Consider the following 71695-nt stretch of genomic DNA (forward strand, 5'->3'; position numbering starts at 1 on the left):
GTTCTTGGTCCTTCTAGAAATAAATTAGCTTTGTGCTATCTTCCTTCAGTATGCTGCCTAGAGAGCACCAAGAATTCCTTCCTTCCTTCTCTCCTGAACTCCCTGCCCTGAGCCACAGCAGCAGCTCGCTCTGATTGTTCACCTTCCCTTCTCAAAAAAACTCCCTCCAAGCATTTAACAAATTCCATTTCTAAAACTGTGGTCTCAAGACTCTGCTTGTTTTATATGTTTACAAGTATGTGTCCTAGCCAGGCCTGGTGGCACATGCCTTTAATCCTAGTGCTTGGGAGGCAGAGGTAGGAGGCAGAAGTAGAAGGATCCCTATGAGTTCGAGGCTAGCCTGGGCCTGACTACAGAGTGAGTTCTAGATCAGCCTGGGTTAAAGTGAGACTGACCCTATCTCAGAAAATAAACAAATATTTTAAAGTAGGTGTCTGAAGCCAGTCATGGTGGCACACATATTTAATCCCAGCACTTGGGAGGCAGAGGGAGGAGGGCCACTGTAAGTTCAAGGCCAGCCTGAAAATCCCATGTTAGTCTCAGCCAGAGAAAGACCCTACCTCAAAAGACCAAAATAAATAAATTAATTAAAAAGTATGTGTCCCAATCTCTTACTTGCATGGACACCAGGCATATTGGATGAGGGCCCACTCCAATGACCTCATTCTAATTTAGTTATCTTTAAAGGCCTTATGTCTACATATAGTTACATTCGGCAGTACTGGGGGCTTAAGACTTCAGTATATGGATTGGTGGAATGGCAGGAAAACAAACAATTCAGCCCCTAAAGAGGAGTGAACGAGGCATGTGCACAATGCTTATTTTCAGAAGATGAAGAAGTTGATGGATACCTGATAGGCAACCAACAGATAGGGTTCAGAATATGGGGAAAGATTTTTTATGTTAAGTACAAGCAATGAAAACATGGTTTGTTTGGTTTGTTGGTTGGCTCGTTGTGTTTTTGGAGACAAGGGCTCATTCTGTAGCTCAGGCTGTTTAATTTTTAAAATTATTATTTGAGTTTCGTTAAAAATTGTTGGATGAATTTGTCTTGGGATTAGGATATAATTCTACTAATTTCTGGAAAGGCTCTAAGAATACTATCATTTTGTACTATGTCCTTATATGAAGGGGCATTCTCATCATTGATGATGATAAAATCAAAACATCAACCAGCTCTGAAAAACACTGATAGGCTTTGTGTCCTGCAATATAAAATATTCAGCCAAGATCTAATTCATTATGTAAAAGGAACCTAGTATATCTGTTTCATTAGCATGCATATTTGCTTTAGTCTTCAATAAATGGGAAAATAGCAAAGAATTGTTTTCAATAAGTTTGTTTTTCACTCAATACCCATAAATGTTTGCATCATACACCTAGATAGCCAGGGTTGCATAACTACTTCTCTGGCAAGTAAGGATGCAATTACATGAATATATATATATTCATATAATTGCTTAAATGTTTGCTTGTTTGTTTGGGATGAAGAGAAAGAATGAACATGCCAGGGTCTTCTGCTATAGCAAACTAACTCCAGATGCATACACCCTTTTGTGTGTTTGGCTTTACATGGGTACTGGGGAACTGATCCTGAGTCCTCCGGCTTTATGAGTAAGTACCTTTAACCACTGAGCCATCTCTCCAGCCTGACTTGAGTATTTTATTTCATTTATTTTTACTTTTGTTTTTGAGGCAGGGTTTCATCTATAGTTCAGACTGGCCTAGAACTCACTATATTACCCAGGCTGGCCTTGAATTTGTGGTGGTCCTCCTGCCTCAGCTTCACAAGTGCTGGGATTACAGGCATAAGCCATTACGTCTTGCTTCTTTTCATGTTTGTAATGTTCATCCCTCTTTCAGATTTCATACTTTTGCTGACTAAACATGTATCGTATAGTTCCCTGCTAAATGTAGGCTCCAGGAGGTCAAGGACTAGCAATCTCATCATCCATTGTGCTTTCAGCAACAAGAACAGTGTCTAGTACTCAGTGGAGCTCCAGAAATATTTATGCAGTTTATAGATTACACTTTAAAAAGTTCATGGGCCCGAGAGATGGCTCAGTGGGTAAAGATGCTTCCCAGCAAAGCGTGATGGCTAGTGTTCAATTCCCCAGTACTCATGTAAGGCCAGTCACACAAAGTGGCATGTGCATCTGAATTTCCTTTGCAGTGGCAGGAGGCACTGGCGGGCCTATATTCACTCATTCTCTGACTCTTTCTCTCTGTCTCTTTCTGTCAAATAAATAAATATATTTTTTTTATAAAAATCATTCATGCCAAGCATGGTGGCACACTCTTTTAATCCCAACACTCAGGAGGCCAAGTTAGGAGGATGACTGTGAATTCAAAGCCAGACTGAGACTACATAGTGAATTCCAGGTCGGTCTGGTCTAGAGCCTACCTCAAAGATAGAAAGAGAGAGAGAGAGAGGGAGGGAGTATTCATATATATAAGTTCAGGGCATAAAAAGCTTTCCATCCTTGCAGTGTGGGCTTGGTAAAGCTGGAGCAATAGCTGCAAGAGAGGGCTCCATTCTGATCTCTGGTCTCATATCTCCTTGGGCACATGCTTAGACTCCAAATAAATCCATCAAGTTAATGTGACCCTGTAATGGTATTTTGGGTTTGGCTTATTTTCATTTTTGCTTGCTAGTGTTGGAAATATTACAAATTTAAAATAAAGTGATTTTTTAAAACTCATCCAAAACTCTAGCTAACTTTCCATTGCTCAACAACTCATGATCTACTTGGCTTCCAGCTCATCTCTTTTGAGGGGCTGACCTTAGAGGTCCAAGACAGGCAGGAGGACCAGCTGTAGACTCCTCCGTCCTTCCAAAGTGAGCAGATATGAAACCAGCTGCCACTGGGACCTTGTTTAATTCAGGAGCAGGACTTTCACACATTGTTGGAAAGAAAATTGCCTACTTCTTAAGAAGGAAATATTACCTGAGACACAAAAGCAAAAGTATGAAAATATATGCATAATAATGTTTACAATAACAAAAGATGAAAAGCAGCCTATATGTCAACCAAATGTGATTTAGTTGATTAAACAATGATATGTTCTCATAATGGGGAATTAATAGGGAATATGGTCTTATGGACTGATATCCAATATATTAACTTTTTAATTTATATATGTGTGTGTGTGTGCATATATGGGCATGCTGGAGTCTCTTGCTGCTACAAATGAATGTTCATCCAGCTTTATGTGGGTGGTTGGGGAACTGAACCCCTGGTTGGCAGGGTTTGCAAGCAAGTGCCTTTATCCACTGAGCCATCTCCCAACCCCTCCAATATATTGTTAAGCAAAAACAAAATCGAGGGCTGGAGAGATGGCTTAGCGGCTAAGGCATTTGCCTGCAAAGCCCAAGGATCCCGGCTCGATTCTCCAGGACCCACGTAAGCCAGATGCACAAGAGGGCTCATGCATCTGGAGTTCATTTGCAGTAGCTGGAGGCCCTGGAATGCTCTCTCTCTCTCTCTCTCTCTCTCTCTCTCTCTCTCTCTCTCCTTCCTTCTTTCTCTGTCTCAAGTAAATAAAATATATTAAAAAGAAAAGAAAATCAAGGTCAAGGAAAGTGTTAAATAGTATGCTATCATTTAACATTCATTTTATTTTAAGTGGGAGTATAAAAAGGGAAACTTAGGGCTGGATAAATGACTTAGCAGTTAAGGTGTTTGCCTGAGAAGTCGAAGGACCCAGGTTCGATTCCCCAGGACCCATGTAAGCCAGATGTACAAGGGGCATATGCATCTGGAGTTCGTTTGCAGTGGCTAGAAGCCCTAGCATGCCCATTCTGTTTCTGTCTCTCTTCTCTCTCTCTCTCTCTCTCTCTGCAAATAAATATCTAATTTTTAAAAAAAGAGAGAAATTGTCTATGCAAAAGGAGGAATGGAAAGGACTGCATTTGAAGACAGACTTCTATGGATGCACCTTACTTTGTGGGTTTGACTTTGGAACTATGTAAATAGTTAACTTAATAATAAAATAAATTTAAACCATGAGCAATTTGTATAGATTTCAGCAAAATGAAGTGAAACTGTCTTGATAATAGTTGTGGTATGACCACATAAACAGGAACTGTTCCAAATGATTTTAAAATAGACTGTGCATCCCTAATGGCATAAATTTGAGGACAAAAAGAACTATGAAAGAATTATTGTAGCTATTTTTGGTAATCATATTTTTGTAGCAGTGTTGCTATTCTGAGGATTTTTAAAATGTATAATTATTTTATGCTGAGGAGGTTTTCAGGATAAAAGCACATATAAGTTAAAAACCAAACCAAACAAACAAAACAAAAAACCCAAGAACTTTAGTCCTGAATTGGAAGAATCAACATAAACTCATGGTGATCTATCTGTGTGTGTGTGTGTGTGTGTGTGTGTGTGTGTGTGTGTACTATATGTGTGAGCACTAGAGAATAACCTCAGATGTTGCCCATCAGGCACCATCCACCTTTTTTGAGACAAGGTCTCTCACTAACCTGGAACTTGCCCAGTAGGCTAGTTGGCTGGCCAAGAACCTCAGAGATCTGCCTGTCTCCACCTCCCCAGCACTGGGATTATAAGGGCATGCCACCACATTCCACTTTTTTTAAAAAAATGTGGATTCTGGGAACTGAACTGAGGACTTCACACTGGCAAAACAAGCATTTTACTGACTGCGCATCTCCCCAGCCTCTTCCTCATCTTTAAAAATAACACTACCAATATACCTTTTCCTATGACATTGATAATAGTTCTATTCACTAAAGCTTAACCACCCCAGGGAGCTCTCCTTCCACCCAGCCCTGCTCTCAAGTCACCATGAATGGCTCATTCCAGGCTCAGGTGGGAAACAGACAAAATGAACTTACAACATCTTGCCATGCAAAATAGCCAGGTATGGTGGTGTACGCCTTTAATCCCAGCACTTGGGAGGCAGAGGTAAGAGGATCTCTGTGAATTTGAAGCCTAGGACTACACAGTGAATTCCAGGTTAGCCTGGGCTAGAGTGAGACCCTACATCAAAAACAAGCAAGCAAACAAACAAACAAAAAACCCAGATATGCAATTAGAAGCAGCTTATTATTATTCTGGAAGACTGCTTTACTGGTGGTGACAGGTGCTTCTGGTGGGCCTTAATTACATATCTGGACAGAACTACTGACTTTTAAGAAATAGGCAAGAGAACACATTGAAAGGTACATGTAATTGCACTCAGGAAAACTCACATTGTAAGAAATTCTACAGAATAAACAGCCCAATATTCTGGACCTAACAAGCCTCCAGGTGTTCTAATATTTACTGGAGTGTAGGAACCTCTGCTACACAGGAAAGGAGACTTAAGCATATCAATGAACTCTGCTTTGTGGACCTAATGGAAGCAAAAGCCTTGAATCACTCAGAGACATTAAACAATGACTAGATAGTTGAAGGTATTGAGGAATCCATTCAATCTTTAGATGTGACACTGAAGTTACGCTTTAAAAAAGTCTTGGGGCTGGAGAGATGGCTTGGTGGTTGAGGCATTTGCCTACAAAGCCAAAGGACCTTGGTTTGATTCCCCAGAATCTACGTCACCCAGATGCACAAGGGGACACATGCATCGGAGTTCATTTGCAGTGGCTGGAGGCCCTGGTGCACCCATTCTCTCTCTCCCTCTCTCTGCCTCTTTCTTTCTCTCTCTCAAATAAATAAATAAAAGCAAAGTTAAAAAAGTATCATCTAGAAATGTATGATGAAAATATTTACAGATGAAATGATATCATGTCTAGGATCTACTTCAAAGTCCTCATGAGGGGTGAGAGTAGAGGAAATGACTGGCCAGGTGTTGATAGTTGGGACTGACTCACACGTGGGATTCACTGCGCTGTTCTGTTTTATACGTTTGCAGCCTTGACTCTATGTTATCTGGAAAGAGGTGGAAATTAACACTTGTCGACAGCTAGTTATACTGACTAACACGGATAGGAGCCAGGAGAAAACCCAGAAGTGGGCTACCTGTTGCTACAGTTTGGATGTGAAGCCCATATTAGAGATTTGGTGTCCAGTTTGGAATTACTGCGGGGAACCTGGGGGGGGGGGCGTAGGACCTAATGGGAGTTCTTAGGGCACTGAGAGCGTGCCTTCAAAAGGGACTGTGCATCTTTTCTCTCTCTATTTTGATTTCCAGCAGTGAGGTGAACAGGCTTTGCCATACGCTACTGCCATGGTGTGCTGCTCACCACATGTAGCCAAGCAGAGTCTGCTCACCGCACTGCTGGAAATCAAAATAAAGAGGGGAGAAGAGACTCACAGAGCCATTAATTGGTTATTATCTTTGTGTATGCATGTGATGTATACACATGTGTGTGTTGGTACATGTAAGTGCAGGCCCACAGCACGCGTGTGGAGATCAGAGGACAACTTCAGGCGTCAGTCTTCGCCTTCCACCTTGTCTGAGGCGGGCTCTCTTGTTCACAGCTGCAGACACCAGAAGCTGCCGGGGATTCTCCTGTCTCTGTCTCGTATCCCCGTTGCAGGGCGAGGGTTACATGTGCTTTTTACTGCATTCAGCTTGACATGGCTCCGATAGTCTGAACTCAGGTAGTCCTGCTTACACAACAAGCGCTTAAACCATGGAGCCATGTCCTCAGCTCATATATCTCTCACTCTGTCACATGAACAAAAGACAAGGAGCCAGGCATTGGTGGCACATGCCTTGAATCCCAGCACTCAGGAGGCAGAGGTAGGTGGATTGGCATGAGTTCAAGACCATCCTGAGACTATATAGTGAATTCCAGGTCAGCCTGGGCTAGAGTGAGACCCTTATCTTGAAAAAACAAAAACAAAAAAAAGACAAGGTTAAACCCTCCTGGAAACCATCTTCATATGTGGCTAATCTATAAATAGTGACAAGCTTCCTCTAGCTCCATCTCATATCAGGACAGATACCAAGATTTACGTGGAGGGAAGGAGTTTTGTCTTGTTTTCTTTGAGACCAGGTCTCCTGTAAGCTACTCTGGCCTCAAACTTGCTATACAGCTGACAATGACCTTCAACTTCTGATTCACTTGCTTCCACCTCCTGAGTGTTGGGAGAGATGTGCATCACTACATCCAGTTTATATGGTGCTGGGGATTGAACCCAGGGCTTTATGTGTGCTAGGCAAGCAATCTACCAACTGAGCTACATACATCTCTGGCTCTCTTTTTTTATCATTTGCCTTGTTTTGTTCATTTTTATTTATTTATTTGAGAGTGACAGAGAGAGAAGGAGGCAGAGAGAGAGAGAGAGAATGGGCGCGCCAGGGCCTCCAGCCACTGCAAACGAACTCCAGACACGTGCGCCCCCTTGTGCATCTGGCTAACGTGGGACCTGGGGAACCGAGCCTCGAACCGGGGTCCTTAGGCTTCACAGGCAAGCGCTTAACCGCTAAGCCATCTCTCCAGCTCCATTTGCTTTGTTTTGTTTGATACGTGGTTTCACTGTACAGCCCAGGCTGGCATCAAACTCACAGTCCTTCTGGTTCAGTCTCTAGGAAGAATTTTAAAAGAAAATGTGTATGATGCAAATTTTTGTGTTTTTTTTTTTTGTTTGTTTGTTTGTTTGAGGTAAGGTCTTGCTCTAGCCCTGGCTGAACTGGAATTCATTATGTAGTCTCAGGCTGGCCTCAAACTCATGGTGATCCTCCTGCCTTAGCGTCCTGAGTGCTGGGATGGAAGGTGTGCGCCACCACGTCTGGCCACCTTGTATGACACAGTTTTACCAGTAGAGCAGCACGGACACTGCTCACAAGCAGCTGGCTTTTAAGTTTTCACTTGAACACTCATGTTCTCCACTCGTGCAGTTTGGGGTTTCCTGCTTCAGTCCCCTGGTTCCTCCATCAGAAAGAGAAAGCCATTGGAATCAAGGGCAATTTGAGTCTTTTCCTAAACACTACACTGCTTGATATTGTCTTGACCTGTCTCCCAGGGGTTAAGAGAAATCTAGACTAGTGTAGCAATCCCAAACATCAGCTTTCTCATTCTCTTGTTGCATTGGGTCCAGCCTAGGCAGAAAGAGAGCCAGCTTTCCCTCTTCAAAGGCATTCATGCGCAGGGAGAAGAGAGACGGGCAGGGAGGAGCAGCAGGCTTTATTTCCTTAGTCATAATACCAAGGCATGTTTTTGAGATACGGTTTCTCAAAAGAGAACTCAGACAGAATGCATGCTTTAATGTTGGCCCCTTGGTCTAGAAGGATCTGAGTGTGGTTCATATGCCCTCCCATATCTCTCAGATAAGAAGACTGGTCCCAGGGGAATGTGGACAAGAGCAACATGCCAGGTGGTACACAGGGGGCATCATTAAACCCTCAGCAGAGCTGGAACCTCCCCAGTCAGAACAAGCGTTGGCTATCACAATGCAGGCCACCTTGTCAGACGCACATCACGAGCTCCTCCTTCCCAGCCTATTCAAACTCACAAAACCATTCACACAGCATTTTGAAAAGCATCCTTGCCTGAAGGAACAGGGTTGGAAAATTTGTGCATAACCCAAGGAGAGGGCACTAAAGCAGAAAACAAATGTGATGGTGGCACAGCCTGGCTTGTGTGGCTTCCTTTCTGCACTGCCCCATGGGATATGGCACTGCCTAGAAGCATGGGTGAATAGGCAAAGTGAGCAGAAGAAAGACAGGAGCGAGGCATCTATGACAGTGTGAGCCCACAGATGAGTCCTTGGGCCAGAGAAATCGAGATGGCCATATTCCAGTGAGCCCCATGTTCACCCTTAGAAGTTATAGGGGGACACAAAGATGGTGACTTTGGAAACATGGTTGGCCTGGAAGGACCGTTCCAGGTATTCTGACATGTCAACGTCCACCTCCAGCGTCTGAGGTCCCTCCAGGGTCTGAACAAGGATCAGCTCTCCCGTCTGCCGGTCTGAGCGCTGCATCACAAAGTGGCCACGGCTGTTCCCACCCACGATCCCAAATCGCAGGCTGTTGGGCCCTGGCCGGCCAGGGGCTGAGGCTGTGGCCATACGGAAGAGCGTGATGGGCGTCTTCAGGTTGGAGGGCAGAGAAAGGTAATGGAAGGAGATGGTCTTGGGCATGTGGCGGCAGGGCCTGCTGTCCATGGGGCAGGGGTTTCGCTCACACTGGCTGCAGCGGAGGCAAGATGGAGGCAGTCAGACATGGGGAAGATCAAGATGGGCTGCCCTACCTGCCCTCTTGAAGAGGCCATCTGCCTGACCTTCCCCAGCCATGGGTCCTTCACCCAGGTGCTTTGGCACTACAGGCAAGTGAATGTGCCTGGGGTTACCATGGAAGAAAGAGTTCTACTGTTCCTGGCCTTTAGGCCTCTAACCTCCCTGTGGTATGTACGCATATGCAGACATGCTATTTATGGTGTGCATGTATATGCAGACATGGTATTACTTGTGATGTGCATGTATACGTGTAGATACATTATTACCCATGGTATGCATGGACATGTTGACTTGGTATTACCCATGTTGTGTGTGTACATGCAGGTATGACATTACTTTAAATTTACAGAAATGAAGAAGAAGAGTGAAAAAGGATGTGGATGCTGCTATTTCAAGCTGGTGTCTTTCTTTCTCTCTCAGTCATAAAAGACCTCAGAAGTCAGCTGGCAACAGCCTGTAACCAATGTGTGCTCCCCTCATAGTGAAGGATCAAACTCCTGATCTTTCTACCTTCTAAGTGCTGGGGTGACAAGGATGTAGGATGTCCCATCACACCTAGCTGTCATTTATGTTATTATTTTTATTTGATTTTATTTTGGTTTTTGAGGTAGGGTCTCACTGTAGCCCAGGCTAACCTGGCACTCACTGTGAAGTCTCAGGCTGGCCTTGAACTTATAACCATCCTCCTACCTCAACCTCCTGAGTACTGGGATTAATGGCATGTGTTACCACATCCAGCTTCAACATTTATTCTTAAAGCAGGAAACTTAACCATTTGGATTCAGGGTCATGTAGAAATACCTTCAATATTTCTCTACCTTATCAAACAGAAAATGCAAGCACAAATTAGCATATTTAGTAGTAATTTTTTAATATTTAAAACTTTATATTATCAAGATTATACATGTCAGATATAACATCTGGCTGTTAATCTAATGATCCCAGAGGCCACCAGACACAGGCTCCCTGTCCCTCACTAAGTGACTCCCAGGGACTGTTCTGGTGTCCTCACCCTCTCAAATAGCTGTAACATGTCAGCACCATTGACTTATTGCTGATCCAAATCTGCTTTAACTCAAAAAACTTTTCAAGGACTAGAGAGATGGGTTAGCAGTTAAGCGCTTGCCTATGAAGCCTAAGGACCCTGGTCCGAGGCTCATTTCCCCAGGACCCACATTAGCAAGATGCACAAAGGGGCACACGCGTCTGGAGTTCATTTGCAGTGTCTGGAGGCCCTGGTGCACCCATTCTCCCCCTCTCTCTCTATCTGCCTCTTTCTCCCTCTGTCTATCACTCTCAAATAAATAAATAAATAAAAACGATTCATGTAATTAACCTTCTGAAGTTAAATCTCTTCACTTAAAAGACATTGTGAGAGCTCTTAGCATCTTGTTTTTATGCAAATATGTGTGTGCATGTGTGTCTAGGTATATATGTGTATGTGTATGTAGGACTGCGCACATGTGGAGGCCATATGGACACCATTCACCTTTGAAACAGGGTCTCTCTTTGGCCTGTATCTCACCAAGTAGGCTACCTGAGCTGGCTGGGTAGTTTTGGCCACCATATCTTTGATGTAACTGTAATTTCCCCCAAGAACCTCTAGGAAGAATCCAGCCCGGCCCCGCTGGGAGGCCTGGGGAGGGACATACATGCCCAGCTGTGGGCAGCCCTGGTGTACTCACAAGGGAGATGTCTTCACATAACTTATGTCACCACTGCTTTCAGGACACTCAGGGCTGACACACTGGAAGCCTCCTCCAGTGTTGATGCACATGGTCCCCTGGGGGCACACCTGCTGCGAGCCCACACATTCATCAACATCTGAAATATAGGACACACAAGGATTTAAATCTCACCAACTTTTCCCCATGACAGAACCACACAAAAACTCCAATAGGCACTAGAACGTGGAGCTTCACATGAGGTGAATTTTCCAAATACCCAACACCTATTCTGACCGCAGGAAACCTGTTAAGAACTTTATTCCTTTTTTTTCTTTTCTTTTTTTAAATTTTTATTGGCATTTTCCATGATTACAAAAAAAAATCCCATGTTAATTCTCTCCCTCCCCCCCATACTTTCCCCTTTGAAATTCCATTCAAGAACTTTATTTCTGAGGCTGGAGAAATGGCTCAGAGGTTAAGGCGTTTACCTACAAAACATAACAACCTCGGTTCTATTCCCAGTACCCAAGTAAAGCCAGCTGCACAAGGTGGCACATGCATCTGGAGTTCATTTGCAATGGCTGGAGGCCTGGTGTGCCCATTCCCTCCCTCGGGTCTGTCTTTCTTCTCTCTCTCTCTCTCTCTCTCTCTCTCTCTCTCTCTCTGTTTGCATAAATAAATAAATAATTTTTTGAAATAAAATAATTCTATTTCTTAGCTGAGTACTGGGCAGGTTATTGTTATCACACCCAGCAGGGGTCAGGAAACTTTTCAGAGGAAGTGGCACAAAGAGCATGACTGCTGCTCTTACTGCTAGCAAGAGAACCTTCTTTATGGAGATGGCAGTTGACACTGAGGAGACTCAGAAGTCACCAAAGCAGAAAATAAAAAGCTGTCAGGAGCTCAACGCTACAGGAGACTTCTACCATACCCTCCAAGGCTCAGGGAACACTGCTGAGGAGGGGACAGAAAGGATGTAAGAGTCACAGGGTGGGAAGGTATACTGCGATGCACCATCCTCCTGACGTGAACTGACTGGTACATTCACGGCCCTACAATGATTACTATTCCCCCACAAGACCTGCCCTGTCCTGAACCCAGAGGCATCATGGCTTAGAGGACAGAAGAGGACAAAAGGAATAAGGCAATAAAACAGAGGAGGGTCCTCAGTGAAATGGGGGCTAGGGAGAGGCGATAAAAGAAGACATCTGATCTGAATATGACCAAATTGTAGTATATTCATACATTAAACTTACTGATATAATTCATATGTTAAATTTGCTGATAATTTTTAAGCTGTAATCAAAAATAAACCCTTTCCTTCCATAAAAAAAAAGCTATTTCTTCTACACAAGACCCTCATAATAGGAGAAAAAGATGATGATGTCAAATTAAAAGACTAATGGAGAGAGGAAAGGGATATGACGGAGAGCAGAGTTAGGAAGGGGACGTGAGGGAGGGAGGTATCATGGTTTGCTGTCTGTAAGCCTAGAAGTTGCCCCTCTCTGGGACCCTGACTTTCTTTCCTAACGTATGACAAGTGGCAGGGGTTCTCTCCAGCACTGAATGAATGAATGTCATCAGTCACAACACGTCTCCTGGGTCTACCTTCTTCTCTGCCAAAGCACCCTTGAGTCTCCTTTAGGAAACTCAACCCTTTAGCTGTAACCTTGCTCTTTAGCCTCATCCCATACTAAATGAAGACATGCCCACCCCATCATTTGTAAGGGGTTGTGAGGGATTTTGATGCTCTTTATAAACATCCTATGAGTCTACCCAGCTGGAGGCCGTCTCCTCCCAATCCCAAGCAATCCTATGTGGGCCCCCATGAGTGGATAAGTGAATAGATGGATGACGGGAGGTATAGGGGGTAGAGGGATGGGTGGATGGGCAGATGAATGGGTGGATGCATGGATAAGTGGATGGATGGGTGATTGCATGGGTGGGTAGGTGGAAGAATAGTTGGCTGGGTGGCTGGCTAGATGAGTGAATGGGTAGATGGGTGGATGAATAGATGGATAGGTGAACGGGTGGGTGAATGGATGGGTGGGTAGGGATATGGATGGTGGGGTGAGTGGGTAGAGGGATGGATGAGCAGGAAGATGGGTGGATGGACGGATGCATGGATTGGTGGGTAGGTAAGTGGTTTGGTGAGTGGGTGAATGGATGGGTGAGTGGATAGGTGGCTGACGGTTAGGTGGGTGGATGGATGGATGGATAGGAGAATGGATGGGTAGATGTGTGACTAGATGCCTTCTCCTACTGCAGATTTCAGTTGTCCATTCCTTTGAATCCTATAGTTGCATTCCAACAGGATGTCACCAGGAAGCCACTGCTCACACTTCTAATTCAGCTGGAAGATGAGCCCTCTGCCCTTTCTTTTTCCTTCTTCTCAAAGTATTCAGGGCCATTGCCTAGAGCCAGCCAGGTTCCCTTTGTGTTCTGTGTCCATGGGCAAGTTCAGCGGAGGAAGTTAGGCCCTCTGGTGTGAGCCTTCATTGGCAGTTCCCCTCAAAGGCCTACAGTCAGTGCACAACAGGACTTCACACCAGAGTTGTATGTATACAGTCCCTCCTTAATGTATGGTTTCATTTTTCTTGGTTTCAGTTACCTGTGGCTAACTCTAGGCAGAAAATTTTAAATGGGAAAACTCCAGTAAGTTTTTTGTTGGTTTTTTTCTGTTTTTTTGTTTGTTTTTTGGTTTTTTGAGTAGGGTCTCACTCTAGCCCAGGTTGATCTGGAAGTCACTATGTAGTCTCAGGGTGGCCTTGAACTCATGGCAGTCCCTCCTACTTGTACCTCCCAAGTGCTGGGATTAAAGGTGTGCGCCACCACACCCAGCTGACAGTAAGTTTCAAATAATTTTATTATACTATATTAGCATAATCTTCTATTTCATTATTATTGTTAATCTCTTACTGTGCCTAACTTATAAACAAAACTCTATCATAGATATGTGTTATAGAACAAATGCCTCATGTATAAAGGATTCAGTCCTCTCCTTGGTTTCTGGCATCCACTCAGGTTGGAGGCTTGTAATATATTGTTCATGGATAAGGAGGAACTGCTGTATTCTGAGTGAGCTAATTTGGAGGTCTAATGTATCTGCATTTGTTATTATCTGGATTTGCCTCGTAACAGCCCCTCATTCTTCTGGTCCTTGGGCACTCTGCACCTCTGCTGCCCTCAACCAGCCATCAAACATGACCACTACTGTGGAGTCCGGCCACATATGAGGCTATCCTTCTTAGGTGTTTTTTTAATTTGTATTTCTTTATTTATTTGCAAGCAGGGAAAGGTAAGGAGAGAAGAGACAGAGAGAGAAAGAGAATGGGCACATCAGGACCTCCAGCCGCTGCAAATGAACTCCAGATGCATGTGCCACTGTGCATCTGGCTTTACATGGATACTGGGGAAATGAACCCCAGTCCCTTAGGCTTTGCAGGCGAGTACACAGATGGCCACTGAGCCATCTCTTGAGCCCTAAAGGCATTTTCAAGTGCTCACACAGGGTAGCAAAGCCTCAGGATCTCTCTAGAATGCACCCGTGTGGCCTGCTGGTTGCTCTGAAGGCACTGGTGGGTAAGTGGAAGCGACTTTACTCTGAAAAGGACTCAAGGACTGGAGAGACTGTTTACTAGGGTGATTAAACAACGTATTTCCTATCTATGTAGATTATCTACCTTGATGTTACAGAAAGGCCTTTTGGTTGATTTTTTTTTTTTTACCTGAATGGGAGTTTGGGGTGGGAGCCGCAGACGGCCAAGTGTGGAGGGCGCCCTGGAGCTCCACCCGTCATTGTCTCTGGCCTTGTCTCACTCACCTTCACAGCTCTTCCCATCAGCCAGCGTACGGTAACCACTGGGGCAGGTGCAGCGGTAGGAGCCAGGAGTGTTCACACAGGCATGCATGCAGAGCCGAGGACCACGCTCCTGCCCATAGATCTCACACTCATTCACATCTGTGGACAAAAGCGCCTACCATGGCTCCAGGGCCCAAGCAGCCCCATCAAGTAGTCATGGTCCAAGATGGCTGGGGTCTCGGACTCTACAGCCGGACCTGGGCAGCCCTGAGCTCTGGCCCCAGCACACTGCCTGGAAGAGGGGCAGCTGTACTCTCCTTTCCTCCAGCCAACGGAGGCCTGGAGGGAGAAGAGGAAGGAGCCGATGCGAAAGACCCTACAGAGGATCCTCGGTTTAACTGGGGAGAGCCTGCAGAGCCTGGCACATCAGGTACCCTGCCCAGAGCCGTTCAAATCGCCATCTTAACTTTCCTCATCTTTAGGAGTGGATTACAAGGGTCTTGTGGGTGTCTCTCTACTGGGTCTCATGTAGCGTAGGCTGGCCTTGAGGTCACAATGGAGTCAACGATGATCTTGAACTTCTGGTCCTCCTGCCCCCACCCTTATCAAGTGTCCCTAGCATGGACTTCCATGTAATGCGGTGCTGGCTAAGCCACATCTCCAACCCTCCAGATGCTTGCTCTGGTGTCAGCGAAGGCCCTGGTGCACTTACCATAGGCTCAGCCCTGGAGGGGGTGGAGGACACCCCAGCCCCTTCTTTCTGTGAGTATCCCTGAAGTACACGGGTTAGTTTCACTCATTCCAGGTGAAGCCCAGGGAACTCTGAGCCCGCGCCCAGGGGACCCCCGCCCCGCCCCGCCCCGCCCCGCCCCTGCGGCCGGCAGTTCGGCTGGTGTGCGGGCCTCCGCCCGCCGGGGTCCGAGCACCCCCGCCTACCCTGGCAGACGCTGTCGCCGCCGCCGGCGCCGCTCAGGTGGAATCCCGCCTCGCAGCTGCAGTGCTGCTCCCGCTCCACCTGCGCGCAGCGCGGCGCGCGGCTGAAGGCGGGGTCGCCGGCCTGGGCCTGGGCCTCGGGGGCTGCGGGGAGAAGACAGCTCAGCGCCCGCCCGGCGGCGCCGCCCCTCTCCCTGTGTCCACGGCGGAGAAGGAAAGGAATGGCCAGTGGTCAGCCGTGAACCTCGGCAGAGGCGGCGCACACAACAGGAGGCGGCCAGCCGTCCCAGTGCAGCCGCGCGCGGGCAGACCGGCTGCAAACCAGCCGCGGAGACGGCCTGCTGGAGTGAAGTCCACCATTGAATGGAAGTCCCCAAGTACTCGCAGTGATCCTTAAAGTTTAAAACAGCCTCTATCTTTTGTCCTCCCTCCCTCTCCCTCCCTCCCTCCCTCCCCCCCCCCCCCCCCCCCCCCGTGTGCATTGCCCTTTATGGAGTTCGGTCATGAGGATTTTATAAAGTTATAAAGCGGTCCCTGGGTCTGATGAGCGATGGCCCGTAGGTCCCACAGCAGAACTCCTACAACATGGGTTTTAGAACATTCAGTGACCAGACCTGGCACAGGTGGGGTGAAAGAGGGCCTGGTTTCGCCCTTTTGTAAAAAGGAGGCAGTGAAGTCCTGTCCGCTCCCCCCCCTGCCCCCCCCCTTCCACAGAAAGTAGCCCCGGGGACCGGAGGGTAAGGTGACTCTTTAAAGCTTATTTTGACCTGGATGCAATAGAGATATTAAACTGGAACTCAGTCGGTGCTCTGGCTGGCCTCAAACTCACAACCATCCTCCTATTTCAGCCCCCTGAGTGCTGGGAATAAAGCTCTGAGCCACCAGACCTGGCTCTGGTTTTGGTTTTTTTGAGACAATCTCAGAACCCCGGTGGCCTCAAGGATAGCCTTGAACTCCAGGTGCTCCAGCCTCCACCTCTCAAATGCTGGGATTACAGGTGTATGTGACTCAACTGTACCTCCGTGTATAATTTATCATGGATTTTCTTGCCATATGCTAAACTAGGTATTTATGCTTCTGGCTGGGAACATACTGGGATTTGTTCATCACATGTCTAGTTATTCAGATCTTATGATGCTTTTGACTGCAGCAATAACTGCTAATTTTGCAAGGTATGATGGTAATGTTGGAAGAAAAGGCAGTTCTACTGGCAGAAGACGTCCTTATCAAGCAGTGGTGGCCAACAGTACGTCTTCTCCGGCCAAGGTCCCAATCCAGGGAGTCAGTCCTTCTACTCAGTCTTTCATGAGATTCAAATTGTTATGACAAAGAGCTAAGCTCCATCCAGTGAGCATTTTAGCTACAATGGGAACCAGCCAGTGCATGGGAAACAGGAAGGAAGGGCCCAGTCTCTCAGAGGCACTGGGTTCCCAACACCTCTGCATTTGGTAACTTGTCACCCTGCAGAGGAGCAACCTCACCCAGTCCCTGGGTAGCTACATACCGGCCTGTGCCTGATGCTGACAGCGGCTCCCAGTCCTTCCTGGAGGACAGAGGCACCTATACTGGTTGTTGCCTTCCACACACGTTCCACCATTGAGACAGGGCTGACTGGAGCACTCACTGATAGCTAGAACAGAAAGAATTTCCAAACATGGTTATGTGAGGTTAAGTCATAAGACAAAAATCAATAGGGCCGGAGACATGGCTCATTGGTTAAATCACTTGCTAGCAAGCCTGACAGCCTGGGCTTGATTCCGCAGAATCCATGTAATGCCACATACACCGAGTAGAGCATACATCTGGAGTTTGCAGCAGAAAGATGCCTTGGCGTACCTGTTCTCTCTCTGTGTCTCTGTCCCTCTTTCTATCTGTATTTGCAAATAAATGTATTTTAAAAATAGGTTAACTTTCTTTCATTGCAGGGTCGCTTCAGCTTTGTTTTGTTTTGAGACAAAGTCTTGCAATGAAACTAGGCTACCGTTCTTTTCTTGTTGTTGTTGTTTGGGGGTTTTTTGTTTGTTTGTTTTGTTTTGTTTTGTCAAGGTAGGGTCTCACTCTAGCCCAGGCTGACCCTGAAATTCACTATGTAGTCTCAAGGTGGCCTCAAATTCACAGTGATCCTCCTACCTCTGCGTCACCACGCGTGGCTCCTGGCCAGAGTTCTTACTTGTAATCCTCCTCCCCCAATTGGAGTTCTGGGATTGTAGGCTTGCATCATCAAAGCTGGCCACTGGTTCAGCTTTCTACCTCCCCACCTTGTCCTTGCTCACCTTCTCGACCTGCATGGACTGTGAAGGAACTTCTAGGCCAAGATGCAACCCCGCTGCTTTTCTAGTGCCTGGTGCCACTGTGCCCATCTGGGTCTCTGTATGAAGGAGCTGGCCTTGCACCTGGCCATGCTCCATTAGGCACCTTGTAGTATGCACAGCTGCACTACACCTGGAGCCAGGAGGAGGCACCTGCCACTCTGCTTGTGACAGGGGCCTTTCTGGCCACCAACTCTGCCCTGTCAGTCAGCACCTAGGTGGATCACCTTTTAAACAAGAGCTAAGTTTAAAGGAGTTAGAGAAAGATTGTCTTGTTGGAATGTGGAGGGATGGAGAAAATTCCATTCCCCAAATCCCGACTCAGAAGCCCTCTTGCACTCTGCGAGATAGGGGTCTATTGATATTTCCTTAGTATGAAGTGGGTTTTTTTTTTGTTTGTTTGTTTGTTTGTTTTTACAAACGCAGTAGTTCCGTGGAAAAGCCAAATGGAGAGATAAAATTGAAAAGCTTATCAGCAATTTCTCTGAGTGCTAACTTTATATGTGATTTTTTTTCTTTGCTCATTGATATTTTTGTGATCTTTTATGAAAAAACCTTTATAAATGGTCTAATTATAAAAAGATGATTTTGGGGCTGGAGAGATGGCTTAGTGGTTAAGCGCTTGCCTGTGAAGCCTAAGGACCCGGTTCAAGGCTCGGTTCCCCAGGTCCCACGTTAGCCAGATGCACAAGGGGGCGCACGCGTCTGAAGTTCGTTTGCAGAGGCTGGAAGCCCTGGCGCGCCCATTCTCCCTCTCTCTCTCCCTCTATCTGTCTTTCTGTCTGTGTCTGTCGCTCTCAAATAAATAAATTTAAAAAAATAAAAATAATAAAAAAGATGATTTTGTAAAACTTTGGAGTCCAGTTTAAACACACACACGAGCCATTTTCAGCTGAGAGAGGTTTACCAGCTCATTGACTGGGGGCAGCATCGGAGAAAGAAACCTGAGGACTTTTGCTGCGGGCCTGGCAGCCCCTCTCCTGTGGCATCTACCAAGAGAAGGAAGCAGGCGGTTGGCCCGATGGCAACTGCAGCCTTATTTCCGGTTCATTCAAAGGGCTCAGGTTTCCATTTCATCCGGAATGACCCAGAATGCCCAAATGCTGCTGATCCCCAGAGATGGAGCTGGTTCCCTTTCTCTGTAACCTCAACCAGGTTACCTGCCCGGCCAGCCACTCTATTTTCAGGTGATCCGCCTCCAGGAATGTACCTAAGACGACCCTGCGTGCAAAGGCCACCGGAGCTCGGTGCTGAGGGGCACCATGGTCCAGTCCTCCCACTTCCGCTTATTGGCCCCCTGTAAAAGTGGGCATGAAACTGTGGGAAGAGAGCCAAAAAGTGTGAACAATGATATCTTTCAGCTTGTCCCTAGTGGGGAGCCTCCACGGGAAGACACCGAGCCGGATTGCACCTGGACTCCGGGAGGGGCTGGGACAGTATCCGCTTGACGGAGGCGCCTGCAGGTGCCCGGGATATTTATTTCTCCCCAGGCTCCAGTCCGGCGCTCCGCATTCTTATCTTGATGCAGGGCTGGAAGTGCTCAGTGGCCGAGGATCTGCATGGAAGCCTCTCTGTCCTGAGTACAGTATGAGACAAGGTCTTGCGTGTGTCACATTCACAAGGTCTCACATACGTCATCTCATTCAAGTGTAGCTGTGGCATTTAGTTAAGCTTTAGAACTATAAAGGGGGCACAGGCGGAATCTGGGTGAGAAGTGGCAAGCTAAGGCACGGACAGAAATTCTGTTTTCATTTACTATTTCATGATCATTTACTGTTGTAGTGAAACCGAGCTGAGTGCTATATGCATGATTTCTTTTTACCTTGTAGTTTTATTCTTTCCTGGGCTCTTTCATCTCTTTTCGAATTTCCCATTTCTTCAATCACCTCATTTCTAAGGTTTTATCACTTTTATGTATGTGCTTGTTTTATAATCTTTATCTTTGGAAAATTTATTTCAGCAGCCTGGAGAGATGGTTCCACAATTAACGGAGCTTGCTTGCAATTATTCCTCAATGCCCATGTAAAGTGGGTGGCAAAGTGATGCTTGAATATGTGGTCCCAACATGCCCACAGCAATGGGAGTTCAATCCGGAAGAATCCGGAAGCTTTCTGGCCAGAGAGATCAGCTACATAAGCAAAGCAGCAAAAACAAGATAACAACCGGGGAGTCCTTATCTCAGGAAGGGTGGAGGGAGGGGTAGCACATTGAGGTGTGGTACACACCCCCACACGTGGTTGTAGCATACACACGCTTACGTCATAGAGGTGCGCATACAAACAGATGCACATCGTGGCGCTTTGATTCAGGTGTCCCCCATAAACTTAGGTGCGCTGAATGCTAGGTCCTCTGCTGATGGCAATTTGGGAATTAAGGCCTCTTGGAGGCAGTGTATTGTTGGGGGCAGGCTTATGGGACTTATAGCCAGCTTCCCCTTGCCAGCGTTTGGCACACTCTCCTGTTGCTGTTGTCCACTGATGTTGGCCAGGGGCTGATGTCCATCCTCTGCTCATGCCATCATTTCCCCTGCCATCATGGAGCTTCCCCACAAGTCTGTAAGCAAAAATAAACCTTTTTTCCCACAAGCTGCTCTTGGTCAGGTGTTTTCTGCCAGCAATGCTAACATGTCTACAACACATATGTAACTTTTTAAGTTTAAAATATTCATTTCAACTTGTTTTGAAATATTGAGTTTCAATTTTTATCTATATTAGGACTATAGCTCTCTGCTATTTCTTCACTGTCTACAAAGATCTTATTCTCTTTTTTTCTATACTACTTTGCATTAAATTTGACAAGTTTTTTTTTAATTTTACTACCATTTAAATATAGTAAGTTTTCTAACATAGCTTTAGTAGCTTCATTACTCTAAAATTCCCACTTGTTTTTTTTTTCCATTATGATCAAAAATGGGGTTTTCCTGTGGAAAAACTCTATAGAAAGCTATAGCTTAAAAGATCAATAGAGGGCTGGGTGTAGTGGCACATTCCTTTAATCCCAGCACTCGGGAGGCAGAGGTAGGAGGACGCTGAGACCACCCTGAGACTACATGGTTTATTCCAGGTCAGCCTGCACCAGAGTGAGACCCTACCTCAAAAAAAAAAAAAAAAATCAATAGAAGGCTGGAGGGATGGCTTAGCCATTAAGGTGTTTGCCTGCAAAGCCAAAGGACCCTGGGTCAATTCCCCAGGACCCACAGGACCCACGTTAGCCAGATGCACAAGGGGGCACAAGTGTCCAGAGATAGTTTGCAGAGTCTGGAGGCTCTGGTGTGCCCATTCTCTCTTTCTCTCTCCCTCTTTTTCTGTCAAATAAATAAATAAAAATAAAACGTTAAAAGATCAATAGAATTTTCTCTGAGTGCAAAATTAGCTTATGGGCGATTTTTCTTTGCTTAGTTATACTTGTTTATATCCTTCCATAACAAATATTTGTTAACTATTCTAATTAGAAAAGGATGATTTTATAAAATCCTCAGGTCTAATGGCACAGTTCTCCAGAGTGAACTTTGTAGATGGCAATATTATGTGGCAATGCCAAACAGTTACACCTAGAAGAGACATCAGTAGGATGTAACACTCCCCCAAGACATAAGCGACATAACAACAAATTAAATCAAAGTACTAAAAATATGTAAGACAATTGGGGGAATTTAAGCTTAATTAGGTATTGTTACGATACTAAGGATTTTATTGTTTGAGAGCTAACTGGGCGGTTTTTGGCATTTAAGATACTCCTCCTATTGTCTATACTTTTACATGTAGAGAGCTTTCCTAATTACAATGCTGTTTAAGTTCTTGGTATTATTTATGATTATGAAAACCTGGAAACAGGAGAAGGATCACTCAATAAAACACTGAAGCCCTTATGAGGAAGTACTTCATGGTCATGAAAAGTTATGTTTAGAAAGTTGTGGTGTTTGGGGCTGGGGAGATGGCTTAGCGGATCTCTGACCTAAGCTTCCCCTCTCAGGGTGGGTACACCTATCATTAGTGTCCATGGGATTATTCGAATACTATGTTGTGTACTAACTCCAATGCGCATATCTCCTGTCCTCCGTCTCCTTGAACTCTCCCTAAGCCCACCATTATGCCCACCATCCACCTGACAGAAGTGTGGAATTAATGGTCCCCTTGATGCTGCACAGACCTCCAAACTTGGCATGTCCAAATGGAATTCTGGTCCATGACCCACGCCTGCTACCCAATCTTCACTATGTCTATAAAGGCCTTCGAGCCTCGTCACCTCTTGGCTCAGAGCCCACAGGGGAATCAGCAAATCCATCAGTTCTCTCTGAATATTTCAAAGTCTCGTTTGCCATGCTCTCTCCTGGATTTCTCCAGCAGTCAATCAAATGGTTTCTGGGTTTCCACACTTGTCACCCTTTCACAGTTCACAGCAGAAGTGCATTCTCTGCACAGCAGTGATCTACTGAAAATCTAGCCATGAAACCCCTTGTTCTAAACCTATTGCTTGTGCTGAGAACTAAAGCCCATTGTCCACCGAGCCCCACAACTGAACTCCCTGGCCTGTGTGTCCTTCCACCACACCTTGCTCATTTCACACACAATCCCAGTGACAAGTTCTGTGTTTGTTTTTTCTCATTTCCTAGGACATGCCAATTAGGTCCCTTCCATGGGGCTTGTGCATGTGCCACTTCCTCTCCCAGGAATGGAGGCATCCTCATGTGGCCCACTCACCCGCTCTTTGCATGGAGTCGATCCTTCAAATCCTTCTCTCAGCACTGCCACCTCCTCAGAGAGGCCCTCCACTGTCTCTTGCTCTCATGTAATTCACTCTCTGTGTCACTCATTAGAACCTTAGAACCCTTTAAAGCCCCAAACACCAACTCACCCGCCACCACTGGGCTTGGTGGTTTGCTTCGTTTTGTCTCCCTGCGGTGAATGTGAGCCCCTCGAGGCTGGGGCTAGAGTCCCTGATGAAGCCTTTGGCACCATGCTTTGTGCATAGCTGGTGCTCACTGAAGACTGGTTGAATGAATGAAATAAAAAGTTTTTTAAGTAAGACTAAGGACAAAAAACATTTTTGTCTAGCATGGAGGGATGGTGGTGAATAATAAAGGTATTAACATTTCTCAAGTTTTAAAAAGTCATTTATTTATCTGCATCTGGGGTGGAGGGATGCCAGGGCCTTTTGCTGCTACAAATGAACAACAGACTATTGGCCACTTTCTGTGTTTGGCTTTCTTGGGCAGCTTGGGAATTGAACACAGTCAAGCAGGATTTGTAGCAAGTGCCTTTTACTGAGCCATCTGTCCAGCACTGGTAGTTAGTTAATTAGTTAGTTAGTTAGTTTGTTTGTTTCAAGACAGGGTCTTATGTAGACCAGGCTAGATCAAACTTGTTATGTAGCTGAGGGTGATCTTGAACACCTGATCCTCCTGCCTCTACCTCCTGAGTGTTAGAATTGAGAATATGGGCCTTCAAGCTTCCTTGTTTTCCCCTTTGTCAAATAGTAAAACTCTTTGAATATGGTTCCTCAACTCAGAAAGCCTCACATTTTTTTAAATTTATTTATTTATTTATTTATTTGAGAGTGACAGACACAGAGAGAAAGACAGATAGAGGGAGAGACAGAGAATGAGCGCGCCAGGGCTTCCAGCCTCTGCAAACGAACTCCAGACGCATGCGCCCCCTTGTGCATCTGGCTAACGTGGGACCTGGGGAACCGAGCCTCGAACCGGGGTCCTTAGGCTTCACAGGCAAGCGCTTAACCGCTAAGCCATCTCTCCAGCCCAAGCCTCACATTTTAAAAACATGCCCTGCAGAGAAGTAAAAGAAAATAATCCAGGAAGCCAAATGGGTGCTTTCCACTGTGACTTCTGGAGCCTAACTCTGCCCACTGTGTCTTTAATGGCATCATTATGGGTAATTTCTTTCTGTGCCAAGTTGGGCTCATCACCCCCCTTCCAAGCAGTTGGCTGAGGAGATGGTAAGGGATCATTAATAATGTGATGTGAGGCATTTTACTGACACTGACATTCTGGGTCTTGCAGTGAACCCCTGTAATTAAGATTATTACTCCCTGTGGTCACAACACACAGTGACAAGGCTGTAGGGGTGGAAAACAAAGTGGGTGCACTCCACAGCTGCGGACGTGGTTCTAAACTAGACTGCTGGACTGCAGCCTGAGTCCCGTTCTCGCCGCCAGGACCGTCAGAGGCCTGGGGAGACGTCTCAGAGCGTCAGTGTGCGGCATGCAGCATGAGGGCTCGAGTTCAGACCCCAGCCCTCACATGAAAAGCCGAGCGGGGCTGTGCCTGCCTGGAACCCCAGTGCTGCCGAGGTGGCCGCAGACAGGAGGGTGGCTGGGGCTCACTTACCATCCAGCCTAGCCCAAGAATGTTAAATTCCAGGCTCTGGAGAGACTCTGTCTCACGGAAATAACGTAGAGAAGTGATAAGGAGGACACTTGATGACACAGAGGACCTCTGGCCTCTGCATGCTTGTTCATCTGCACATATACATGCACACCACACACACACACACACACACACACACACACACACACAAACACATGACTGTCACAACTGCCCATCCAACAGCACATAGAAACATTATTTCTCCCGCTTGATATGCTTGGCTGACATTGCTTTGAGGCTCTTTGCTGAGACAACATCCATTAATCAAATAAGTCCTTGCTAAGAACAGAAGTGTCAGTGGAGACACAGTCTGCCAACTCGGGAGAGGCCGTGTCAGCAGCTGCTTAAACAGCTTGGTTGTGACATGCAAATATTTGGTTTCCTCACAGCACAGGGTACATTTCCTGGCCCAGTTCATGTTCGGAAAGATGGAAAACATCCGAGATCACACTGTGGACTGGCCACCATATAGTTCTCTGACAAGATCCTTCCCAAATTTTAGTCAGTAAATATAGCCCTGGTGGAAGTCTTCTGGCTTGGAGGTTAGGGATGAAGGCTGGGATGAAGCTAGGGAAAGATAGGAGATAAGGAACACATGATGAACTGGGAATTAGCTTGTAAGCTCAAGGACAAGCAGCAGGGGAGCACCGTGTGAGGCCATGGGAAGGTCATCATAGCAAGCAGGACCGTCTGCTCCTCCAGGGAGAGTCTACCCTTCGTGACTGATCTCCGGAAGGGCTGCCAAGCATTGCCAAAGCTTCGGGGTATAAGGCAGCAAGTGCACGGGTAACCGGAGCAGACCACAGATGGCTGTGTGTATGGACCAGAAAAGCATTGAATGGACAGAGAAAGACATCCACTGGCTATGTAACTCAGTCTGGAAGTTAAAAAATACAAATGCCCAGAGCAGTGAAAAGAATATATCTTGTGTTCACACCTCCACTGCTATAGTTTATCATCCATGATGTGTTTAACTGGATAGAATTCTTTCAGAGCCATGGCTAAACCCCAGATGATGGCAGATCCCTGGGTGTGTCTGTGGTACGTGATTTATTGTCTGGCTGGGTACCAGTGAGGTCTGACTGCTAGTACCTGTAACCAGACTTCCCAGCATCACTCCTTCTGGGATACTGGGAGGAGAAGCCTGGGACCATGAACAATGTTGGCTGTCCCGGGTGTCAATCCACAGTCATCTTTAGAGATGCCATATTTTGGGGGAGGGGTGACATTATGTTTTCAAGATTTTTAAGCATTCAAAGTTCTTTTCTGCCAGGCATGGTGGCACACACTTATATTCCCTCCAACTTGGGACACTGAAGTACAAGGATCACTTAAGGCCAAAATTTAAAGTTGCTGGCCAAAATAAAGAAACCCTTTTTTCAAAATAAAAAAGTTCCCTCTCCACACAGCACTTTGCGTTTATTTAACATTTATGTTCCGCTTCAACTCTGACTGAAATAATGGACATTCTGTCCCAGAAGATAGGATGGGCAATGACTAGTATCCACGATTTTTTGACTATGATCTAGACTCTTGAAATGCCATGAGGTTATGTGTGCCAATCTCACCTTGCTCTGTGTCAAAACAGAAAAAAAGTACATCCTCAAACCTAGCAGAGAGCAGAGAAGCCCTTCTATGCCTCTCTCACCAGCAAAGGTCTCTCCCAGAGCTGTCCACACCCAAAGGACACCTCTGCCCCAGAAGACACCAGCAGCTTCACAAACAGCCTGTAGTCCCAGGGCAAAACAGTCCCTCTCCCCTAATCCAGGTGGCTCACTGTCCCTACATTGGTAAGATCCCATTCCATTTTGTTTTGTTTCATTTTCTTATTTATTTACTTATGAGAGAGAGGGGGGAGGGAAGGAGAAAAGCACATACAGACAGAGAGAATGGGCGCGCCAGGGCCTCCAGCCCTGCATACGAACTCTAGCTGCATGCATCACCTTGTGCATCTGGCTTACATGGGTCCTACGGAATTGAACATGGGTCCGTTGGCTTTGCAGGCAAGCACCTTAATCATTAAGCCATCTCTCCAGTCCTCATTTTTGTTTTTTAAACAAGGTTTTCCTCAGTAACACAGACCGGCCTGAAACTCACTATGCAGCCCAGGCTGGCCTTGGACTACAATCTGCCTCTCTCTGTCTCCCAAGTGCTGGGATTATATTAAGGGTGACATGTCACACAGGGCTAAGATCTATTCTTGATAAGATCCAATAACCAGACAGGCAAAGGGCTGCCATCTGTAATCACAACACTTGGAAGGTATAGAAGGTGAGGACAGGAGGATCTTGAGTTTAAGGCCATGCTTGGCTACATAGTGAGTTCGAGGCCAGCCTGAACTATATGAGACAATGTCTCAAAAAAAAAAAAAAAAAGTCCGTAAGCTGTAATCACCAGAGGCAGGGTGAGTCACTGAGAAGCAAAGATTCTGGGGACAGAGTACCCACTCACCATGCCAGCAGTGTACCCAGGAGTAAATTCTTTAACCACTCAGTGCCCAAATTCCCTGTAGGCAAACAAGACTAGACAGTTATAAGAGCTGAGCAAACTGATGCAGAGAGATACCAGTCCAGGTCTGACGTGGAGATGAGGCATCAGACCTGGTCCCTTGTTCCATGCTTGAGGAATAATTAAAGAATCAGGCAGTGTCCTATCTGGTGAGCCGGCCCCACACTGGACAGTGGAAGGGAAGGAATGGCCGTACCTCTGCAGCGGGGCTGCTCCCCCGTCCAGGTACCGTTGTCTAGACACACCACGCTGCTGGGCCCAACCAGCTGGAAGCCAGGGTTGCAGGTAAAATGCACTTCATGATCCACTGAGTACTTGCTTCCGAACTTTCTGCCATCCACAGGGGCATTCAGAGATGGGCAGGAAACTATAAGGAGAAGAGGAAGAATTAGGAGCCCTTCCCTCTGGCCCACAGCCATATTGGCATCCATTTCACTGACAAGATTCCCACTCTGTTGGGTACCTGCTGTGGGCTCAACATTCTAACTGTCACGTGTCATGGAACTTTCCAGCACTACTTGGGATAAGAAAGGAATGTGATGTCATTCTACTGAAAGATGAAGGAGTTGAGGTTCAGAGACTTTAAGGATTATGTGTAGGGCCTGGCAGTGCCATGCTGATGGTCAGACTCTTCTTCAGTAGTGAGAAGGTCCTTTACATTCCCAGAGATTAGCACAGCCACCCACCTCTGCTTCCTCTGAGCTTTCACCCCACCAGGCTCCATAAGTCTCTTCCACAAGCTCAGCCCCACTGCAAGACCCAATCTTTCTTCTTCTCTTTGCCTGGAATGTTCTTTCCTGGCCAGCTCCTTTCTCCTCTTTAGGTCACTCCTCAAATGCCACCACATCCCAGCAGGGTCTCTGGACACCATGCTGGCCAAGAACTCACTTTCCTAGGTGCCAACTCCTTTATTTGTAGCGTTTGCCATCCGAGAGGCCTGTCTCCATGCTTCTTGTCAGCATTATCTGCTGACTTCAGTCTGGCCCATGTCCTCAGCCAAGTGCATGGCACACAGGGTATGGTCTATAAACGACTCTGGAAAGAAACATGATTTACCGAATTCTTACTAGGTGCCAGACACTAGATGAGGCACTTGGGACACATCAGTGAATAAATTCAGTCCTCCAGAAGCCAGGGTGTCACTGTGGCTGTCTGCCCCAATGTTCCCCCTGGGCCAGACACAGTTGGGGTCCTTCATATGGAAGCCATGGCAGCCTAGATGGGGATGTGAAGAGGAGATGGCACCTCCAGGTTTTCTCAGTGGCCCTGGGTTTTTGGGAGATGTCACTATTGCTGGGTCACCTGCCTTTACTGTGAGAAGGAAACAGCTTAAGTCCCAAGGTTGAGGGCTTACTGGGTGATGTTTCAGAGCCTAAAATAAATGGCTCTATAGTTCTTAAAAAAAAAATCTACCACCTTAGCTGGCCATGACAGTGCATACCTGTCATCTAAGCATTTGAGAAGCATAGACAGAAGAATCAGGGGTCCAAGGCCATCCTTGACTACACAGTGAGTTGGAAGCCAGTTTGTGCTCCATAGACCCTATCTAAAAGAAAAGAGAGAGAGGGAGAAAGGGAGAAAGAAGAAAAGGAAGGGGAAAGGGAAGAAGGAAGGAAAGAAGGATAGATAGAAGGAAGGAAGGAGGAAGGAAAGAAGGAAGGAAGGAAGGAAGGAAATAAGGGGAGAGAAAAGTCAATACCTTGTTGTGTTGAAAGATTTAAAGTACTCTGGGGGAAAGGGAGTAGAGTCTCCTTGGGAATGAGGAAGAAATATTTAACTACCTGCAGAAACAACACACAGGTAAATGTGCCTGAATGTGTCTAGCACTAACAGATAAACGTGGGCAAAATGAATCAATGATGTGAATGAGTTAAAATCATTACAGTAGGGCACACGCCTTTAATCCCAGCACTCAAGAGGCAGAGGTAGGAGGACTGCTGTGAGTTCCAGGCCAGCCTAGAACTACAGACCGAGTTGCAGGTCAGCCTGGGCTAGAATGAGACCCTACTTCAAAAATAAATAAATAAAAATAAAATTACAATCATTTTCCTAAAGGGAGCTAAAGGCCTTTGCTCCAGCAGGGACATGAGGAAATGGCCCTGGTTGATACATTTTATGACCACGTCCTGAAGAGTCTATGGTGTCATGGAAACTCCCTCCACTGTCCCCCCCAGAACGAGGTAAATGTGTAAGAAATGAGATCAGCGACTAATAAGAGACACCAGGGAAATGAGGCATGCATCACTATATTTGTTTTTTTTTTTTTTTCCCCATGAGTTCTTGGGATACAACTCAGGTCTCATGCTTGCAAGGTAAGCACTTTACCATTGAGCTAGTTCCTCAACCCCAGGGCAGGGCACTTTTATCGCACATTCTCCAAAAGCTCATCTATCACATGCCAGGACCTTAGGTTGCTCTTTGCAATCCCATAAAAACAGGAAGGCCCCATAGACTCCAGCCTTTAAGAAGAAAAAACGATTACTACATCAGAACCTGTAGCTGCCAAACCATTTCTCCTGGCCTCAATTTCCCTATCTGTAGCAGGGAAGAAAAACATGCCGCGTGCCTGCTGTGTGGAGCCCCTCCAAGGGCTGGACAGGGCCTCCTGAGCCCCATTTCCCTGGCAGAGCAGCCTAGAAAAACAGAAACTGACTTGGTGCTATGGAGACTGGATTTGCTAGTACAACCGCTGATGAACTAGGAAACGCAATACCTTCCCCGGGAAACTTCGCCTCACACAACAGAAGAGGCCGGCAGGAAATGTGTCTACAAGCAGTCAGTGATGTCAGATATGCCATAGGCTGACGGCTTAGAACAAATGTGATGACAGTCCTCTGTCCAGTGAATCTCAGACCAAAGGAAAACTAGCGTCCACCTCTTGGCTTTGTCCATGTGAAAGCTGTTACCAGGACAATGCAGCAAAAGTGCCCGGGTCAGAGCTGCATCCTCACCGGACAACTGGGACTTGTCTTCATCCCTTCTTTCCATCTCCACTGAACCAGGCTGGTTCACCTGCTATGACCAGTGTAACATGCTGGTGCAGGGCAGGGCACAGAGATATGTGTGGAGGGCATGTGGGACATCTCAGTGCCTTCGCTGCAGTCTTACTGTGGACTTAAGCCCCATCTGAAACATAGCCTGTTACATCAAAAATAAAAATAGAAACCAAAGGAAAACAGGAGTCTGCTGCTGTTGCCTCCTGGGTGGGAGAGGTAAGGGAAATGTTCAGCGATGTTCTGAAAGTGGTGCTTTTTGGCAATTCTAGGGGATTATTGGTAACATGGTAGCTATAAAGCCCAGAATGAAAAGCTATAAGTAGAAATGCCCTGCGTGTGGTGGTGCACGCCTATAAATACCAGTCCCTGGGAGGCAGGGCCGGAAGATCAGGAGCTCAAGGTTTTCTTCAGCTAGTGAATTCCAGGCCAGCTTGGGTTATAGGAGACCATGCCTCAAAACACACAGGTGAAATGGGTGACCATCAGATGTGGGGAAGGTGAGAAGCAACAGGAACTCTTTTTAAAACTGTTTTTATTTAGCCAGTCATGGTGGTGCACGCCTTTAATCCCAGCACTTGGGAGGCAGACATAGGAGGATCATCTTGAGTTCAAGGCCAACCTGACATAGTGAATTCCAGGTCAGCCTGAACTAGAGTGAGACCCTACCTTGAAAAGCCAAAAAAGAAATAAATATATAAACCTATTTTTATTTTATTTGTTAGCAAGAAAGGGAGGGGCAGAGTGAAAGAAAATGTGTATGGACATAACAGGACATCCTGCCTCTGCAAATGAACTCCAGACACATGGGCCACTTTATGCATCTGGCTTGACATGAGTACTGGGGAATCAAACCCGGGCCTGACCACTAAGCCATCTCTCTAGCCCAACAAAAACCTTTTATTTTATTTTTTTAAGTATTTATTATTTGCAAGCACAAAGAGAGAAAAAAAAATGGGCACACTAGGGCCTCCAGCTGCTGCAAATGACCACTCTGCATCTGGCTTTATGCGGGTGCAAACACACATTCTAACCAGGGAGGCGCAGCGGGGGGAGGGGAGAACCACCGGGAGGCGCATGGGCAATGTGCCATGGCCCCTGCAGTGCTGACCTGGGAACCCACCTGGGGGCATTGCCGGGGCCACCCTGCTCACGGAGTTCTGCAGTGCTGCCAGCCGGCTCTTCATGTTGCGGATGCCCTCTGCAAAGCGGGTCTCCTGGCCCTTTAGCAGTTGCTGCAACTGGCGGATGGCAGTGAGGAGTTGCTGTTTGTTGAGACAGTTCTAGAGAGAGAGAGACGAGACCAGCACCCATAGCACATGGCTCCCTCCCAACCTCCTGCTCCAGGCTCGCAGAAATCCTCCAAACCACAGGGTCCAAACTGGCCTGGTTTGCAAAGCACTGTGTGAAAGTGGCCTCCTGAGGCGGTCGCACCCTTCCCTGCTCAGCACTCCACCTGGACAACAGCATCTACCCAGTTATGTTACCAGGCAACAGCCCCAAGAACACAGAGCATAGCCCCAGCTCACCCCTCAGCAAAACAAAACAAGGGCAGAACTGGTGACTAAATGAGTAGGTGGTGGAGTAACTATTTGAACTTGAAGTTCCTTATAATCACTGGTCTGTTCCTCCAAAAGACACTAATTCCTCACTCTGAGTTAGGCTCTGAAATCTGTGCTGGGGGAACTTTTCCCTACTCTCTCCCTGAACATTTTGAAAAGCATTAAAACAAAACATCAAAAAAGGAAGTCCAATAGTTTCTATGCTTTTAAAGATATAACAGGGAAAATAAGAAAAAAATACAATACACTCAAAGTGGCATTCAATAAAAGTCAATGCCCACTTTGATGGCTTGTTTTTGCTTGTGTGTGGGTGCAATGTGGTATATGTGTGCAGTGTGTATGTGTGGTGTATGCACATGTATGTGTCCACGTGGTGACACCCATGTATTGCATGCCAAGGGGTGTGTTCATCTGCAGCGGCAACACAAGCATGAGGACGTGAGTTTAATTCCCAGAACCCACATAAAAAGATGGGCTGTCATGGTGCATGTCTGTAATCCCAGCTCCAGGGAGGCAGAGACAGGAGGAACTCTGGGGATCACTGGCCTAATTAGTGAACTCCAGCCAATGAGAGATTCAGTCTCATAAAGAGATGAATTTTGGATTTACTGGATTTGTATCTGAGGAACAACACTTGTCCTCTGGCCTCCACATACATATATGCATGTGCATACGCATGTGCATGTGCATCTGCACATATGTGTGCCCTCACATATACCTGTATGTATATCACATACATACATACATGCATGTGAATGCACAAGCAAATGAAGAGGATTTACTTATCATTGACAAAGACCCTCTAACTTTGTGGTGGTTTGAATGTGCAATGTCCTCCAGAGCCCCACGCGCTTGTGATTAAGCCTCCTATTTAGCCACCAGCTGCTGGACAGTGGAGCCTTGCTCGAGGAGATGTGTTGTTAAGGGCGGACCTTGGGATTTTATAGTCCTGCCCTGCTTGCACATGCCAGCAGTTCACGCAGCTTGCTGCTTCCTTCCTGCTGATATGTGACAATGTGAGCCAGCTTCCTCCTCCTGCCATGCTGTCCTTACCATGACGAAACTGTCCCTCAAAACTGTGGGCTGGAAATAAACCTTTTCTTTGCATAAGCTGCTTTTGGTCAGATGTTTTGTCCCAACAAGGAGAAGAGAACTGTAACGAACTGAAGGCAACTTGATTCTCATACTTAATGATTAGAATCACAAGGTTTTCTTTTAACCTCTATTGCCTTCAAGTGCCAAGACATGAAAAAAGAATAAAGAAAGGACATGTCCAGTGGGGCTTGAGAGGATGTTGACCTTGTGGGCTAAACAGGTCTGGGCAAGGTCATTTTCATTCAGTTGTAGGCTACGTGTTACAAAGCACAACCTATCGGACCTGCCTGGTATTTCAGACCCAGGCGTCAACACTGTGATGATGCCTTTCTTTAGGGATAAGCTTAAAGACCATTTATTTTACCCTGAAAATTTTTGTTCAATGCAAACTAGTTTTATTATTTAAAAAAAAAAGTCTAAAAGCCAGTGGGGCAGCTGAGACATGTGGCCTCCACAGCCTGGGTCGTGTCCAACCTCACAGCGGATGGCCACCACAGCCACGGTGGAAGCAGAGCTCTGGTCACTCTCCCAGGGAGCCTGCCAGGCCGCTGCACCTAGGAACTTCCACCAAACAGATGACTCACTGGCTGGATTCAATGGGTTCTTTTGACAAAGTTGAGTTACCAATTGCCTCTGGAACTCGTTAATCCACAGGAGCTCCTTGGCCTCTGCCACAACCAGGGCCTGATGAGGCATAGCCATGAAGGGAAGCTTGTTTGTCTTCCTGCCTCCTCCCCCACTGTCAGCTGTCCTTCCCACGAAGGTTCTGGGGTAACCAGGCAATGACCTCCCGCAGCTCCTACCTGCCCAGCACGGCACCACCAACCCAACCAGACCCGAGTTCCCACGCCCACATCCCTCCCATGGAGAAAAGCAAAAGGATGGCTTCCTGGCTTCAGTAATTGCCTGGCAGCTTCCTTGTGGAGAAGACAGTCTCTATTTGTGATTATTATTGTGACTACGTTTGTCTCCATGTCACATAGGAAGATGGCGGCTGAAAAAAATCCAATGACCTAACCGAATCACATGGCTTCACAGTGGTCGTTCTGGGCATCTGTGATTTCTAACCTTCCCCAAAAGAGCCATCTCATTTGTTCTCACAGGCCCGAGTGTGGCGAATGGGTTTACTGATGAACTTGCACTAGGGATTAACACGACTGAACCAACATCCCCTAGAGCAGCTTTCTAATCCCTATGCGAATTTGAGATTGGCAGTGGGGACAGGAAGTGGGGTGAGAATACAGGAAACATCCCTCATCACCCTGAGTCAGCAGGCAGCTGCCAGGTTGTGACAGCTGGCGGAGGGTCTGTTGGTTAGTGGCCAGGCCCCCAGCCTTCCCCATGAGGACACGGAAGGGCTCTGTACTGGTGCAAGGAGACCTCGGTGCCAAGGGCTCTGCTCGGAAGAGCAAACACTGGGTCCAGAATCTGGGGTGAGGACCTGGGGATCCAGGAAGTGACAAAAGAAGGGAAGTGTGAATGCAGAGGGAAAGCGCCCCAGTTGCCACTTGGCCACTGGGCAGCTAGGTTTCTCTAACCTCAGTGTTACTGGCTCTAAGCGTACCTGTCCTCTTCTTCTAGGGACACTTGCTGCTCCAAGGACACCAGGCCCCAGCTGCCTTTTCGCTGGGTAGTCACTGGGAGCAAGACATGCTCATCCCGTCAGTCACAACTTAAAGCCTTCATGAACAAGCACAGTAAGACCTGTCTAGGGTGAGAAAGGAGCCAAGAGCATTGCGGAGACCTGCTGGGGGAGGAGGGAAGGCTCTAGTCCACTCCTGTGTCCAGCCTCTGCAGGATGGTGCAAGGAAGATTCTGGGTGCTCTCAGCAAGCTGGCCTGCTGAGTCAGAGCCAGAGGCCAGCAGAATGGGGAGGATGAGCACCTTCCACAGGAAGCCTGAGGGTCTGTTGCAGCTGCTCCTGACAGCAAGGCCCCTGATCCCAAAGTGCTAGACATGGAACCTTGCTCAGAATCTTCTAGCTGTGCTCAGCACAGGCCCAGTAGAACTGAATCTATCTGAGAGTGGGATAATGAGGCTGGAACTCTGACAGGTCAGGGGCAAGTGTTCAAGAGGCTCATGGAGGTGGGACCAAGAACCCAAATGTGGGCTGGGAATATAGCTTAGGAGTTAAGGCACTTGCCTGTGAAGCCTAAGGACTCATGTTTGACTCTCCAGGTCCCACATAAACCAGACACACAGCCATGCAAGCACACAAGGTCTCCCACGTGCACAAGGGAGTGCACACGTCTGGAGTTTGATTGCAATGGCTGGAGGCCCTGGGGTACCAATTCTCTCTCTTTCTCTTACTTTCTCTCTCTCCTTCTAGCATAAAAGGCAGTCTTTTGAGTCCCCCCCCCCCACAAAAAAAAGAACCCAGGGCTGGAGAGATGGCTTAGCGGTTAAGTGCTTGCCTGTGAAGCCCAAGGACCCTGGTTTGAGGCTCGATTCCCCAGAGCCCACGTTAGCCAGATGCACAAGGGGGCGCACGCGTCTGGAGTTCATTTGCAGTGGCTGGAGGCCCTGGCGTGCCCATTCTCTCTCTCTCTCTCTCTCTCTCTCTCTCTACCAGCCTCTTTCTCTCTCTGTCACTGTCAAATAAATAAATAAAAATAATTTTTTAAAAAAGAACCCAAATGTTTACACTTTTAAACATTGTTTATCATCTTGCTTGATCAGGGGAAGCGGAGGCCCTGCAAAATAAGTCAAAAAAACAGAAAAACAAAGACCACCTGCTGTGACCAGACACCAGCGGTCACTTCCCCCTTGGTCCTGGCTTTCACAGTGGGCCCCGCCAGCTCGCACTTGAACGTCTTGCATCAGCTTGGTCATCACACGAGGCTCTGTCAGCTCTTTCTCCACGATTGGCACGTTGTCCCTTTGACGTCAATCAGCAGACACATGTGCCTGACCTTGGTCTTGATTTCATGTTTTGTCCTCAGTGTGCTCTTTTTGTCTCGAGAGGGGCCCCCTGTCCCCCACAAGTGTTTGCTCATTGCCATCCCACACTCACTACCAACCCCTGCTCAGAGCCAGGAGGAGCAGAGGCATGGGAACAAAAGGTTCACAAATGTGGCCCTTGCTGAGGTCAGCCTGAGAGGGCTGCCAGGGGCTGGGAGACAGGAAGAAGGCATGAATTTCAGTGATGAGCTGGCTTTGGGCAGTCCCTCCCCATCACAGGATCCCAAACCCCACTTGTACATGGTGACCCAGGTCTGCCCACTCTTCCTCAACAGAACTCCCTCCCTGGTAAGAAAGCTCAATGAGACTGTGACTCGGCAAAGTTCAACCCCAGAGAGGGCGTGCAGGAGCATTCCATAGCAAGGAAAAGCAAAGGTACCCCAACTACCTCAAAGCCAAAGAAGCTGCTCTGCCAGGTCCCTCACTTTCTCCCTAGGGGCTTCAAGAACTCTCATGTTTAATCATTTTCTTACAGAGATTCCCCTCAACTGCTATAAATTGCTGTCCCTTCAAAACCTGGCTCTAGGGCTGGAGAGATGGCTTAGCAGTTCAGAGCTTGCCTGTGAAGCCTAAGGATCCATGTTCAACTCTCCAGGTCCCACATAAGCCAGATACACAGTGATGCAAGTGCACAAGGTTGCACATGTGCACAAGGTGGCACACGTGTCTGGAGTTTAATTGCAGTGGCTGGAGGCTCTGGTGTGCTAATCCTTCCCTTTACCCCATCTTGCATTAACAAAAGGCCAGTCTGTTGGGCCTCAAAAAATAAAAACAAGCTGGGCATGGTGGTGCATGCTTTTAATCCCAGCACTCGGGAGGCAGAGGTAGGAAGATCTCCTTGAGTTCAAGGCCACCCTGACACTACATAGTTAATTCCAGGTCAACCTGGACCAGAGAGACCATACCTTGAAAAACCAAAAATAAATAAATAAATAAAAATAAAACAAATAAAATCAAAACCCTGGCTCTAAGGACTGGAGGTACAGTTCTGTGGTAGAGCTCTTGCCTAGTATGCTGAAGGCCTTTGCATCCATAGTTAGAAAAACAAAAGTTAAAACCAAAACAAACATAGTGCATACATATAAATTCCACTAACATGAACCTGGGGAAAAGTCTCCATTTGTTTGGATTAATGACATTTCAAGTAGAACCAAGAAGAAACAGTGAAATTGCTCAATTTCTGGGGAGAAACTCAAGCTCTATCACTCCCGTTATGACCATCCTCATCTCATTTGTAGAGATGTGAGCCAGCCCGGCATCACAGGCGCTGTGCCACCAGTCTTTGCAACCATGGATGGTTCTGGAACATGCAGGCTGACAGCTGGGCAGGGGTGTCATAAGGTAATAGAGAGTGATGACAATACTCCAAGTACACTCCCTTCCTCAGGGATATATATATCCCTGTTTATCTTCCCCCAGTCTACTCTCACTTGTTCAAAGCCTCCTCAGAACTTGCCATACTCACCTTTCTCTGAGAAAGACCCAGCACCCCCAGAAAAGAGAGGCCTCCACCAATATTTTATGTCCTCAAACCCAATCTGCTGGTCAGAGGGGACACAGTCAAAGATGTGTGACCCCCTCCCCTTGCCACCCAAGCTAGCCCCATGCCAGGGCCTGGTAGGCCTGGCCCTTCTCATCCCATCAGCCCTCCTCAGTGTTGGGCTCAATTATAAATGAAGTCCAAGGCCAAGAGGCTGCTGTCAAGACACTGGCAAGCAAGGGGGCAGCCTTCAAGGAGGGCATGGAGGGCATGAGATATGGGTGGTCCTGGAGACCTTGGCTCCCATGTACCTGGCTGGACGGTCTCTTCACTATGCTGACATGGCTTGGCCTGGCAACAAGCCCAAGAGCTACTTCAGTGACAGAGGAGGCCTGAGACCCCAGAGGTCACAGATGACCGCTGTCTTGGAGGGGCTGCCTCTCAGGCTGGTTTCTCCTAAGCCACAGTTACGTGTCCTGTCAGCATTTTCTTAATGGGAACACAGATGTTTGGATGGCTTTGGGTCTTTGAAAGGATGGAGCCTACTTGCCAATGTGTGCCTGCTAGCCAAGCTTGAAGCCCTCTGTGGCTGAGTCATGGCCAAGCGGAGCTTTCTCCAGAACTTTAATTTTAGACCAAGTCAAGGGTTGTAACTCTTCCACTGGGCACTCACACACAAGAGCAGAGACAGTGGACACTTGGGGAAATGGGAACACTCATTTGGTGAGCTTTCCAAGGCCCTGCATTAGCCAGGGCTCTCCAGAGGATCAAAGGCCATGGGAAATATCTATAATACACACTAATGTATGGTATGTGCCTAATGTATCTAAGCCTTACGCCACCCAGGCAAGTGATTTCAAGAGTTCAAGGCCTAAGTGTACATGGGTCTCTTATGTCCTCTTTATTTTTTTATTTTATTTTTTTGTTGTTGTTTTGTTTTTTGAGGTAGATTCTCACTCTAACCCAGGCTGAGGCTGACCTGGAATTCACTATGTAGTCTCAGGGTGGCCTTGAACTCACAATGATCCTCCTACCTCTGCCTCCTGAGTGCTGGGATTAAAGGCATGTGCCACCACACTGGGCTGTGTCCTCTTTCTTATTTGCCTCCTTTATCTTCCAGATCAGGGCCACCTGCCCCAGCGCAGCACGTTCATTTCCACCACAGGGCCTTTACCCTGGCTGTCTGCTCTGCTCAAGAAAACCTGCCTCTGGTCCTTTGGGCTCTGGTTTTTCCATTTTTACTTGCTTACTATAGACTTGCCTGTTGGCCATCCTCCAACACAATACCTCTGTCTGCTTTCAGGAACTTTCCTGGCTTCACTTGTCCTCGTCCCGTCTCGCGAGCTGTGTGGCGGCTGGAGTCGGGCTGGCCCCATGCTTCTCTCCTGCACCACGTGCTGAGCTCTTGCCTTGCACCCGCTCTGACTGCTGTGGCTTTCCAACTCGTCTCAGCCCATGAGACGGGACCTATCATCTCTAACCTTCAAAGGAGGAAAGTGAGTCACAGGGGCAGGAGGAGGTCGAGCAGGACATGGACCAGAAGCTGTCAGTTGTCACCACCCGCCACACTGCCTTGCTTCCACCTGGGCCTGAACAGTACCTGGCCTGGCGGTAGGCTTGGATGTCCAGGAAACACACGTGTCATGCGCAGTCAGACAGAGGACACAAACTGCGGGAGTCCTGAGGTGATCCTGACACGGCGGGTGACACCCGCATGTCAGCGTGTTTCACACAACAATGCAAATGACTGCTGTGGCTCCTTCTTTTTCTATTCTACAGACACCTCTGTGAGTGGCCCTTTCCATTTCATCAGGTCAGTCTGAGAGCCACCCAGTGCTCTTAACTCCCTGGGGGCAGGTGGGGCTCACTAGGTGGCAGGTACACCTGCTTGGCCCCTACCCTTTCTGCAACCTTCTAGGATTCTTCTAGAATGGCAGCAGGACGGGCTCCTCCTGGGCTGGCCATGCTCCTGTTCCTTCTGTGGCAGGTCAATGAGGCAGAGAACCTACCTCCATGGGGAACAGCTGAGTCAGTGGCCAGCCAGATAGAAGTGGGACCGATGGTGGCTTGGGGCCTTCCCAGTCCCCCTTTGTTTACCACCAACATGCCCCATCCCACCAAGCCTTCCGTGTGAACTTTGGCAATCGAGCCTCAGGCTGAGCTCTGGAGTCTTACTCCTCACAGGTCACTTCCTCGGGAGATTGTGGTGCATGGAAGGAACCCACATTTCCCCCTAAGGGTTACTGCCTTGGGATATAGGTCCTACTTACTGAAATTGGCGGGTTTGAGCCCTGTCAAATTATGAGTGACATTTTAAAAAATGTGTCCTGCACCCATGGTCATTTGCTCTGTATGTATAAGGAATGCCATCTACAGGCCAGGAAGAGGCTTCACCAGCAAGCAAGCCAATGGGAATCTTGACCTTGGACTTCCAGTCTCTAAACTTGTGAGAACATTAATGTCTGTTGTTTAAGACACCCCATCTATAGTATCTTTCATGTAATAAAAAGCCGGAGTTTTATACTTTTCCCCTTGAAATAAAAATAAGACAGGATCCAGGTTGGCCCATGGACTTCCCTGTACTTTTCCTCTAGGGTTGCCTCCCAGCCAGTGTATGTTGGGGGAGGGGTACTCAGCTTGGGAGTTTTCCTTCCTTTCTTCTACTCTCTTATTTCTACTCTCTCTTAAATCTTTCATAATTAAAAAAAAAAAAAGTGTCACATCCATATGCACTCTTTTAATCACAGCATCCAAGAGACTAACTCATTAACATTTCTGCCAGTTCCAGGACAGTGAGAGTTACATAGTAAGACCCTGTTTCAAAAAAAGGGGGGGGGGGAGTCATGTCTTTATGTCCTAGAAAGTTACTGAAAAACATGGAAAGTCCTGAAAGGACCTTCCACCCACTCAGGGCATCTGCCCTTTGTCCCCAGTTCCCTGTGGCTGCACAAGCCCGAGGGAAACTGGTGAGAATCCAGCCACCCCACCACTTCTAAGGATCAAGAGAGTGAGCAAAGGCAGTTGTGGTAGAGCGCACCTGTGATCCCAGCTCAGAGGTGGAGGCAGGATGCTCACAAGTTCAAAGTCAGCCTAGGCTACATAGAGAGACCCTCTCAAAACGGGGGGATCTGGGGAGATGGCTCAGTTGGGAAAGTGCTTGCCATGGAAGTGTGAGGGCTTGATTTCAGATCCCCGCACAGCCCTCAAGAGGTGGAGACAGGGGATTCATGGGGCATGCTGGCTAGCTAGACTAAGCCAAATAAGCCAACTCTATGTACAAGAGAAAGACCTTGGGCTGGGGGGATGGCTTGGCAGTTAAGGCATTTGCCTACAAAGTCAAAGGACCCCATTTTGATTCCCCAGGACCCACATTAGCCAGATGTACAAGGGGGTGCATGTGTCTGGAGTTCGTATGCAATGGCTGGAGGCCCTGGTGCACCCATTCTCTCTCTCTCTTTCTCTGTCAAATAAATAAATTAAATTAAATTTAAAGAGAGAGAGAGGCCTTGTCTCAGAATGTAAGGTGGAGAGTAATCAAGAAAATCAACTTCACTCTGGCCTCCACACACACACACATGCAAATATGCATACACACATGCACATGTACTATACATGCACACATACATGCGCAAAACCTGGTGACCAAATCAGGCCTCCATCACCAGCTATGCTGCAACAATGGACACTCCCTTTGGGCAGCTGACTAGAGGTAGATCTGAGTGGGCATGTAGGAACAGGGTCAGTACCCTAATGAGGAGGGAAACAGCATCACAGATGTCTGCCTTGGTCTCACTCAAAATCAAGTCTGGGGTCAAATAGGCTTCCCTAGACTGAGTTGACCCAAAAGAACATGTTTCTGAGGGAAGGGATCCAGGCCAGTCCATGGCTGGTCACATCTCCTCAGCTGGCTAGTGCTCGGGCCCCACCCTTTAGGCACACTCCCACTGCTGGCCCTGGGAGCAAGGCCCCTTCTTCTTGCTATCAGGGCTGCCCTTGATACAGCACGGCTGGCTATCCTTTCTGAATGTGCCAGTGAGGCTCATTCAGAGAGAGCAGGAGGTGCCCAGGAGGGCCTCCCTGTCACCGGCCCTTTTCTCCCCCAACCTTTATGGAAGCACAGATGCCTGTGGGCCAGAAGCCTCTGAGTCACCATGATGGAGCACCTGCAAAGGTGACCACAGTCCTCCCTCTGTGCACTTACCACAGCAACTCAAGGGAAGTCTGAGCCAGGCATGGTCACGCACACCTGAAATTCCAGCACTGGTGAGGTAGAGGCAGGAGGACCAGGAGTTCAAGGTCATCCTCAGCTACATGATGAATTCAAAGCCAGTCTGAGCTACACGAGACTCTGACACCCCCCCAAAAAATAAATAAATAAAAATAAATAACAAAAACAAGGAGTCCTGCTTTTCCACCTTTTGTGTCTGGGTTGGCCTTGCCACTGGCTTTTCAGAAGCAGCGGAAGTGATGCTCTGTTCCAAGGCTGAGCATTCAAAAGCCTTGTGTTGCTCTGCCTGACCTTGGCCTTCAACCTCTGCCACCACCCCACTCTACCCCCTGTGAGCAGTCCAAGCTAATCCTGGAGTTCAGAGTCATGATTCTCTGCAAGAGCACCCACCAGCTTATTTGGTTACTGCCCCAGAGAATGAGAAAACCCTGTCCAGAGGAACAGTCTCTGACCCCAAATTTCAGGACAGCCCAGCTGAGTTCAAGTCAGATTGCCACTCTGGTCCACACACTAGGTTCTGAGCTGCCTATTCAAAACAAACACAGGGTCCTTGTCTGTTTTGTTCAGTGTTAGGGACCACTGAAGGCATGAGATATTTGTTCCATGGTACACCCCATTTGGCTCTGGATGGCTCATAGGACCTTGTTATTTCAGCTTACTTCCATGAATTATCCTAAAACTCCCAACTGTGGGGCTGGCTATGGTGGTAACCTCTAGTGACCCAAGGAATCCGTTCACACTGAGCTCCTAGTAGCCACCAGCCCTCTCCACCTGGGCTCCAGGCAGTCCCAGGCAATCTCTAATCAGTGGTGAAACTATTGCAGACAGGCAGAGGCATGCTTTGATTCTCTGTGCCACACTTCTCATTCATTCTCAGGCCCAGGACTGGCTCTTGAGCCCAGCCCACAGAAGAGGCTTTGGTTTTCTCTGGAAAGTCAGTTGGTGTTGAGTTGGGAGAGAGAGCAGGCAAGATCAGCTTTCCTCCGCCTTCTTTCTCTTGAGGCCTTGATCTAGAACAAAGGATGCAGCTGCCACTCACTTGGCCACATCAGGACCTCACTTCCCACCTGAGATAATGGTGCCAACTTTAAAAGTTCACTGTAGAGGAGCTAGAGAAGTGACCTAGTGGTTAAGGCAGTTGCCTACAAAGCGTAAGATCCTGAGTTTGGTTCCCCGGTACCACATAAAGCCAGATGCACAAAGTGGCACATACATCTGGAGTCTGATTACAGTAGTTGGAGGCCCTGGCATGCCCATTCTCTCTCTCCTGCCTCTACCTCACATCTGGAATTTCAGGTGTGCGTGACCATGCCTGGCTCAGACTTCTCTTGAGTTGCTGTGGTAAGTGCACAGAGGGAAGACTGTGGTCACCTTTGCAGGTGCTCCATCATGGTGACTCAGAGGCTTCTGGCCCACAGGCATCTGTGTTTCAATAAAGGTTGGGGGAGAAAAAGGCAGGTGACAGGGAGGCCCTCCTGGGCATCTCTTCTTCTATCTCTCTCTTTCTGCTTGCAAATAAATAAATAGTTTTTATGTTCACTGTAGAGAAAGAGCCATAGCTGCAGGAGGCAAGTGGTTAGACAACCCTGGTCATCACAGGCTAAAATATCATCTTCATAAGGGTGGGTTTGAGAAAGTAAGCCATGAAAGATGAAGACTAGGAGACTGAACATGCTCAGGAGAAGGCTGGGGATGGAGCTCAGATGGCAGAGCGTTGACCTAGGACACATGAGGTCCTGGTTTCACTCTGTAGCACAGCATAAACCAGATGTGGTGGCATACACCTGTAATCCCAGAGGCAGGAAGATCAGAAGTTCAAGATCATCCTCAGTTACATGGTGAGTTGGAGGTCAACCTTGGCTAGGAGATCCTGTCTCAAAAAATGATGATAATGATAATAATAATTAATATTAATAAATAAGAAAGGAAGGGAGAGAAGGAAAAGGGGAGGATGTGAAAGAAGAGAGGAGTGAGAGAAAGAAATAAAGGCATTTTGCTCAGGAGAGCAGGGGGGTCCTATCCCCAAGTCCATGGGTAGGCAGGCAGGGCCACAAGCCCAGAAAGATCAGAACGGAGGTTAGAGCACTGAAGAGCCCCATCCTCACTTTTAAAAATCTCAAAATGAATTATAGTAAAAATGCAAAACTATACAAATTTTTGGAAGAAAATTTTCATGACCTGGTATCATGCCAAGATTTCTTAGAGTTGACCACCAAAATCTTAATCAGTAAAAACTGAAAAGCACAAAAAAATAGTGAATTAGACTTCATTAAACTTAAAAACTTTTGCTCTACTGCCGGGCGTGGTGGCGCACACCTTTAGTCCCAGCACTCGGGAGGCAGAGGTAGGAGGATTGCCATGAGTTCGAGGCCACCGTGAGACTCCATAGTGAATTCCAGGTCAGCCTGGACTACAGTGAAACCCTACCTCAAAAAAACAAAAAAAAAAAGCTTTTGCTCTACAAAAGACACGATTAAGCTAGGCACAGTAGCACATACCCGTAATACTCAGGAGCAAAAGGATCAGGAGTTCCAGGCCAGCCTAGGCTACATGAAACCCTGTTTTTTGTTTTGTTTTGTTTTGTTTTGTTTTTTAAAAAAGACACTGTTAAGAGCAACTAAAAACTAAGAGAAAATATTTTGAATTTGTGAATTCAAATTTGTATTTATGATGTTTAAAAAAAAGAGGGCTGGAGAGATGACTTAGCAGTTAAAGGCGCTTGCCTGCAAAGCCAAAGGACCCAGGTTCAACACCCCAGGACCCACGTAAGCAAGATGCACAAGGGGACACATGCACCTGGAGTTCAGTTGTAGTGGCTGGAGACCCTGGTGCACCCAATCTCTCTCTTTCTCTCTACCTGCCTATTTCTGTATATATATCTCCCTCAAATAAATAAATAAAACAAATCTTTTTTTAAAAAAAGAAAGAAAGGAAAGGAAAAAGAGCCAGGTATGGTGGCGCACACCTTTAATCCCAGAACTCCGAAGGCAGAGGTAGGCGGATCACCTTGAGTTCGAGGCTATCCTGAAACTAACTAGTGAATTCCAGGTCAGCCTGATCTACAGTGAGACCCCTACCTCAAAAAACAAAAAAAAGAAAAAGAAAAACACAGAGCTGGGCATGCTGGCTCATGCCTTTAATTCTGGCACACGGGAGACTGAGGTAGAAAGGCCACTGTGAGTTAAAGGACAGACCGGGATATAGAGTGAGTTCTAGGTCAACCAAGTCTACTGTGAGACCCTATCTCAAGAAGGAAGGAAAGAAAGAAAGAAGGAAAGGAGGAAAGAAGGAGGGAGAGAGGGAAGGAAGGAAGGAAGAAAAGAGAGAGAGAGGAAGAAAGAGAAAAAAAGGAAAGGAGAAGAAAAGAAAAGGAGGGAGGGAAGGAAGAGAGGAGGGAAGAAAGAAAGAGGCCAGGTGTGGTAGTTCAAACCTTTAATCCCAGCACTCAGGAGGTAGAGGTAGGAACATGAACATCTCTGTGAGTTCAAGGCCAGCCTGAGACTACATAGTGAATTCCAAGTCAGCCTGGGCTACAGCAAGATCTTACCTCAAAAAATAAACAACAACAACAAAAACAAAAACAAAAAACAAAAAAGGAAAGAGAGAGAGAAAGAAATTCACAATTTACTAACAAGTGGGCTAAAGAGATGGCTCTACAGTTAAAGGTGCTTGCTTGCAAAGCCTGACAGCCTGGTTCAATTCTTCAGTACACAGGTAAAAGCCCACATTAGTTATTAGGGAAATACAAATAATTAAACCACAGTGAGTTCCCACTACACACCTATTGGAATGACCTGGGAAAACCCCTGAAAATCTTAAGTACTGGCAAGGATGCAGAGTGGCTGGGTCTTTCCTAGGTGGCTGAGAAAGACATATAATATAAACTACAGTTTGGGAGGGTTTTTTAAAGTTTTTTATTATTAATTTATTTACTTATTTATTTGAGAGAGAAAGAGGCAGACAGAGAGAGAATGGACACGCCAGGGCCTCCAGCCACTGCAAACAAACTCCAGACACATGCGCCACCTTGTGCATCTGGCTTACGTGGGTCCTGGGGAATAAAACCGAGGTCCTTTGGCTTTGCAGGCAAATGCCTTAACTTAAGCCATCTCCCCAGTCTCCCCCCCCCCCTTTTCTGAGGTAAGGTCTCACTCTAGCTCAGGTTGACCAGGAATTCACTATGTAGTCTCAGGGTGATCTCAAACTCACAGTGATCCTCCTACCTCAGCCTTTGGAGGGCTGGGATTAAAGGTGTACACCACCACACCTGGCTTTTTTGTTTTGGAGTTTTTTACAATGTTAAATACGTATTTTCCGGTTGACTCAGCAATCCTACTCCTATGTGTTCTTCCAAGGGAAATACAATTTACACATTTACACACAAGCCTGTATGCAGATGCTTTTACTTTTTTATTTATTTGCAAGCAGAGAGAGAAAGACACAGAGAGGACCATCAGGTTTTGCAAGCAGTTGCCTTAACCGCAGAGCCATCTTTCCAGCCTGCATGTGTGTTTAAAGCAGCTCTACTCATGATTGCTAAAATCTAGAAGTGACGCGCTGGGAGTCGTTGTGTGGGTGAATTCATGGGCACTAGTTCATCCCGATCCTGGGGTAGTACTTGCCAATGCTAAGGTGCCTAGAACATGGCTAACTCTGAGCTGCACTGTGCCAAGTCAAGGAGGCCAACAGAAAGGCTACGTACTCTGGCTCTATTACAGAATACTGATACGATGCTAGAGTGGTATAGACATAGCAAAGCAACGCTGCAAGTCCAGTCTCGGGTGTGGGACTGCTGTGTCCTGGCTGTGGCGATAGTGGTTACCACACAGATACTATATAGTTCTATGGCTAAAAGGATAGAAAGGTACACCAAAAGTATTTGTTTTTATATAACTGTGAAAAGCAACGTGCCAAAAAAAAAAAAAAAAAGCCTAATTACTGAATTTGGAACACTGGACATCTGATGATTGGGAGCGGTTTGGGGCTCCTCCAAGGCCTCTGTGGCTGACAGGGCGATGCACAGGGAGTCGTTCAAGGCTTATGCTTGTCTCCCTAGGGGGACTGTTTCTCTCGCAGTGGGAAGGCCTCATAGCGGGCGTAGTGTTCAGAAAGCTTCAGTGGGTCCCTACACAGTGCTCCAGCCCCCCGCTTCCCTACAACCATCTGCTGCTCAAGAGCCTGTCACAAATCAGCTGAGGAGGGCCTCAGGACAGATGGAGGTGACTCAGGAACACATTAGAAAGTCAAGGGGAACAGGAGGAGACAAAGAAGACCCTGCCCACACCCACCCACAGGAGCTCAACTGCAGACCCTGAAGCAGGCAGTCCACCGTTCTATAGCTAGCACACACATGCACACACACATCACACACAACCACACGTTCACGTACACATACTCTCATACACTGACACAAGCACCCCTGTATACCAACCATCACACACACAGCCACGCGTTCACACATGCACATACGTATACACCCCCATCATGTGCAATGTAAGCACACATTCACAGAGATATACACACATGCCCTGATCCATGTGCACACATACAAACGCCCACCATTACTGTGGGCAGTCATGTAATACAATAAAATGAGCAAAAGAGGGACCCACAAGCCACATTGCTGGCCTCCCAAGAAGTTCCCATTATTTCCACCTAGGGGTCCATGAACCATTGCTAAGAGAAACCCCTTTTCAATGTCCTTTGCACAACCCACCCTATGTCCTCTGTGATCCTGTGGGTACAGTTCATTCTCTTACCACCTGTTAACAAGTCTCACTTCTGGGTTTCAGAGCCCTGGGACTCATACTGTCAAGTAGGTTCCAGGCACATCATGTCATCTGGGGTCCTTAGAAGTCCCACCCTGAGTCTGCTGTGAATTCTATTACCCCCAGTCCTCCTCTGGACTGTCCCCAGTTTGAACTCTGAAAGCGGGATTGCCATGGTCTCAGGCATCTTCTCCATTAGTCCCATTAGAGACAACTGTCAAAGTTCTCATGCTTGAGACACAGGCTGGACCAAACAAATCTAAGCTTTTGGCAACAGGACTTCTAGAATCAACTTCAGATAATCTGATGTGCAGCCAAAATCTGCCTAGAGATTGTCCAACATTGGCAAATGGAGATGTGTCCTAAGCCAAAGTCCTTCAGAAAATAGAACAATGGCCGAGTGCAGTGGACCATGCCTTTAATACCAGTGCTTGGGAAGCAGAAGTAGGAGGATCGCCATGAGTTCGAGGCCACCCTGAGACTACATAGTAAATTCCAGGTCAGTCTGAGTCAGAGTGAGACCCAGGGAGGGGACCTGTTTAGAGTGGGAGTCTGGAAGGCTTTCGCAAGGAAGTGCTTGTCTGAGCAAAAATGTGAAAAGTGAGAAGAAGCCAGATAGTGAGCTGCGGGCGCTGCCTGAGACCTCGCTATGGTCACTGTCAGGCTTGCCCAGGCCAAAGTCAGGAGGAAGTAGGGGTGAGCCCCAGCTACACAGGACTAGAACTCTGAAATAAGCATCTGAGGTCCATCTTTTTTGCTCCCTTTGGTGTTCTGCAGGTACACAAGGCAAGTTTGAGAGATAGGGAGATTGGGAAGGCCTGGAAGGGGCTGGGCAGGGGTTGGATCTGGATCTTTTGGGAACAGAGTGGGGACCAGCTCACCATGCCTCTGCAGAACATTCAACAAGTGCCCTTGTGTCACTGTTTACCGGGTAACAACAGGTGACCGGCACCAGCATCCAGAGGGTCTGAACGGCTATTCTCAGGGGGAGATGGCTGGCCTCAGGAGCATCTCCTCCCATGTCCTGCCTTTCCACAGCAGGATGCTGGAGACGCCAGCTTATGGGCACATGGATACAGGTTTGGTTTAGTAATCTGCAAAACCAGGGAGATCCCATTGCTCTTGTGGGTGGTTTCACTAGCGCCAGACTGGACCTCTGCCACTTGGCCACAGGACAGCTTCCTGTGACGCCCACCCGCCACCTCCTCACTGGCATCATCACGTCTGGTCGGAACCAAATTCTCCCTGTCTACAAACTCTCCTGTATCCCACAGGACTTCTACATGACCCAAGCGAGCTGGTCTGGTCCAGGAACTTTACCTCAGAACAAGAAGTATAGAGAAGAATCAGGAGACAAGAGCCCACCTAGAAACGGAGTACATGCCACTCCTTCCCATGGGACCTTGCATCCATCATGAGCCCCCCGCAGCTTCCACTCAGCCATGCCAGTCCACAGGGTTGCTCTGAGAATTAAGCACCTCAGAGATGCCCAACATGGATGCTGACACACAGCAGGCATCCAGCTTCCCTCCACATCCGGTTGTTTTTGCTGCTGTTGGCATGGTTAGAGAAGCTGGCAAGCTGCTCCTAGGCCCCTCAGAGAGGTAAGGAGGCTGGATGCTGGCTCTGGCTCTGAACTTGGCAATCCCAGGCTGACCTACATAAGATGCACTTTTAAATCTACATGCTTAATGTTTTTGTTATTAACAACACATTTTTTATGGATACAGCATGTGTGGGTACCATCTTTTCCCTCCTCCCTGCTCCCATTCTGCATCACTGAAGTACATTCCTAATTTTTTTAAAAAAAATTATTTATTATTTGAGAGAGAGAAAATATGGGTGCACCAAGGGCCTCCAGCCACTGCAAATGAACTCCAGATGGATGCGTCCCCTTGTGCATCTGGCTTAAGTGGGCCCTGGGGGATCGAACCTGGGTCCTTTGGCTTTGCAGGTAAGTGCCTTAACCACTAAGCCATCTCTCCAGACCCGTTCTTCACTTTTTATGTCAGTGTGGTGTGTGTGCTTGTATGTATGTGGGTGCATGTGTGTGTGGTACACACGTGTGCCTGTGGAGGTCAGAGGTTGATGTCTGGTGTCTTCATCAATCTCTCGCCGCTTTATTTACTGAGTCAGGTTCTCACACTTGAAGCAGAGCTCACCCATTTGGCTAGGCTAGCTAGCCAGCTTGTCCTGGGATCCTGTCTCCACCTACTGAGCCCTTGGGATTAACTGCAAGGCGCTTTATTACCTGATGCTCCCGTCTGAACTCTGGTCCTCATGCCAACAAGTGTTTTGTCCACAAGACCACCTCTCTAGCCCTTATATTCTTAAGTTTGTAAATCAGTTCCTAATGGTTAGAGTAAAAATGAATCTGATCAAAACTGGGCACACATATAAAATGACAAAAAGAAAAAAGTAAGAAAACCTAGGCAGTCCTTTGCCTGTGCATGTGCAAAAGGAAATAACGTCCCACCTCTGGGGCCAGAACTCACCCAGCCACCTCTGCCTTGCAAATCTAAGAAGTTTTGTGGGTGGTTAAGGTGTGGTGGTGGTGGTAAGAACATTTCAGTTAGAAATGTAAACGCTGGAAGTTTAGAAGGCAGGAACAGCCTCTAACGTAATTGGGTGGCCTGGGGTTCTCTCGGAGACCCAGAAAAGATCAGTGTCTCCGGAATCTTGGGACATCTTTTCCTGGCCAGCAATTCTCAGGAGGAGCCCTTCTTCCCCAGCAGAACAGAGCTTTCGCAGAAACCGCTCTGCTGGAGTCTCCGGGTCCGCCCCGGCGCCTGCGCCTGGCCCGCGAAGCATCTGCGATGACAGATGGGGGTACCCAGAGCCTCTCTCCGAAAACTGAACCCCAGCCCAAGACTCGCTCCAAGCTTTCACCCCAAGCGTCCGAGCGGAAGGCGGCATGCTCCGGCTTTGGCCAGTCTCGCCTGAGCGCGGGACCGCGAGCGGGGGCTGCGGGCTGCAAGGACACTGACCTGGGAAGCCCGCGACTCGGAGCCGGCGAGGAGCAGCAGGACCAGGACGAGCGCGCGCGAAGAGTTGGGCACCATCTTGCCCATTGGAAGCCGGCTGCAGGGATGGAGGGGCAAGGGGGTGTCGGTCGGGGTTGTCCCTGCGGGGCGCGGGGCGCCGGGGCGGGGGAGGGGCGGTCCCCGGGGATGCCGGCTCCGCCCGGCGGCCGCGCAGCCCGCGCTCCGCCTCGGGTCCAGGTGCGCCGCGCCCCCCACGCCGGAGCAGCCGCGGCCTCGAGCGTCCGCCGCCGCCCGCACGAGCCCGTCCCCGCGAGGCCAGGCGAGGCGCGGCGGGCGCGGAGGCGAGGCCAGGCGGGGCGGGGAGGCGCCAGCCCCTGGGCCACGGCCGAGGGAGGAGGGGCCGCCCGGCCAGGAATGCGCCTGGGAGCGCGCCCAAGCCGCGGCTCCCCGAGGAGGCCGGGCGCCTCGCCGAGGTCCAGCGCGGGCATCCTCGGCGCCTTCGCAGCCCACGGCGGCCGGTGCTCCTCGAAGGTGCGGGTGACCCGGCTCAGCCCTGGGCTGCTCCGCTGTCCACGTTCTTCATTTGCACCGGGGCGCACGTCTGCCACAAGGAGCAAATTGAAGATCCAAACCTAGATGGGCCCTGCTTCAAAACCCACACCGGGACACCTTCCTCCACGACAGGCCATGAGCAGGGCAAATGTGGCCAAGAGATGGGCTTCAACCGCGTAGCACCGGTTAGGCCCAGCTCCTTAAACTGTACGTCGTGGAATGGGATACATGAACTGAATTTAGTAACAGTAAAATACTCAAGTGGAAAAATTAATTCAAAATCCAGCGCAATGGGTCTGGAGATGGCTCAAAGGTTAAGGCACTTGCTTGCAAACCCTAAGGACCAACGTTCATCAGTTCTCCAGAACCCACGTAAAGCCAGATGCACAAAATGGCACATGTGGATGGAATTCGTTGGCAGTGACTGGAAGCCCTGGCGCGCCCATTCTCTCTCCCTCTACCTCTCTCTGTCTCTCTCGGTCGCTCTCTCGCGCTCACTCGCTCGCTCAAATAAAATATAAAATAAAAGAAATCCAGTGCAACTGCAGCTTTGGTCCTGAACAGCGCAAACGAACCTACCTGAAGCACTTCCATCGACACCATTGTTTCTAGTGAATTGTTGTGACTTTATTATGGTTTAGTCACAGAAAAGACTTTCAATAATTTCCTACCATCATTTCTCAGCATATATCAAATTAGTGTGTCTTTGTATGGTACTGTTAGAATGTTTGATTTTCAAAGTTAGGTTGCTGGGCTGGGGGGATGGCTCAGCCATTAAAGGCGCTTGCTTGCAAAGCCTGCCAACCAGGGTCTGCTTCCCCAGTACCCATGAAAACCAGATGCACAAAGTGGTGCCTGCACCTGGAGAGGTGAGAGGCCTTGGGATGACCATATTCATTCTCATTCTCTTTCTCTCTCATAAATAAAATATTTTTATTTACTTTTTTATTGACAACTTCCATAACTGTAGACAATATCCCATGGTAATTCTGTCCCTCCCCCAACTTTCCCCTTTAAAACTCCCCTCTCCATCATGTCTCCTCCTCCTCTCAATCAGTCTCTCTTTTATTTTGATGTCATCATCTTTTCCTCCTATTATAAGGGTCTTGTGTAGGTAGTATCAGGCACTGTGAGGTCATGGATATCCAGGCCATTTTGTGTCTGGAGGAGCACGTTGTAAGGAGTCCTGCCCTTCCTTTGGCTCTTACATTCTTTCCGCCACCTCTTCCACAATGGATCCTGAGCCTTGGAAAGTGTGCTAGAGATATTTCAGTGCTGAGCACTCTTCTGTCACTTCTTCTCAGCACCATGGTGCCTTCTGAGTCATCCCAAGGTCACTGCCATTGGAAAAGAGAAGGTTCTCTAACCAAAAATGAGAGTGGCATCAATATATGGGTGTGAACATTAAGAGAGGTTCTCACTGGGCAGTTTGATGAGCATAGTATATACCTTTAGGCAGACACCAGCAGATACTACACCCCTGTCGTAAGTTTCCAATATCAAAGTTGTGTTCCTTCCCATGAAGCGGGCCTCTAGTCCAATTTGAGAGTGCTTGGTTTCCCCCATAACAGATATGCCACTGTTGCACCTAATGGCTCACTTGGCCTGGCTGGCCAAATTTAAGGCTTGCAGTGTCCACTGTTGAGTATCTTCACTGGTGATTTCTCTCTCTCCCACTGAACTGCATGCAGTGTGGCTTTTTTAGCTTTCTGTCAGCTGCTCTACATGGAGGAGGTTTTCAGCTCAGTTCCAGCAGCCCAAGTATGTGGAGTCTTCAGCAATAGGGTATTACCATCTATTCCTGGTGGGAAACCAAGGGCCTTGGCAATGGTCTGTAATGTTTTGGGGGCATCAGGGACCTCCCTGGCCAACAACTCACTGGAAGATATCCCATCCCTGGCACTGAAAATTTTCTAATAACAATCTATGGCTTCTGAATGTTCCATTGTCCAAAAAAGTAGGTTTCCATGTGATTTTTGCTGTTGTTGTTTGAGGTAGGGTCTCAGTCTAGCTCGGGCTGACCTGGAATTCATTCTGTAGTCTCAGGGTGGCCTCGAACTCACTGTGATCCTCCTACCTCTGCCTCCCAAGTTCTGGGATTAAAGGTGTGTACCACACACACATATGATTTATTTACATCCTCTTACATTTTGATTAGCCCTCCCTCCACCTTTCCTTTACTCAATCTCTTCTCCTGACCTCACTTAGGCCTTTTCACCCCCATTAATCTGTTCTTCTACTTACATATATACAATGTCATCTTATTATGTCCCCCACCTCTCCTTCTATTCCCTTTATATCCCTCTTCTATCTTACTGGCCTCTGCTACTGAATTTTATTCCTAATCACATAGAAGTCTAATCATTTGTAGCTAGAATCCACATATGAGAGAGAACATGTGACATTTGGTTTTCTGGGCCTGGTTTACCTCACTAAGTATAATCCTTTTCAGATCCATCCATTTACCTGCAAATTTCATAACTTCATTTTTCTTTACTGGTGAGCACTCTATTGTGTAAATGTGCCACATCTTCATTATCCACTGACCAGTTGAGAGAAATCTAGGCTGGTTCAACTTCCTAGCTATTGTAAATAGAGCGGCAATAAACATGGTTGAGTAAGAATCTCCAAGGTAGTGAGATGAGTCCTTAGGATATATGCCTAGGAGTGGTATAGCTAGGTCATATGGTAGATCTATTTTTAACTGTCTCAGGCACCTCCACACTGATTTCCAGATTGCATCCCCAACAACAGTGTAGAAGGGTTCCTTTTTGTTTTTTTCATATCTCCGCCAGCATTTATGGTCATTTGTTTTCATGATAATAGCCAATCTGACAGGAGTGAGATGGAATCTCAACATAGTTTTAACCTGCATTTCCATGATGACAAGGGATGTAGAAAAAATTTTTAGATGTTTATATCCATCTGCATTTCTTCTTTTGAACTCTTTATTTAGTTCTATAGCCCATTTTTAATTGTGTTGTTTGATTTCTTATTATTTCATTTTTTGAGTTCTTTGTATCTCCTAGATAATAATCCTCTGTCACATGTATAGCTGGCAAAGATTTTCACCCATCCTGTAGGTTTCCTCTTTATTCTATTCACAGTGTCCTTTGGCATACAAAAGCTTTGTAATTTCATGAGGTCCCAGTGGTTGATCTGTTGTTTTTATTTCCTGAGCAATTGGGGTTACATTCAAAGTCTCTGCCAATACCAATATGTTGGAGGGTTTCCCCTAAGTTTTCCTCTAGCAGTTTCAGAGTTTGAGGTCTGATATTAAGGTCTTTAATCCATTTGGATTTAATTCTTGTGCATGGAGAGAGATAATGATCTATTTTCACCCTTCTACAGATACATATCCAGCTTTCCCAGCACCATTTGCTGAAGAGGCTGTCTTTTCTCCTATTAGTATTTTTGGCATTTTTGTCAAAGATCAGATGCTATAGCTATGCATGGACTTAAATCTGGGTCCTCTATTCTGTTCCACTGATCTACATGTCTGTTATTGTGCCAGTACCATGCTGTTTTTGTTATATGTCTCTGTGATATAGGTTAAAATGAAGTATGGTAGATTCCACCAGCCTTATTTTTGTTGCTCAAAATTTAGATATTTGAGGGGTTTTGTGCTTCCATATGAATTTTTGGATTTTTTTTCTATTTCTGTGACAAATACCATTGGACTTTTGATGGGGGTTGCATTAAATGTATAGTTTGCTTTTGGTAAGATTGCCATTTTCACAATACTGATTCTTCCAATCCAAGAACAAGAGCTGTCTTTCCATTTCTTAGTGTTTTCTGCAATTTCTCACTTGAGTGTTTTAAAGTTTTCATTGTAGGGCTGGAGGGATGGCTTAATGGTTAAGGCACTTGCCGGCAAAGCCACAGGACCCAGGTGTGATTCAGGACCTGTGTTAGCCAGATGCACAAGGGGATGCACACGGCTGGAGTTTATTTGCAGTGGCTGGAGGACCTGGCACTCCCATTCATTCTCTCTCTCTCTCTCTCTCTCTCTCTCTCTCTCTCTCTCTCTCTCTCCCTTTCTTTCTCTGTCAAATAAATAAGTAAATAAAGTTTACATTAGAGAGATTCTTCACTTCCTTGGTTAGATTTACCCCAAAATACTTTTTTTTTGATGCAATTGTGAATGGAAGTGATTCCCTGATTTCATCCTGTGTGTGCCTGTTGTTAGCACATAGGAGGACTACTGATTTCTGTGTGCTTAATTTGTATCCTGCTACATGGCTATAGGTGTTCATCACTTCTAACAGTTTGCTGGTAGAGTCTTTAGGGTCTTTTATTTATAGAATATTATGTATAGAATCATATCATCTGCAAATAATGATAACTTGATCTCTTCCTTTCCTATTTGTATCCCTTTTATGTGTGTCTCTTGCCTTATTGCTATGGCTAAGACTTCCAGAACTATATTAAATAAAAGTGGGGACAGTGGACACCCTTGTCTTATTCATGATTTTAGTAGAAAAGTTTCAAGTTTTTCTCCATTAAATATTATGTTGGCTGTAGGTTTGTTGCAAATAGCCTTTATTACATTGAGGTATGTTCCTTCTATTCTCAGTCTCTGTAGGACTTTTATCATGAAGGGATGTTGGATTTTGTCAAATGCATCTATGTTCATGAGGGAGATTGGTCTGTAATTTTATTTGTTCTATCTCTGTCTGGTTTTGGTATCAGGGTGATGCTGGTCTTGTAGAAGGAGTTTGGTAGGATTCCTTCCTTTTTTTATTTTATGGAAAAGTTTAAGAAGCACTGGTGGGGCTGGAGAGATGGCTTAGCGGTTAAGCGCTTGCCTGTGAAGCCTAAGGACCCCAGTTCGAGGCTCGGTTCCCCAGGTCCCACGTTAGCCAGATGCACAAGGGGGCGCATGCGTCTGGAGTTCGTTTGCAGAGGCTGAAGCCCTGGCGCGCCCATTCTCTCTCTCTCCCTCTATCTGTCTTTCTCTCTGTGTCTGTCGCTCTCAAATAAAAATAAATAAATAAATAAATTTTAAAAAAAAGAAGCACTGGTGTTCTTCCATGAAGGTCTAGTAAAATTCTCCAGTGAATCCATCTGAGCCTGGGCTTTTTTTAGTTGGGAGATTTTTTTTATTATTGCTTGGATCTCTATGCATGTTATAGGTCTACTTAAGTGGTTAATCTCATCTTGATTTAATTTTGGTAGGTCATATAATCAAGAAAATCATCCATTTCTTTCAGATTTTCAAATTTAGTGGAGTATATGTTCGTGTAGTAAGTCCCTATGATTTTTTAAAATTTCTCTTGTATCTGTTGTGATGATGACTTTTTCATCTCTAATTTTATTAATTTGTGCCTCTTCTCTCTTTCCTTTGGTAAGATTTGCTAAGGATTTATCAATCTTGTTTTTTCCTTTCAAAGAACAAACTCTTTGTTTCATTGATTCTTTGGATTGGGGGGTTCTATTTCATTAATTTCTGCCCTAATCTTTATTATTTCTTCCCCGCTACTGATTTTCAGTTTACCTTGTTCTTCTTTTTCCAAGGCCTTAAGGTTAAACATTAAGTTGTTTACTTGCGACCATTCTAATTTCTTAATGTAGGCACTTAAAGCTATAGATTTACCTCTTAGGACTGCCTTCATTGGGTCCCAAAGGTTTTGTTATGTTGTGTTCTCATTGTCATTTAACTCTATGAATTTTTTTATTTCCTTTTTGATTTCTTCATGACCCATTCATCATTTAGTAGTGTATTGTATAGTTTCCATGATTTTCTGTATTCTCTATAGCTTTTCTTGCTACTTACTTGTAGTTTGATCCCATTGTGATCAGATAGAGTGCAAGGAATTATTTCAATTTTCCTGTATTTGTTAAGATTTCCTTTGTGTTCTAATATATGGTCTGTTTTAGAGAATGTTCCATGTGCTGCTGAAAAGAATATGTATTCTACAGCATTTGGATGAAATGCCCTGTAGATACCTATTAGGTCCATTTGTTCTATGATCTCATTTAATACAAATGCATCTCTGTTGATTTTTTTGCAAGGATGACTTGTCAATTGATGAGAGTGGGGTGTTGAAGTCACCCACTACAACTGTGTTTGGTGTTATCTGTGACCTCAGTTCTTATAGCATTTGTTTGATGAACTTGGGAGCCCCATGTTAGGTGCATATATGTTTAGAATTATAGTGTCTTCCTGTTGGAGTATTCCTTTAATCAATATAAAGTGACCTTCCTTGTCTTTCCTAACTGACGTTGGTCTGAAGTCTGCCCTGTCAGATATTAGGGTAGCAACCCCTGCTTGTTTTCTAGGCCCATTTGCTTGAAACACCATTTTCCAACCTTTCACCCTAAGATAGTGTCCATATTGTAGAAAGGTGAGTTTCTTGGAGGCAACAAATTGTAGGATCCTCCTTTTTTTTTTTTTTTTTTTTTTTTGTCTTTTGAGGTAGGTTCTCACTGTGGTCCAGGCTGACCTGAAATTGACTATGTAGTCTCAGGGTGGCCTCGCACTGTTGGCAATCCTCCTACCTCTGCCTCCTGAGTGCTTGGATTAAAGGCATGTGCCACCACGCCTGGCAGATCCTGTTTTCAACATAGTCTGCAAACCTATGTCTTTTGGTTAGGGCTTTGAGGCCATTGATATTAAGAGTTATTATTGAAAGGTGTGTATTTATTTTTGCCATTTTTCTTGTTTTGTAGTTCTGCTGGTTTTACCTTTGCTCTCTTGTATTAACTAGTATTTGAGTATAGTTTGTTTTTTCCAGGTTCCTTATATGTGTGCTTTTCTTTCTCTTTAACGTGGAGGATCCTTTCAAGTATTTTATGTAGAGCTGGTTTTGTCTTTAAATATTCCTTTAGCCTGATTTCATTGTGGAATGTCCTTATTTCTCCATCTATTTGAATGGATAGCTTTGCAGGATAAAATAACCTTGGTTGACAGTTGTTATCTTTAAGAACTTGGAATACATCATTCCAAGCCCTTCTGGCTTTTAAAGTTTGTGTTGAGTGGGTCTGGAGAGATGGCTTAGTGGTTAAGTGCTTGCCAGTGAAGCCTAAAGACCCCGGTTCAAGGCTCGATTCCACAGGATCCATGTTCCCAAGGGGGTGCAGTGGCTCGCTCTCTCTCTCTCTCCTTCTTTCTCTCTCTGTCACTCTCAATTAAATAAATAAAAAGTAACAATTTTTTTTTCAAAGTTTGTGTTGCATAATCTGCTGTGATCCTGATGGACTTGCCTTTGAATCTGACTTGATTTTTCTCTCTAACAGCTTTTAATATATTTTCTTTGGTTTGTCTGTTTGGTAGTTTAATTATAATATGGCAAGGAGAGGTTCTTTCCAGGTTTTGTCTGGCTGGTGTTCTAAAGGCTTCCTGTATCTGCATTGGCACCTCTTTCCCAATTTGGGGGAAAGTTTTCTTCTGTGATTTTATTGAAAACACCTACTATGCCTTTGGAGTGAAATTCTCCTTCTACTATACCTTGAATTCTTATGTTTGATCTTTTCATAGTGTCCCAAATACCTTGAAATTCCCACTCATACTTTCCTGTTAGTTTGTCTTTCTCTTTGTTGAACTGCATTAGCTCTGCCATCTGGTCTTCTAGTTTAGATATTCTGTTCTCTCCTTCATCCATTCTACTGGTGAGCTTTTCTACAGAGTTTTTTATTTCACTATCTGTGTTCTTCATTGCTAGTATTTCTGGGTTTTTTATTATTTCTATTTCCTTATTTATAACTTTTATTGACCTCCTTATTTCAGTGAATTGGTTTCCTGTATCTTCTTTCATTTCTTTGAGCATATTTATAATCATTCTTTTGAAATCATTGTCAGGCATTTCCTCTAAATCAGTCTCACTGGAACTCATTTCTGATGCATTAATACTTTTTGGTGGATTCGTATTGTCTTGATTTTTGTGTTTCTTCTATTATAATGTAGAGATTTTTGCATCTTGGATTGATTTAATGCTTTGATTTTCTAATTATCTGCAGTATTATTAGATGTATCAATCAATCTGATGTTATATATCTTCAGGGTAGGGGCTTAAGGTGCTAGGTGTGGCTCTTAAGACTCTCAGACTAATCACAAAAGTGACCCTAGGTGTTGGGTTTGCCTGCTATGAGAGTTTTCAAGTAGGCTGAGTGGAACATAATACGGGCAAATTCTAAAATTTGACTAAACAATGTACACAGACAATGAAAAACAGCACAGAACATTTATACAAGAGTAGGTATTATGACAAACAGATCCTCTAACAAAGTCACAGTCACTAAGGATGTGTTGCCCCACACCCTTAATCCTGTCAACTCAGAGGCTAAGACCTCTGGTCTGTACAGAGTTCCAAGTCAGCTTGTGATCATGTGAGACCCTTCCCCCAATGAATGACAGAAGAGGAAACAAAGGCACTATAAATTAGGAAGCAACAAATGACAAGCCCAAACTATAGCTTATTTAAGAATGGCAAATCTGACCAACCATCATATTTCACATATAATTTATCCTGACATGGAAGGTGTGCTTCCAATGCAAGCCTATATACCAGGCTTATTTGGCAGGTACTGACCTGGTGTAATCTCAGTTACCTTTTGGGATAGATTTGGTCTCAATTATGCTGCACAGCTGCTTGGGTCCTTCTTTGGTGCCCTGGAGGTTCAAGTAGGCTGGCTGGGTCGTTGTATTACTGCTCTGGTCACCAGTGCTGGGTGCTGTGAGCTCTCTTCCCCTGGTCTCTGGTGCTTGCTGGCACCTACACTGGCAGTGGGGGAGGGGAGGCTGTGGATGGTGGCTGAAGTTCTTCCGCTGGTCCTCCCGATCCTCTTCCTCACAAGCCATTCCACTGGTACCTGCCATCCTCCCTTCCACATTTCTTGAGTTTGTGAGGATGTGTGTAGGAGTGGAAAATCCCCTCACCTGGCTTTCCCTGTGGCTCAGGCTGAGCCTGGTGGCTGCAGCCACACAAACCTGGTGCCACTGCTGCTGGAGCCACTTCTGTGGTCTCCGGACTCTCTGCATCTCTCCTACTTCTCTGCTGTGGTTGGTAATTTCTAATATAACTTCCCTTCTTATGGGGGGCGCTTTTTCTCCTCTAGGCTGCTTTGCATGGTTCCTACGCTGCCATCTTAACCAGAAGTCTAATAAAATAGTTTTAATTAGGTTGCTGACTTCAGTTTTTCTTTTGTTAAAAAAATAATACAATGAACTTAGGATGAGAAAGAATTTCCAGCAGTTTCTAAATGGTCCTAAACATACTACTGCTTTGTATTGCATATTTATGGAAGTAGGATGCTCAGGATTGATAATCACAAAATCAAAATACTGGGAGCTGTCAAGATTTCTCAGTGGTTAGGGGCACATTCAATCTCTTTCCATCTCTACTCTCTCCCTCCCCTTGCAAGTAATTCATAAAAATATTTTTTAAAATATCAATCAACTCTGAGAAATGGTGAAAATGCTGCAGCTCCTGCAATGTCAACTATTCAAGATTGGGTGCTGTATGTGAAAATAAAGAAGCCCATCCATCTCCTTAAAATGCAAATTTGCATTTGCTTTTAATAAGTGGTAAAAATTATGTGCATACCAAAAAATTGCTTTAAAATAAATTCCCTTATGACTTGTTATCAGTAAATGTTCAATTCATATACATATTTTATATGCTTATATAACACAGATTTGAGTAAAAATTTCTCAGGTGGAAAGGGGTTGCAAGCAGAAAACATTTTAAAAAGCTGTGGGTTAGACTAAATCCTCCATCCTAGGACTTGGGTAGTTTTCAATGGAGCCTATTGACTAAGAATCCATAATCCTCCTCCAATTTCCAGTCTCTGCTTCCCAAAGGGTAGAAGAAGTAAAGTGAAGTGCAGGTCTAAATACAGGGCCTTGTGAAGTGGTTAGGAAGGCAAGGGAATAGCCCTTAGACAGACAAGTATGTGCAGTGGAAGTAAGTCCCTGAACCCAGGGCTGTGAATGAGGCAGAGGCCTCGGTCTCCTGTCCCTGGAAAATGTGATTCGGTTCTCATGGGAAAAAGTTTTCTGGAGCCTGGCATGGTGACACACGCCTTTAATCCCAGCATTTGGGAGGCAGAGGTAGGAGGATCACTGTGAGTTCAAGGCCACCCTGAGACTACATAGTGAATTCCAGGTCAGCCTGGGCTAGAGTAAGACCCCACCTCAAAAGACTGAAGGAAAAAAGAACAGTTTTCTGAAGGCAACACTAAAGACGTTATAGAACACACCAAGCCCAGTCAAGATCCACATCCATTTTTCCCTGTCCGCATTTCATTTCACCAGAATGCTCTGTAACTATAAAGAATGAAGTTCAGAACAGACCCCAGCCACAGGTAATCTCTTGCTCATATCCTCAACCCAGATTTTTGTAGGGTGCCTGGGAGCCAGGAGGACCAGGCCACCACTCCCCACAACCTAGATGCACATGTCCACCCAGAGCTGGTGGGCCTGGCCATGCGAGAGCCCAGTGAGCTCGTGCTGGAGACTCCTCACCCCAACCCCATCCAGTCTGTCCTAGATCACCGGAAGCAGCCTGGGCTTAAGCCCCGGTGAGCTTGCAATCGCTTCCTCCCTCTCCTGAATCCAGACCCTTGTCTGTTATGCTTCTGTGATGGGAGCAGTCTTTGCTCAGCCTATCCTGTGCCCGCCAGTGAAGCTGCTATTTTTACATTCTTGGCAAAACACAGGGTTTATCTTCAGATGGGCAAACCCTTGTGCAAACAAGTAACACAAGAAACCAAGGCAAAATATCTCCACCAAGAATGCCTAGTTCTATAGTTGAAGCTTCCAAACAAACAAACAAAAAACTTACTTAGAATAGAGCCGGGCATGGTGGTGCATGCCTTTGATCCCAGCACTTGGGAGGCAGAGGTTGGAGGATCGCCATGAGTTCGAGGCCACCCTGAGATTACACAGTAAATTCCAGGTCAGCCTGAGCTATGGTGAAACCCTACCTCAAAACAAACAAACAAACAAAAAAAACTACTTAGAATAAATTTCAGACAAAGAATTCAAAAAACATGGTGATATAAAGATATACAACAAAACTAAAGAGGACATGAACAATTCCAGAACGAAATTCAAGAGAGCTCAAACAATCAACCAAAAGAACTCACTAGAGGGGGCTGGAGAGGTGGCTTAATGGTTAAGACACTTGCCTGTGAAGCCTAAAGACCCAAGTTTGAGTCCCCAATGTCCACATGTGTACCAGGGAATGGCACGCATCTGAAGTTCGTTTGCAGTGGCTAGAGGCCCTGGTGCACCCATTCTCTTTCTCTATCTGCCTCTTTTTTTCTCTTTCTCTCTCCCTCCCTCTGTCAAATAAATAAATTTTTTTTAAAAAAATAACTCAATAGACACCTAAATGAATTCAAAGAGGATATGAACAAATGCCTAGATGAACTCGAAGAGAACACTATCAACTCCATGTAATGAAAAAGTCCAACCCAGAAAGGAAAGTGGGAATCAACAAAGAGATATAGACACTGAAGAAAAACCAAACAGAAATCAAAATGAAATTTAATTAAAAACCTCCCAGCATGGGCTAGAAAGATGGCTTAGCAGTTTGGTCGCTTGCCTGTGAAGCCTAAGGACTCATGTTTGGCTCACCAGGTCCCAAGCAAACCAGGTGCACAATGTCGCAAGTACACAAGGTCACACATGCACACAAGGGGGGGCACATGCTTCCAGAGTTCGATTGCAGTGGCTGGAGGCCCTGATGCACCTTTTTTTTCTCTCTCTCTCATAAAAGAAAGCAGTCTGTTGGGCTTTCCCACGCCCCCCCCCCCCAAAAAAAAAGAAAAAGAAAAAGAAAGGAAAGGAAAGGAAAAGGAAAGAGAAGAAAAGAAAAAAATGCTCCCATGAAGGCTTTGCCACCAGAATAACAGGACTTAAGTACAATGTAAAGGAAGTAGATCAGGAAGTCAAATCAAGTTTAATTAAAAAAAAAAAAGATGTATGAGCAGAACATGAGAAAAATGTGGAAGACTTTAAAAAAAACAAACGTTCCAGCCATGGGCTATTGTTACATTCTTGAAGGAGGAAAACCTATAGGTCAATGGCATAGAAAAATTTCCCAACAAAATTATAGAAAAAAAATTTCCAGGGCTGGAGAGATTGCTTAGCGGTTAAGTGGTTTGCTGTAAAGCCAAAGGACCCAAGTTTAAGTTACCTGGACCTACGTAAGCCAGATGCACAAAGTGGCACATGCATCTGGAGTTTTATACAGCAGTTGAAGGTCCTGGCACACCTATATATTTCTCTCTCTCTCTCTCTGTCTCTCTTTCATAACTAAATAAAATAAAATTATTTTTAATTCCAGGCTGCAGAAACTGCAGTGGTTAAAGGCACCAGTTCACAAAGTCTGATGACCCAGATTTGATTTCCCAATACATATGTAAAGCCAGATGCACAAAGTGGCACATGCATCTGGAGTTTGTTTGCAGATTCTAGAAGCCCTGGGGTGGCCATTCTTTATCTCCCTCTATCAGCTTTTCTTTCTTATATAAATTAATAAAAGAAGTAGCCAAGGGCTGGAGAGATAGATGCCTTAGCATTTAAAGTGCTTGCCTGCAAAGTCTAAAGACCCATCCATGTTCAACTCTCCAGATAGATACCATGTAAACCAGATGCAAGGTCGCACATGCCCACTAGGTGGCACAAGAATCTGGAGTTCGATTGCAGTGGCTGAGACCCTGGCGCACCCATTCTCTCTGTCTCCTCTTGTTCTCTCTCTGCTTGCAAATAAATAAATGAAAATTTTTCTTTAAAAAAAGAAGTAGCCAAAATAGCTCCATTAGGAGAGCATTAAACTGAAAAAAATAGAAAAAATTCCAAATCTTAAGAAAGAAAGGCTCATCCAGGTACAATAGGCATGCAGAATACCAAATGGAACCACAAAAGAAATTCCCTATGTCACATTATATAGTTAAAACACTAAGCATAGAAAACAAAGGGAGAGTACTAAAAGCAGAAGCACTTTTATAAAGGTAATCCCATCAGAATGACATATAAATTTTTAATGAAAACTCTAAAATCCAGGAGGGCTTGGAATGAAATATTTCAAATATTGAAATGCCACAGCTGCCAACCCAAGCTACTGAACCCAGCAAAATAATTCCTTATAATAGAAAGAGAAAGAAAAACTTTCCAGGATAAAAGGTGGTGCTATGAATATATGAGAACTAAGCTAGCCCTACAGAGAATGCTTCACGGAATACTTTGCACTGAAGAGAAGAATAAGCATATTCATAGGGCTAAAGGGAAAAAAAATAATAATCAAAACTAGAACAAGGGCTGATGAGATTGCTCAGTGGTTAAGGCACTTGCCTGCAATGCCTAATGACCTGGGTTCAATTCCCCATTACCCACATAAAGCCAGATGCACAAAATGGTGCCTCTGGAGTTTTTTGCATTGGCTAGAGGCCCTAGAACACTGATTCTCTCAGTCTCTCTCTCTCCCCCAACCCCTGCAAATAAATAAATAAAATATTTTTTAAAACTAGAACAGTTGAGGCTGGAGAGATGGCTTAGCAGTTAAAGCCCTGGGGTGGCCATTCTTTATCTCCCTCTGTCAGCTTTTCTTTCTTATATAAATTAATAAAAGAAGTAGCCAGATAGACCAGATTCAATTTCCCAGTACCCACAAAAAGCCAGATGCACAAAGTGGCACATGTGTCTGGAGTTCATTTGCAGAGGCAGGAGGCCCTGGTGTGCCCATTTGTTCTCTGGCTCTCTGTTATAAATAAATATTTTTAAAGTATTAATTAAAACCTAGAACAGTTGTTAAAGAAAATGAAAGCAAGCTTCTGGCAGCAAGACATTAGTAAAACTATAGCAGCCTACCTATAAGCAAGATTATGTATATTCAGCCATTTGGCTGGCCTTTTGTACTGAGAAGTGATTGAAATGCAAAACCTCTGTAACAGGAAGGTTTTTTGATAGGAACTTGTAAAGCTCATAAAATCTTTGTCCATGGAAAAAGTGTTTGTAAAAAGATATAAAAAGGAATGCTGTGAAATAAACCATGTCTTCAGTCCTGGCTAGAGGCCTTGCTTCAGCCCTGGACTGGGGTCCATGCTTTCACTCTTTAAAAAAAAAAAAAGAAAAAGAAAAAATAAAATGAAAGCATTAAACTTCAAAAAACAAAACAAAAAAAAAAAAAAAAAAAAAAAAGCCAGGCGTGGTGGCGCACGCCTTTAATCCCAGCACTCGGGAGGCAGAGGTAGGAGGATCACCATGAGTTCAAGGCCACCCTGAGACTCCATAGTGAATTCCAGGTCAGCCTGGGCTAGAATGAGACCCTACCTTGAAAAACAAAATACAAAAAACAAACAAACAAACAAAAAAACATCAACATGACAGGGATTAACTCATGCCTTTCAATACTAACTCTAAATATCCAAGGATTTAACTCCCCTGTCAAAAGACACAGATGAAGAGGCTGAATCAGAAAACAGGATATATCCTTTTGCTATCTTCAAGAAATCCATCTTATTGCCAAAGACATACACCACCTTCAGATGAAAGGATGAAAAAAGATATTTTAAGCAAACTGAAATAAGTAATGAGTGGATGTGGCTATAGTAACATTTGACAAAATAGACTTTAAGCCAGAAGTAGTCAGCAAAGATAAATAAGACCATTTCATACTCATCAAGGAAATAATTCACCAAGAAGATATTCCAATACTAAAGTTATATGCACTAAACACCAGTGAAATGAATTTTATAAAGCAAAATCTACAAGATATAAAGTCAGTCATAAATCCCAACACAATAATGGTACATGACTTTAATACCCCACTATTGACAATAGAAAAATCATATTAACAGAAAATAAAGAAACAATGAAGCTAAATGGAGCCACACATCAAATAGCCTTAAGAGACATGTACAGAACATTCCACTCTAACTCTACAGAATATATATTCTTATGAGCAGTTCATGGAACCATCTCTAAAATATTAATATTTTTATTTATGTGAGAGTGAATGACAGAGAGAAAGAGGCAGAGAGAGAGAGAGAGAATGGGAGCGCCAGGGCCTCCAGCCACTGCAACAAACTCCAGATGCGTGCGACACCTTGTGCATCTGGCTAACGTGGGTCCTGGGGAATCAAGCCTCGAACCAGGGTCCTTAGGCTTCATTGGCAAGTGCTTAACCGCTAAGCCATCTCTCCAGCCCAGAACTTTCTCTAAAATAGATCACATATTGTCACACAAAGCAAGTCTCCACAAATTCAGAAAAATTTAAATAGCTCCTTTTATTACATCCAACTACAAAATGCAATGAAGCTAGAAATCAACAAGGAAAAGAACAGAAAATATACCAACTCCTGGAGATCAAACAACACACTACTGAACAATGAATTAATCATTAAAGAAATCAAGAAGGAAATCAGAAAAAACCCTAGAACTAAATGCAAATGAAAACACAATATACCAAACCCTGTGGGGCACAATGAAGGCGGGCCTTTAGAGGGAAGTTTATAGCTATAAATGTCTGCTTACAAAAATAGAGATATCTCAAATAAATGTAACAGTTCATTTGAAGGATTTGGAAAAACAAGAACAATCCAGACCCAAAGTAGCAAATGGAAAGAAATAGTCATAATCAGGGAAGATATCAATGGATTAGAAATTTTAAAAATAAAGTCAGGTGTGGTGGCTCAAGACTTTAATCCCAGCACTCGGGTGACAGAGGTAGGAGTCACACTGTGAGTTCAAGGCCATTCTGGAACTACCAAGTGTGTTTAAGGTCAGCCTGGGCTAGACTGAGATCCTACCTCAAAAATAAATAAATAAACAAAGAGAAGAAGAAATAAAAAATAAATAGCTATAAAACCTGATGATATAAAGAGTTCTTTGAAAAGATAAAAAAGATAAAGTCCTATCAAAATAAGCAAAAAGATGGGCTGGAGAGATAGCTTAGCAATTAAGGCACTTGGCTGCAAAGCCTATGGACCCAGGTTCAATTCTCCAGAGCCCACATAAGCTAGGTGCACAAGATGGCACATGCATCTGGAGTTTGTAGTAGCTAGAGGTTCTGACATGCCCATTTTCTCTCTCCCTCCCTCCCTCCCTCCCTCCCTTCCTCCCTCCCTCCCCCCTCTCTCATAAATAAATAAACAAACCAAAAGAACCAGGCATGGTGGTACATGCCTTTAATCCCAGCACTCAGGGAGGCAGAGGTTAGAGGATTGCTGTGAGTTTAAGGCCACCCTGAAACTACATGGCGAATTCCAGGTCAGCCTGGGCTAGAGTGAGACTCTACCTCATAAAACCAAAATTAGGGCTGGAGAGATGGCTTCTCAGTTAAAGCATTTGTCTGCGAAGCCTAAGTACCTAGGTTCAATTCCCCAGTACCCACATACTCCAGATGCACATGGTAGCACATGAGTCTGGAATTTGTTTGCAGAGGCAGAAGGCCCTGGTGTGCCTATTCTATCTCTCTCATTCTCTCTCTCTCTCTCATAAATTAATAAATAATTTAAAAAATAAATAGGCAGGTATAGTGACACACACCTTTAATCCCAGTACTTGGGAGGCAGAAGTAGGAGGATTGCTGTGAGTTTAAGGCCAGCCTGGGACTACAGAGATTTCCATAACAGCCTGGGCAATAGTGAGACCCTACCTCAAAAAAAGAAAAATGGGGCTGGACAGATGGCTTAGTGGTTAAGGCACTTGCCTGCAAAGCCAAAGGACCCATGTTTGATTCCCCAGTGACCACATAAAGCCAGGTGCACACGGTGGCACATACTTCTAGAGTTTGTTTTCAGTGGCTAGAGGCCCTGACACACCCATTCTCTCTCTCTCTTTCTCTTAAATAAAGTATATTAAAATTTTTTTAAATAATAAATAATAAACCAAAAGACACAGAAGATTCTAATAAACAAGACTAGACAGGATAAAGGAGACTTACAACACATACAAATGAAACTGAGAGAACCATAAGGAAAATTTCCAAAGACCTCTATTCCTCTAAACCAGAGATTTGGAAGAAATGGATGAATTGACACATATAATCTACTAGAGTTAAACTCAAAAGTAATAAATAATTCAAACAGAGCATGTAATGAGATTGAAGAGGTAATTTAAAATCTCCCAACCAAAAAAGTAGTTCAGGCCCAGACAGATTCAGTGCTGAATTCTACCTGACCTTTACAGAATGAAACTACTGCTTCCCAAGTTATTTCAAAAAATTTAAAAGGAAGATATGTGCCCTAACTCCTTCTATGAAGCCAGCATTACACTAACTGCAAAACTAGACAAGACATAACAAAAAAAAAAAAACCAGAGAAATTTGGGGCTGGAGACATGGCTCAGTAGTTAAAGGCACTTGCTTGCAATGCCTGAGAACCCAGGTTTGATTCCCCAGGATCACGTAAATCCAGATGCACAGGCATCTGGAGTTCATCTGAAGTGGAAGGAGGCCCTGGAACACCTATACTCTTGCCCTTTCTCTGTCCCTCTCACTCAAATTAATAAATAAGAATCTTTAAAAAAAGAAAAGAAAAAGAAAATTGACTAGATGCAATGACACCTACCTTAATCCCAGAACTAGGAGGCTGAGATAAGAAGATCACTGTGTGTTTGAATCCAGCCTGGGCTACAAAGTGAGTTTTAGGTCAGTCTGGACTAGAGTGAAACTGCTTCAAAAGAAAGGAAAGGAGGGAGGGAAGGAGGAAGGGAGGAATGGATGGATGAAAGTATAGACCAATATCTCTGATGAACTTAGATGCAAAAATTGTCATAAAATTCTTACAAATCAAATTCAAGGGTACATTAAAAATATCATCCAGCCAGGCGTGGTGGCACACACCTTTAATCCCAGCACTCAGGAGGCAAAGGTAGAAGGATTGCAGTGAGTTTAAGGCCAGCCTGAGAATACAGAGTGAATTCCAGGTCAGTCTGAGCTAGAGAGACCCTGCCTTGAAAAAAAAATGTTATCCACCTTGGTCAAATAGGTTTCATTACAGGGATGTAGGGATTGTTCAGTATATGGAAATCAATAAATGCATTGCATAAATGGACTTAAGAAATCAAATGATCATCTCAATAGATACAGAAAAGGTCTATAACAAAATACAACATCCTTTCATAATAAAGAATAATGGAGAAATGAGAAACTAGGAATGGAGGGATCATATCTTAACATGATATACAACAAACCTAAAGCCAATATCATACTATATGGAGAAAAATGTGAAGCATTCCCACTGAGATCTGGAATGAAAAAGGGGTGTCCACTCTCACCAATGATAGTTAACATAGTACTATAAATCTTAGCTTGAGTGATAAGAGAAGCAAGTAAAAGGTAAACAAATTGGAAAGGAAAAAGTCAAACTATCTTTATATATAGATGATATGATTCTGTTTTTAGCAGACCTTAAAGACTCACCAAAAAACTCCTAGCAACAAAGAAGCAGGATATAAAATTAGTACACAAAAACCAGTAGCCTTCATATATACCAATGCCAAACATGCTGAGAAATAAATCAGGGAAACAGTCCCATTTAAAATAGTCACAAATTTTAATTTTAATTTTTTTAATTTATTTATTTGAGAGCAACAGACACAGAGAGAAAGACAGATAGAGGGAGAGAGAGAGAATGGGCACGCCAGGGCTTCCAGCCTCTGCAAACGAACTCCAGACGCGTGCGCCCCCTTGTGCATCTGGCTAACATGGGACCTGGGGAACCGAGCCTCGAACTGGGGTCCTTAGGCTTCACAGGCAAGCGCTTAACTGCTAAGCCATCTCTCCAGCCCAAATTTTAATTTTAAAAATTAAATTATAATTTTAACATATAGGGATATCTTAGACTATCCCCTACCAAGGAAGTGAAAGATCTCTACAATGAAAAGTTCCTGGTGGAAAAAAAAATGCTGTACTTAGCCTCAGAGACTATGCAACTGATTAAAATTTCAGTGTGGAGAGATTAGAATGTTGAAGTCCAGAGCCACATTATCTTGGTCTGTTGTTAGCCTCCTTAATAGCCATGTATTGCCCACCTTGGTGTCTGACCTCACATTCTTGTTACTGTCTAGTGATCAAGGAAATAAATTGAGGAAGACATGAGACGATGGAAAGTTCTCCCATGCTCATGGATTAGAAGAATTAATAACATCAAGAAAATGGACATCCTACCAAAAGCAACATATGGATTCAATGCAATTCCAATCAAAATTCCAGCACCATACTTCACAGAACTAGAAAAAAAATAACTTTAAAATTCACATGGAAGCACAAAAGGCCTCAGATAGCTAAAAGTGTCTTCTGCAAAAAAAGAATGCTGTTGGTGGTATCACCATACCTGATTTCAATGTATACCACAAAACCACAGTAAAAAAAAAAAAAAAAAAAAAAAAAAAAAGCATGGAAATGACACAACAGACACATAGATTTATGGTCCAGGTAGAATTTCAACTAGTTACAGCCACCTGGTTTTTGACAAAGAAGCTAAAAACACACAATGGAGAAGATAGTACTTTCACCAAATAGTGCTGGGACAACTGGATAGTTACATGGAGAAGAATGAGCCTAGATCCTTTTCTCTCACCCTGCCCCAAAATAAATGTCAAATAGATCAAAGATCTCAATATAAGACCTGAATCTCTGAAATGTCTAGAGGAAAAAGTAGGGTGAACATTCTGCTATGTAGGCATGCTTTCTGGATAGTACTCGAGTAGCCCAAGGAATAACACAAACACTGCATTCGTAGAAGTAACCTCATGAGACTGCACTAATGTCAGCCTACGGAATGGGAGAAAATCTTTGCCAGCTATACACCTATCTAGAATATAAAAAGAACTCAAAAAACCAAGCACTAAAAAATTTAATCAACCCACTCAAAAAATGAAGCAAGGAACTGATCAGAGAGTTCTCAAAGGAAGAAATACAAACAGCCAATAAACATCTAAAAAAAAATTCAACATCATTAGCAAGCCATCAGGGAAACGAAAATTAAAACGACTTTGAGATTCCATCTCACTCCAGTCAGAATGGCTATCAACAAAAATATCAAATGACAATAAATGCTGGTGAGTATGTGGGGAAAGAAGGACCCTTAGTCATTGTTAGTGGGAGAGTATAGGCACTATGGAAAATACTATGGGGGTTTCTCAAAAATATAAAAATAGATTTACCACATGACCCAATAATACCACTCCTAAAGACTCCACTCTTCACTACAGAGATACTTACTTACCCAGCCGGGTGTGTTGCTGTCTGTTCACAATAGCTAGGAAACGGAATCCGCCTAGATGCCCATCAACTGATGGGTAGACAATGAAGATGCAATACACATACACAATGGAGCTCCATTCAAAGATAATGAAATTCACAGGAAAATGGATGAGTCTGTGAAGAATTATACTAAGTGAGGCAACCCAGACTCAAAAAGACAAAGACCACATCTCTCATATGCCAATCCCAGCTTGGAACAGTTTGATTTGTTTGTAAGTTGGACTGTAAGTAGTCGTGGTCAGAAATCTACAAGAGGGGTTGGAGAGATGGCTTAGCAGTCAAGGGACTTGCCTGCAAAGCCTAAGAGCTCATGTTCAAATCTCTAGACCCTACAAAGACAGACACCCAGTGACACAAGTGCGCACTATCATCACACATGCACGCAGGGTGTGCACGCGTCTGGAGTTTGTTCACGGCAGGCTGAAGGTCCGGGCACACCCATTCTCTCTCTCTCTTTTTCTGTCTCTCTCTCTTTCTCTCTCAAAAATACAAATGAGAAAAGGAATCTACAGCAAGGCTGGGAGAGAGGAGAAGGGTGCAGGGATCAGGGAAGGGGGTAGCAGACAGGCAGGTGGAGGGCAGAATGCAGGGGTGGAAAGAGCTGGTGGTGGCAGGAGGGAAGGAGGCGAAGGCGGAGGGATACACAAAACCAAAGATGGTATAAATAAGCATTAAAGAAATCTATTTCTTCACTAGCTAATTAAAAGATTTTTTTTTTTTATGAAAGAGGGCTGGCGAGATGACTTACCAGTTAAGACACTTGTTACAAATCTAAAGGATTCCCCAGAGCCCATGTAAGCCAGATGCACAAGGTGGCACATGCATCTAGAGTTCATTTTCAGTGGCTGAAGGCCCATTCTCTCCCTCTGTCTTGCAGCCTCTTTTCTCTCTCTCTCTCTCAAACAAGTAAATAAATAAAAAATAAAGAGAGTTTGGGGGACATACCCTGCTGGAGTGGAGAGAGTTTTAGTCTGAAGCCACAGGTTGCTGCAGGTAAATCCCAGGGCTGGAGAACCCCACCCCCACCCCCGCCACAGTGAACTGTTGGTCAGGGAGACCTGTGAAGCCCCTAAAACAATACAGGCCATAGTAAAAGT

General features: G+C 45.5%; 1 protein-coding gene across 5 annotated transcripts; it reads right to left on the bottom strand.

Annotated features, from left to right (window-relative positions):
* Window positions 1-8087: 8087 nt before the first annotated feature.
* Window positions 8088-49981, bottom strand: Fbln7 (fibulin 7). 5 transcript variants are annotated; one of them, XM_045148211.1, is made up of 8 exons: window positions 49834-49981; window positions 30876-31035; window positions 26956-27126; window positions 17065-17190; window positions 15564-15704; window positions 14649-14786; window positions 10844-10982; window positions 8088-9111 (listed from the first exon to the last, which is right to left on the bottom strand). In XM_045148211.1, exons 1-8 carry the CDS (start codon window positions 49915-49917, stop codon window positions 8739-8741), a joined length of 1332 nt encoding a protein of 443 aa, XP_045004146.1. In that variant the 5' UTR covers window positions 49918-49981; the 3' UTR covers window positions 8088-8738. The 5 variants fall into 5 exon arrangements, with proteins under 5 accessions (XP_045004146.1, XP_045004145.1, XP_045004148.1 ...); XM_045148210.1 differs by having other exon boundaries at window positions 30864-31035; XM_045148213.1 differs by lacking the exon at window positions 15564-15704.
* Window positions 49982-71695: the final 21714 nt, after the last annotated feature.

Source organism: Jaculus jaculus, chromosome 4 (assembly GCF_020740685.1).
Source record: "Jaculus jaculus isolate mJacJac1 chromosome 4, mJacJac1.mat.Y.cur, whole genome shotgun sequence".
NCBI classification, from domain to species: Eukaryota; Metazoa; Chordata; class Mammalia; order Rodentia; family Dipodidae; genus Jaculus; species Jaculus jaculus.

What these genes read in the sequence shown, in the direction of transcription:
- Fbln7 (XM_045148210.1), bottom strand. Translation starts at nt 49,917, where the DNA reads ATGGGCAAGATGGTGCCCAACTCTTCGCGCGCGCTCGTCCTGGTCCTG. An exon ending in GCCCCCAGGTGGGTTCCCAG is followed by an intron (nt 27,127 to 30,863) that starts GTCAGCACTGCA and finishes TTCTCCTTATAG; the next exon opens with TTTCCTGCCCATCTCTGAAT. An exon ending in TATGTGAAGACATCTCCCTT is followed by an intron (nt 9,112 to 10,843) that starts GTGAGTACACCA and finishes CCTCCGCTGCAG; the next exon opens with CCAGTGTGAGCGAAACCCCT.